Raw genomic sequence first — 60948 nt, forward strand, 5'->3', positions numbered from 1 at the left:
TATTATAAAAAAAATACCTGAGATAATTAACTTAAAAAAGATTTATTTTGGTTCAGTTTTGAGGGTTTCAGTCCATGACTGGATTCTGGTAGCGGGCAGGCAGGATATCAAGGTGGGAATGCACAGTGCATATCAAAACCATTTACCTATGGTGGGGAAGTAAGAGAGGAAAAGACAGGAGTCTCAATGTCCCCTCCAATGGGATGCCCCCTACCCCATGACCTAAAACCCCTCACCATGCCCTGCCTTTTAAATACTCTACCACCTTCCAATAACACTACTGGTTGGTGACCAAGTCTTTAGCACATAGGCCTTTGGGGGACAGATCAAAGCTACAGCAGCAGGCTAAAGATAAAATAAGATTTTGTTGTAGGAAGAGCACCTGGGCAGCAATAATACAAAGCACAGATTGTGAGATGTGAAGCAACAGGTAGGAAGATGAGTGGAAAAGAAAATTTAATAGTCCATGTGATCTTACACAAAGGTCCATGCAGAGTATGGTTCAAGATATGGCAAGTTCTCAGGAATGCCCAGGAGTGTGATTTAACAGAGAAAAAAGCTACTGAAGGAGATACAATCAAAGAACCAGGAAGGTAGGATATTGGCTTGGCTTTCCACAGAGATGTTAAATTCAGCACGCAGGGGAGCAGAACTTCTGTGGAGATGAGGTAGACAGCAGTGAATGCAGGAATATGAACAGATAGTCTAGCACCTAAACTTCACTGGGAGTTGTAATGTGCTCACTGTAACCAAAAGCTTGGTTCTTGTCCCCAATGCCAATTAATACCAATTTAATAATGAGGACATGGTTTAAAAAAATATATATTGCTTTGCTAGCAAAGGAGAAACACAGGGACTCCTGTCCCAGAGGCTGTGATTCTGCCCATCAGGAGAAATAGGGGGATTTTAAAGGAGCTATTCAAAGACAACATTCCAGGTGTGCCCTGACAGGGGGTCCCAGTGTGCCCAGATGCTGTGTTAGGATTCACTTGTTAATTTGGGAGATATACACTTCCTAGATCCCCTGGCAGACATCTCCTTCCTGTGGAGCATCGATAAGTCCAGGAAACCTTGTTCCCTGCCCCCAGATTAGAGAGGGGGAAAGGGAGAAGAGGAAAAGGAAATCACGTCCCTTTTTAAAAATAAGCCTCAGAGCTATATTCAAAAGGTAAAGAGGACCACTGTTATAGTAGTGCATTACAACCCTCCATGCCTTACTGTCCTTAGTGTCACTTGCTCCTGAAAATTTGGTCAACTTGACGGACCAAATAACAAACTCCTAGATCTCACTTGAATTTCTCCTATTTCAATAATCACCTTTATTAAAATTACATAAAATTGATTTTGCCAACTCAATACCATGGGATGGAAAAGGAACCTACTGAGTTAACTGTACAAGCCAGGTTAACCAGGTGGCTCAAAATAACACATCACAGGCTTCATATGGAGGACATAACACATATTAGCTTTTCCTAGGATTTATGAAAAAGATGACTAAGCAAAATATGACTAAGAAAAAAGATGACATATAAATATGTGTGTATGTGTTTGTATGTGTATGAGTCTGTCTATCTATTATCTATCTATCATCTATCTTGAGATCATGGATCTATCTATCTATCTATCTATCTATCTATCTATCTATCTATCTATCTATCAATCATCTATCACCTATCTTGAGATCAGGTCTTACTGTGTTGCCCAGGCTGGTCTCAACCTCCTGGGCTCAAGTGATCCTCCCAAACTCAGCCTTCAGAGCAGAATGGATGGCCTGTAGTTATGTGCCATTGTCTTGTTGACAAAGCAATCTTTTATTTAAGAACATGGGTAGATTTGTGCATCTATTATTAAACACATTTGTTATATCTTGGTCTTAACTTTTGAATGATCAATCCAAAAGGAATGTCTGTCACATAAAATGTGATATAGCTAGTTATACTAGTTACTCATGGCTGAAGATAGCAAACAGAGCCATTTTCAGAGGCATCAGAGCTAATTGTCTCTACCACATCCAGCCCCACTTTCCTCTTCTTGAGAATTAGAAGTTACAAGCCCACAGAAAATCTTGCCTAGGAACATCAACTCCTGGATCAGCCCAAATCAGTCCTTTCATTCCTCTTTGCCCTTCCCCCAGTGATTATTGTAATACCAGACAGGAAAAGGTGTACCTATTATGCTCGAATTCAGGACCCCCAAAGACCACCAGAGACCAAAGATCGATGTAAGCAGCAAAGAGGTGTTTATTGTGAGCTAGCTCAGTCCTCCGCGCACACACACAGCAACTGGTGACGCTGAGAGGCCCCGAGCCCAGGGTTTGCAGCAGTTTTATACATTCTTTGGAGAAGGCAGGGACTTCACATACATCATAGCAGATCATCACACACCACAGGAAAATCAAATAACAACTCTAAAACATGATTAGCACATTCACTGGCGGGAACAAGTTGGGTAGGGGTGATTGGTCAGTACAAAAGGGGGATTCATTTGAACTGATTGGTTTAAGCCAAGAGGGGTGTATATGCTGAACTACATGGTTTCCCAACATGTTATCAACCACCATAAACTGCTGGGAGGGTCATCTGGCATCCCAGGTATTTCCCTGTCTCATGCTGATTGGTTGGCTGCTAGGGGGCTGCTATGGATCCCCACCTAGCCTGAGTCAGGGACACCTGGTGCAGCAGAACACTCCTGTTATTTGTAGATAAACAACTTAGCAGGGTGGGAATGTGCCTAGGAGTGCTCTGTGGGTTTTTCCAAGGACTAAGGTCATGTCCCTTCCTTGGACAGGCTTTGCTCTGAGGTAGAGGCTGGTTTTTTATACCATTTTGAAAAGACTGTTAATGCCTTGTTTGGATGAATAAGACTCTCTTGATAACTTAATGATCTTAAGCTCATATAAATTAATTTCTTCTGTTTTTCTTTTACCATTGCTAAGACCTCTGAACTTTCTCCATTTTTATTATTATCTGCAATTTTATTCCCACTTGTTTTTAAAATCTAGGGCAAAATCGTACACTGAGGTCTTTCTCAATAGAACAATTTTAGTCTCTGTCGATTCTGCTAGGTAGCAGTTATTTATATGTAATAAGCTCTTCCATAACAATATGCAGTGGAAAATTCCTTTTGACAAGCCATAGCAAGCTTAATTGAGTCATGATATATACCATTAAATAATTTTCAATGAAGCAAACAGTTCTTTCCCTAAGGTGGCACATGCTTTTGCAGGGTTTCACCCAGACTATATGGCCTCACATGACTAGAAAAATTATTATCTTCATTTGTAAAAAGAGAGGTATGGAGTTAATATGAGTTAGAAAATTAAATTTTAAAACAGTTTTATTATCTATCAAGCTTTTTTCCTCCTCAAGTTTAGTAAAACTTATTTTTTAAAAGCCTTGGCACTGAATTACAGGTCAACTTTTAAATGTTTTGTTTACTCTCTTGCTTAATAATTCCCCAATGAGAATCCCAAATCAATTCTCTTTAAGTTTAAAATTTATTATGTCACATAATAAGTAATATTAATAGAAACTCTTTTGTTAATATAGTATTTCTGATTTTCTCCTACTGACTTTGCAGCCTAAAGCCATTCCAAATTCTGACATTACTTTTAATGTTTTCAGGACAGATGCTACTAGAGCTTTCAGCACAAGTAGTAAATTATCATCATACATTAGTTAACTTGTGAACTTTCATCTGAATATTCCTCAGATGCCCATGGGATCTGGGTGAGATTATAGCTCCAACAGTAATGGGCTTCATGTTTACTTTCCCCACGCAGTGCAGCAATAGGCAGACAAAGGGAGACTGTAAACTATTGATCTGAACCATATAAATGGATTGAAAATAAATTGTGCTATTTGCTCTATTTGTCCCCAAAGTCAAATTACCTAAACACGTAATGCGAGTAGTACCATTCAATTGCATCAAAGGACTTCTTGGCATCAAACAAAATTGTTGCTATTGGTTCTAATTTTCTTTTTATTCCAGATGTGTTATGTTAGTCTATGCAGATTTTCTATAAGGATCCATCAGATTTGTGATTATTCAGTTTTGGAGGAAGTATTCTGGTAGCTATTATTTTCTATCTACTTACACTGTATGAAAGATATTTTTCACAATACTAAGGAAGTAATATGTAATCTTAAATATAAACTTACATGGATACAGATAATAGGATAAAGAAGTATAGGCCATCTGGATTCCAATCCACAGATAACATCTGATCCTTCAAAAATTCAGTACAGAACATTTGAATGCATTATATTTATTCATATCTATTTCTGAAACTAGTGGCTGTTTAGTGCACTAATGGAAGAAAGAACTTAATATGTTGGTAAATAACCTAAACTTTTTAAACTATTTTGAAAGTAACTGAAAGCCACGGAAGGTATATCAGTTACTCCTGGCTTTTCAACTGACATTGAAAGGTTGCTCCAAATTTCCATTCTTCAATTTGGTATCTGCAAAGAAAAGGAGGGCATAAAATATCCCCATGGGAAATTTCTGGGTATTACAATCACAAGATACTCTTAAGAACATACCCTGAGATATTTCAATGGTAGGTTTTTCTCCTAAGTATTGATAAGTCCTATAATGCCATGGGAATGGGTAATTGAATAAAAATAGAAAACTGAACAATGGGGAATCGTTGTAAAGCCAAGTGATAACACTGAGATTTGCTATATTCCATATTCTGGGAGACAGCACAGTGCTGGGAGGAGTGGCTGGGCAACAGAAACAGTTTTAATATGGCTCTATTCTTTTTATTTTTTTGTACAGATATTGAACCCAGGGACACTTAACCATTGAGACACATCCTCAGCCATTTTTTATATTTTATTTAGAGACAGGGTCTCGCTGAATTCACGAGTCTGGTTTTGAACTCGTGTTCCTACTGCCTCAGCCTCCCAAACTTCCACCACACCCAGCCTTGGCTCTACTCTTTTCTTACCAGCATAACTTTGGCAAATACAAACAGCACTGAGCTTTAGTTTTCTCATTTACAAAAGTGGGGATAAAATACTCACTATTGGAGTTTTAAAGGCCAAAAAAAAAAAAAAGCAATATATATAAAGAATTTAATCAACCAATGCTCAATAAATGCTGCTTCATTATAATTATTATAAATAAAGCAATATATATTTATGTAGTGTATAAATATACAGATGCATTTTAAAGTAATCATGGGAAAGTCTAATCCAATGTTACATCAAGTATTCAAATTAACTTTCATGGCATTATACTAGGAAAATAACGATATTCAACAAAGTGTACTGTGAAAATTTACTTTGTAATTAAACTATACAAAAGAAATGCCCTTTTTAAACCCATAGGATCTTTTTTTTTTGTATTTAAAATTTTTTAGGTGTAGTTGGACACAATACCTTTATTTAATTTACTTATTTTTCTGTGGTTCTGAGGATCGAACCCAAGGCCTAACATATGCTAGGCGAGTGCTCTACTGCTGAGCTACAACCCCAGTGCCGAAATCTATAGGATCTTAAGACAGGATTTAAAATAGAAAAAAAAAAAAAAAAAAGAAAAAGAAAAAAAAAAGGCACAAACAAAATAATACAAAACAAAAGAAGCACAAAAACTTTTCCATTATCATTAGTCTTTGGTATTGATTCAATGTACTTGATTGGGTCTCAGAGACCTAGTTTTATTTTATAAACACATTGGTTAGATTTTTTAAAAGGTGTTAATAAAATGAAGATACAGAAAAAGTCCTCATAGGAATTCCCAGTTCTTTAAATCTGCCTACATATGCTTACAAAATACAAAGTAAGTAGTGAGCAGATAGTCTCTAGTTTAAATATACAGAATACAATGAACAATACAAGAGTATTCCGCTTCAGCAGAATTTCATATTTCTACAACCACAAAGTTTTTTTCTTTTTTTAAAAAAAAAACCTAATTTCCAAACAGATATCTTTAGAAGTATGCTTCATTGGGCTGGGGATGTGGCTCAAGCGGTAACGCGCTTGCCTGGCATGTGTGTGGACCGGGTTCGATCCTCAGCACCCCATACAAAGATGTTGTGTCTGTTGAAAACTAAAAAATAAATATTAAAAAAAATTCTCTCTCTGTTAAAAAAAAGAAGTATGTTTTATAATTTTTCTTAATAATTGGTAAAATATGTTTGGTCTCATTGAAGTAATTTTTGGAGAAAACACATGATATAAAAATTGAAGTTAAAACCTTAAGTACACAAAAAGAAACATACACAATATTCCCAGGATATATGTAAACAGAGAGAGCCACTTAGTAAATGGTATTGGGTTTTGGTAACAGTACAATCCACTCTCATTAGGCATCTCCCTCTCGTGCATTAATATGTGACATCATTTTCTCTTATAACATTTTATAACAGAGTGAAATAAAAAGCCCCTCCAGATTGGAACTGTAAGATAATCAGATTCTGTAGTGCTCATTATGACTGCAATTATGTAACAAAACTCTCCAAATATAGTTCAGTTATTGCAGTTATTAATCATCCTGGTTTTGTTTCAAGTACTTGCTTTATAGCCTGCTGGATAGACTCCATTATTCTAAAAGCTGAATGTCGAACGTGTGCATGTGAATCTGCTGTCCTAAAGGCCTTTCAACATAATTTACCCTTTCAATTTGTATTTGTGAATCAAAAAAAAAAAAAAAAAAAAAAAGGGAAGGGAGGGCTAAAGCTGGTGTCAATTGAGTCACTGACCTTTGTAGTAAACAGAAGATAGTCCTTAACAGAAAACAACTTTGCAAATAAGAAACCTATTTTTTCAGAACTCGAAATTGTACTGCTTAAGAAGTTAGTCTCAGAATACCAATCAGTTCTTAGAAAAAAAGAATCTGTACATTTCATAAGGAGGAAACAGTAAGAGTGCTGGCAAATATGCATTTTTAAAGGTCCAAAGCACCAACATCATGGGTAGAATGTAGTTCTAAACATTTTATGCATAAAACCATGTATTCTAATTTAATTATAAAATGCCAAGTAGAAGACAGCAGATTTATTATAGAGAATAAACACTACCTTCATCACCTTAAATTGTTCCTACAGATATATTTCTAGGAAAAGAAAATATACCTGAAAAATTCTCAAGGCTAGATTCTAAATGCTAAAATATTAAATAAATAAAATTCCAAACAGACCAAAGGAAAACTGTTATATCATCATTTAAATATTTGCATGTGGAGAGCGTGGAAATATAAACATAATTATACATCAAAATTGTTTACAAAATTCATGTCACTGTTTTCCTGTACTCTATGATTTTTTTAATTTGGCTACATACATTGGGCCCCAGGCCTTGCCTTTATCTGGGATCACCAAAAGTCCACATTCCTGGCCAGTGGGAGCAAATGTGAAGTCTTGGGAGCAAGTCCTTGCTATTTCCCTAATGTCCACAGGCATGACGTTACTGTAGGAATTTAAAGTTTCATTGATCACATCTTGATTTTCTGCCTTGGAAAGTGTGCATGTCGAGTACACAAGTACCCCTCCAGGACGTAAGGCTTTAATTGCAGACCTACATGCAAAGAAAAATGAGAAGACAAGTTAGGTATATTGAAAGGAAACTAGGGGAAGATTATATACTTGGAACTAACCATACTCTGACTCAGAATGTAATAACTTGAGATGTTTTCTAGCAATATATCTGCTTTTTTGAAATGGCAATCAGATCAATCAAAATGAAAAGGACAAAGGAATATATTGACTAGTTGGTGGTTTTGTTCTTTTAGGGGTAGGAAGAAAGGGGTAAACCATGGAAAAATTGATTTATCTTTGGGTAGATGGAAGTAAAAGTAAAAACAGATATTAATTGAAAGTGTACATAAAAAATCATTGATTCCAAACTCCATATATTCGAAGACGGGCAATCAAGCAAAAAGTTGAGAGTTTTTAATCTCATAAAATAAAATAAACTATTTGGAAAAACTTAAGGCAGCCACTGGGGGGTGCTGACTCCCAAACCAAAGAACTATGTATTTATTCTACTTTGAAGGAGCCTCTAGAGTAATAGCCAACTCACCATAAAGCCTATCAGCAAGAAAAAGGTCCCATCATTAAAATAAGCCTCTAATACTTTCAGTGTCTCGTTACAAAATAAAAATGTATAACCAAGGGTTTCCAGATAATTAAGGATGAGAAATGCTTACCAATGAGTAAAAGAAAGAATGCAAGCACAAGAACAACAACAACCACAAAATGTTACCTAGGAAGAAGCAGAAAATTCAGGGGACAAAAGAGAAATAAGACCTAATATATACAGAAAGATCAATAAATGTATAGCACCTGTTAAATAAAACAGAATGCCACGAGAAAAGACCAAGACGACAGACCTTGGAAATTAAATGCATGTTTGCTAAAATAGAGAATATTCTGTGGAAGTGTTGGGAAGTCAAGGTTGAAATGCTCCATTAGAACAAAAACAGACTGAAAATAGAGAGGATCAATCAAGTGGGTCACAAATTGAAACTGACAGAACCAGAAAGACAATATAAGAAATAAGGGGCTGGGGTGTAAAGCTCATGAAATTATAAGAGAATTTTTCAGAGATAAAAAAAGGAGGAAATAACTCTTCAGATTGAAAGAACTTATCAAGAGGCTGGGACATTCATTATTATTTATTGAGCATCGATTATATACTGTTATTGCTCTAGGATGTCAAATATGTATGGATGAATGAATAAAATAGAACAACTTCAACAACAACAAAAATAGCCTTACCTTCATGAAGGTTATATTCTGGTGATTATGTCAGGGAGACAATATAACAATGTCAGGCGGCTGAATTCCTAACACCCTCTACCTGAGAATTTGACTGTATTTGGAGACAGGTTCTGTATAGAGTTAATTAAGTTAAAGTCAAGTTATTAAGGTGGGCTCTACTCAAATATGTCTGGTGTTCTTCAAGAAAAGGAAATTTGGACACAGAGTTACAAGAGGAAAAATGTAGAAACACAGGGAAAAGAAGCTATCTAGAAGCTATGGAGAAAGAACTCAAAAGAAACTAATTCTGCTAACACCTTTATCTAAACTTCTAGCCTACAGAACTGTGATTGTTTAAGTCACTCAATGTAGTACTTCATTAAGGCAATAAAAGCAAACTTTATACACACATAAATATACAAACATAAAAATATATGTATCTTATTTTATTTAGTATGCAATTGAGCAATAGGCATTATGTAAACAATTAAAGCAGGATAAAAGGATTAGGGGTGCCTGAATAGTGAGGGGATTGCAATTTTAAAGAGGATGGTCAGATAGGATGTCCCTTCAGAATGTGACATTTGAACAAAGACCTGGGAGGTAAGGGAGTGGATCAAGCAGATATCAAAAGGGAAGACCACTGTACACCAGAGAAATAAGGAATAAAAAGAACCTGAAATATGGTTATGAAAAGAGGAAGCCATCTGTGGCTGGGGCAAGATGAGCTAGGAAGTGGTGTGAGATAAGATCAGAGCGAAGAGAGGGCGTAGAGGGTCCTGTGAAATACTGCAAAAACTTTATGTAATGAATAAAAAGCAACCACATTTATGATATAACATTCTTACATTTCAAAACTTCAAGAATAAAAAGAGGATATTAAATGCTTCTGGAAGAAAAATGGATCCCCATTAAAATGGATCATTTAGGGGTCCAGGAATAAGACTGGTATCAGTGGAAGAGTACGTTTCAAATCCAGAGAAAAAGCAATTTTAAGTGAATTCCATTTGCAGCCAACTCATCAAATAAATATGAAGAATACACGGATATCTGCTAACTCAGAAATTTTACCTACAGCAAAATGAGGAGGTAAGTCAAGAAAGAGGAGGAATGTGATCTAGAAAAAAAAAAAAAAAAAAGAACCCAACATAGGATAGAAAGGAAGGAAATGAAATATCTAAAAGAGAGCTGTGTGAGAGGGCTGGAAGGCAACTACTCCAGACGGGAGGGAACAGAGTTTTCTAGAAAGAAAGGAGAGGACCAGAAGAAAACAGATGAATGACTGAGAATATAAAAAATCGAAGATTTGGTACACAAATCTGTAGAAAGAGATTGACTGATTTTCTCATCTAATTTGGTTCTAGAAAAATTCTCCTTTCAGTGGTACTCCAATTATAATATTAAATGAATAGAGAAGGAAACAGTTTGAAGACATTACTCCATCCTATAGTGAACAGTTTGTAGAATTAGACAACATATACCATATTTAGAGTCACTCTATAGAATGATACTCATAATTCAACACAGATTATAAAGTCACAGAAAGAATACTAGCAATGTTAACAACATGAAAATAAAAGTAACACCGTAAGGTACTGAAAAGTGCAAGGTAGAGAAATATGGGGGGGGCATATAAATATTCTTACTTTACAAAAACAGAAGCCAAAAAACATTGCCTCTATTGTTTTAAAACAGAGAATAAAGGTTCACGTGTACTAAAGATAAACTTTCCACTACGATAGAACTAGAAATGTAGTTCTAAGTATATAGAGCTGACTGAGGGAGAAATGGATCATAGCATGAGAATACACAATACAGGGTGGTATATGTAAAATAATTCCTAGCAAGAGGTCGGCAGTCAACATCTACAGTTGATAAAAGATAAACATGTTATTTACAGATTTAGCATGACCTAGAGAATAAAATTAAGATCAGAAATAATTAGTTGTTTTTGAGTAGTAAGACTATAGGAAAAGAGGGAGTGGCAGGGAAAAATTCTCTTTAACCAGATGTTCATTTATATTTTTTATATTTTTTACCCATGGGATTTATTTCTATAATAATAAAAATGGAAGGGGAGATCTGACAGTAGGATAAATATCAGCCTTTTTCCACAGAAGTCAGTTATTTTATTTTGTTGTAATTTTGACTGTTAGGGATAACCTTTCTGAAGAACATATTCCCTAAGGTTTCATATAATCAAAATTTTATGGTATCCAGAATTTCCATGTATTCACTTATTGATTAAAATATGTGGGAAGTACTGCCATGGAAAGCTTACCTTTCAGTGTTTGTTGTTGGTCTCTAAAAATAAATTTTAATATGTATCTTCTTATTTCTTACTATCCTCTAAATATAGCTCATGGAAACAAAAAAGGCTCTTATTTATACATTAAGGATGCGAACTCTCAATAAGATAACTCCTGTAGTAAGAATAATGTCCACATCATAATCATCTGAATTTGTAAATATGTCAAACCCCAATCCCAGAACCTATAAAAATGTCATGTTACATGAAAGAAGGCATTTGCAGATATGACTAAATGAGGAATCCTATGTTGGGGAGATTATTCTGGATTATCTGAGTGGACCCAATGTAATCACAAAGATTCTTATAAATGAGAGAGAGAAGGGTTCAAAAGAGATGTGATGATGGAAGTTAAGGATGGAGCTACAAGATTTCTGGCCGAAGAGAAAGAGTGAAGGTATATGAGCTATTTCTAAAAGCAAACAAACAAAACAACCACCCCCGTCCCCCAAAGGGATTCTTCCCTAGAACTTCCAGGAGGAATTAAGCTCTGAAAGCACCTAGATTTTAGTCCACAAATACCTATTTTAAAATTCTGAACTCTAGAAGTGTAAAGGCAATAAATTTGCATTTTTAAGCCACTAAATGTGTGGTATTTTTTACATCAGTAACAGGAAACAAAAATACACCTGGTGATGGCTACTTTTTTGTTTGTATTACAGTAAGGCATATGTGGACTTTGCTAAAATTGTATTAGTTACAAATATACTCATTTTGAATATTTTCTACTGACTAATAGCAATGGGTCTAAGATTTTTTTAAAAAATTTTACTCTGCTGTACAAGAGATCTATATTTTATTTGAAGGCAGGTATCTTTAAAATACCATTAAAAGGATTTATTTTGGTCTTAGTTCCATGGTTAACAAAGCCAGTGCTTAATCAAGTAAGTATGATTTTTTTTCTTCTCATTAAAGTTGCATAGAAGTACATAAAAGCTTCATCATTTACAAACAATATGTTCCTGGCTTGATGCAAATTTAAATTAATTTCTATAATGTTGCCAGTGTTGGCTGATTCTTCTGCTTTGTTTTCATTCCAACATTCATAATTTATCTTTCTAAAATTAGGTTGGTATAACTTAACTGCTCACATTAATTTCTAAACAACAAAATTATGTGTAGAAATACAACGCTTTCTTTTTTTTACCTTCTTTTTTTTTTTTTTTTTTAACAAATTGAGCTAATCTCAAAATCCTAAGGTAAAATGATAGTAATTCCTATCAAATGATTGTTGCTATTTATTATAGCTGGTTGTTGTTTAAATACTGTTTTATCTTTTTGCATCTAATAGTTATGGATTTCAGAAGTACTATACGTTTGTATTTAAAGATCAAGAACAGTAGACAACCTGGAAAAACTCAATTCCAGGGTTCATAGCTAAGCTTCTTCTACCAAGAATTATCGTCTGCATTTTTCTCATGAATTGAACAAATCCATACTGAGGTCCACCACCAGTTTTGCAGAAAGTATAAAACTATCTTTAGAATTAGAATTTATCAACACACACAGTAGTTCCTCACTTTTAATACAAAAATGACAACAGAAACTTAATTTAAGGCTAGAATGTTTAATAATTATCAGTTCAATGTTTTAAAGATCTGGTCTTTGTTTCCAATAAAAATTAAAAGACGTGTTTTATAATATACTAAATGGAAACACTCCTAAAATACAACTACCTAAATATGCAGGATCCTGCCAGGAGAACAAATCATTGGCTTTCACCACAATTTACCAATTTACACATGCAGCAAAATCATAAACAAGAAATGAATAAGCATTATAATAAGCATCATCCAAATTATCAACAAAGGACTACTGTAGGGCAGTTAGAGGGATGTCTAGTTGTTTAGGGAGAAAAATGATTCAGTCAATGCAAAATAAAGACACTAATTAGTAGATCTTAACAAACCAACTAAGAAACTTAAAATTCTGGAGAGGGGAAAGGCATTTAGAAATAAAAAAGATTTGAATAATAAATTCTGGCAAAGCAGTGATATTACCACATAAAAAGACAAAGCAGGAGAAGAAAAAAAAGATATGCTAGTTTTGGGTCTGGTGGAAGGCAAAGGGGTTCTCTATCTTGTATAAATTTATATGCTATGCAGTTATTGTTTTCTTTTTCAATAAGAGGAAACAACTAACTAAGCAACACCCATTTTGGTATATTAGTACCCTCTGCTAACCTTCTCCAAATGACCAGCATCCCCTTTGCTTTTTCTCAATGACTCAAAGTTTCATGGTTTAACAAGATCCTGAAATCGTGATATCATTTACCTGTGCCATATCCACTAATCATATTCCATAAGATTACAAAAAACCAAGTTGTATGAAGACTGACATTATTCACAAGTAAATAGCAGCTGAATTATTGGAATTTTCTAATCTTGATAACAGGAACTTCCTAATCATACTTAAAAGCAGAAGTTAGGAAAGGATCTCTTGACTAACTGTAGCAGAAGCAAAAGTACTGTTTGATCAGAATAGGTAGGTTGCTAACCTAATACTCTAAATTCCAATTACTAGTCTTCATTTTGAAATCCCTAATGAGAACTGGTAAACATTATCCTGGGATCTATCTGAAGATTTTATATATGCAACGATAGAGCAAAGCTTGCAGAAGCAATACTAAAGGAAGTTCCCTATACACATAGTAAAGGGAAGTGATACAGATGTTAAATTGTGTTGAAATCTGCAAATGAACTGTGGGTGTGTCTGAGCCATGTCTAAAGCAGAGGTGGGCCCTTGTAATCTCACAGATCTCAAGAGTGCTTCCTTGCTCTGGCAGAGGTCCTGCTCAAAGAGAATTCCATGATACCCCGGAATTTACTGGCTCAAACAGACCTAGGCTCAAACATAACTTTGTGGAGGTAGAGAGACACCAGTGGCCCAACTAGCCTTGTGGCGCCAACTGCCTGGAGGAGGAAGAATTACTGCAAAAGTGATCAGTCCACAACCAGGCCAACTTTCCCACAGCTTCTGGCTTCTTGTTTACCTTGAAGAACCCCTCGTCACAATAAATTCTTTTGGCGTTTCACTATAAATAAAATATTAGGGGGCTTTTTCCCTTTCTTAGGATCAGACCCATTAGGTCTCTTCCATCTGTCATTCCCCCGCTTCAAAAAATATTTTCTGTGTCTTTTGCTTTATTTCCTGATGTTACTGTTTAATTCTAGCTGATCCGTACCTCCAAGGGTTACCTATTCTATCCCCATGCAGGTTGTGGGTGATAATATTGTGTGCCAATTCTGTTTTCTTTAAAAGTGCTTCCCCAAGCTTTTTTTTTTTTTTTGATAGTTTATAAATATGTAAACTATTTATATATATAAAATATATATGTTCTCCTCAGAAGTCTCCCACACAAGTGCTGATCAGGTCCAACCCCTACTTAAAATATAAGATTCTATCTCATAACACTGCTGTAGTAAACAAAGCTGATTTTGATTAAGAATATAGTATACATTAGGGTGCGAAATGCTTTTAACACCAAGTACAACTAACAGAGAAAGAATGATAGCATTCTAGTCACAGAATATCACCCAGATACCCAGCTGCGTGATGGGTTATATACCTTTCCCCAAATCTTTGGTTGTCTTTCATTATATTTTGGAATTAAGCTGAAATGCATTTTGTGTTTGGACCATCTAGTTAACAAAGCAGCTAACAACAACAACAATAACAATAACAACAAAACCAAAGCATATTCCTACAAAGGAAACCATTAAATAGAATATAATGTTAAGGCTAGGCACAGTGGTGCATACCTGTAATCCCAATGGCTCAGGAGGCTGAGACAAGAGAATTGTGAGTTTAAAGCCAGCCTCAGCAAAAGTGAGGTGCTAAACAACTTAGTGAGAACCTGTCTCTAAATAAAACACAAAATAGGGCTGTGTATGTGGCTCAGTGATCAAGTGCCCCTGAGTTCAATCTCCAGTTGCCCTCCTCCCCCAAATATAATGTTAAATTTTCCTCATTTAGAAATAGAGAATCCTTAATAGATTTTTGGGAAGTTCACAAAGTTTACTTTGAATGATGCTTCAGGTCTATCTCAGATCTAGTATCTCTTATATGTCTCTATGAAATCCAAAAAGCATTCAAATCCACAGTTTTTTTTTTTTTGTTTTGTTTTAAAGTTTATGGTAGATTCATTTGCCTTGTTATATAACTATTCACAGGTTTTGCTGGAAAAGTATTAATAGGTTTGATTGTAGGGTGTTGCTCTAGACCCTAATGAGGTAAAGGGGCTATATAATGGAAAAAATCCGGCCTCAAAGGTTTTGAACACTATTTTAGACTTCTGGTTTAGATTCAAATGAGTTTTACTACAGAGTTGCATAAAGTCATTTCTGTAATACATCTGCAAGTAAAATTAGCCATGTAATTGTTCAATGAATGCTTTATTTAATTACTTTTTACAAGCAAACTATATAAATGTTAACTTTTTAAAATACCAGAAAGGGCTGGAGTTATTAGTTCAAAGGTACAGCACTTGCTTCCCTAGCATTCATGAGGCCCTGAAATCAATTCCCACCACTGAAAACAAAAACAGGGACAAAACAAACCCATTTTGTGTTTCAACAGTAAAGCCAGTTTTCAAAGTATTTATCTTATCTTTCCCCAAATTAAATGCTTTGCTTTTTAATGAAATTTTCCATCTTTGAAAGATCTACTTAAAGCCAGAGAATCAATTTCTAAGAACCATTTAAAATACTGGCTTAGGAACAAGGTGAGAATGTGCTTGTTTCTCAGCACAAGAAGAAAGACCATCTTTACATTTCCAGACTAGTCCATAGAACAACTGATCTACAGTGAATAGGGGAATAAAGAAAAACAACTGCTTGAATTTAATACCTTAGAAGGAAAAGAGTATTATTTTAATGACAGTGTTAGTTCAATGACCTTGAAAAGCTGAAGCAAAACAAACAGATGAACTAAAATGTCTTGGAACCCTGACAGCTGTCAAAGTTCCAAAGGGAGCATAATTCAAAATTGAACTAAAATTTAAAAGGCGATGCAGATGTCCTATTTTACCTATGGTAAATCTCTTGAGTCTTTAAAAATGTTGTTTTAAAGCTACTCAACACATTTAAAAACTATTAATTCCCCCTTTTCTGATCTATTCTTCTGATGCTTGATTAGAAAATTTGGCATTATGTTGGGAGGGTCAGTGTTAATTAGATCACTAAATTTAACTGTTTTCTGCATTGAAAAAGTACTAAACCTCAACTTTAGGGCAAAGAACTATTAGCATAGCAACACTGCCATCTTTTGATCAAAGCAGAAAGTGGACCCCCCATTGATTAATTCCTCATGACTTATTATCTGGAGATAAACAACTGCTTTTTTACATCAACCTTGTAACATATTTGAAGCTACAGTCCCTGTCTTGCCTACAATTTCTGGTGCACAAGTAAAGGAATCATAGATGTCTGTCCTTGTGAAAACTTAAAATTATTGTTAAATAATACTATTATTAATATATTTACTCCTCATCTTTATTCATATCCTTCTATTGTCATTACAGTATCAAGGGCACAGTACCATACTGCTGGATATATATATGGAAAAAGGGAAGAAATCAAATGAGAAAGACTTAAGGATTCCTTTAATATCATCCGCAAGCTTTTTCCCTCATTTTAGTCTTTTGAACATTTTTTTTAAAAACACTTTTTTAAAAAAAGTAAGATTGTATTAATAAAAATTTAAAATGAGCATAGAAGTTCAATCCTGCAGTTGGTTCATTTTAACCATCTAATATTCAATTAGTATTTCAGAGATCCTATAAAAGGCTATTTTATAAGGCAACTTGAAACTTACACTGAAAAAAAAGTGTTAAAGTATTAATATTAGTAATATAAAAAATGTATGAAAACTACCAGTACTATTTTTATCTTGGTGTTCAAATGGTGGTTAAGCCAAGTCCAAAACCAAAAAGGTTAAATTCTTCTCTCCAGAGGACACTGGATACACTGTACACACTCTTCCATGAGGAGATCTTTTGCTTTTTTTTTTTAAATTACAGACTCAGAATTTATTTTATACCTTGCCTTTTTTTTTTTTTTTTAATGTGGTGCCAGGGATTGAACCCAGTGCCTCATGCATGCTAGGCAAGCACTCTACCACTGAGCCACAACCCAGGCCCCCCCATGTGGAGATCTTACTCTGTTTAGAATACAATAGAATGTTTCTAAATGAAAGGGGATGGGGATTTGGCCCAGGAATGAAAAGACACTGATTCCTATGTTAACTGAGTGAAGGAAATGTGACCAGCCTAATTAATACCACTACCTTATTTTTATTTGTTCTTAAGGAGTACTTCACATATATTCTTATTAAAACCTTATGAGGTTAAATGTACAAGGTAAATAGTGTGACCCAATTTATCAGACTAAGGGTCACAAACTCTTGACTTGCTGGAAGTTACACAGCTAATTAATGTAGCACAAAGACTGCCCTGCCACCCTAATCTAATACCAGAAAAAAGACTACAAGCTTTACCACTGCTATTTGCCCTGAAGCAAACGTTATAACTGCTAAAATAAGTATGAAATCTGGGACAATAAGACCTAGGAAGCTGCATGCATATATTTTATCATCCAAATTGCCCCAAATACTCATTGAAGGTAAAGAATCACTACATACTTGCTGGCTCTTTTAACATAAAGAAAATTAATAGGTCTGAAGCAAATGACCTGAAATCCTGGTTACCTGTCTTTTTATACAGCATAAAATTCCCACCAATAAAGTGCTGCCACAAAGCATTATAATGAGGTAAATTAAAGCAACTGTCCTATGCTAAGGCATAATTTGTGCCTGTTTATCACAGACTGACATCTAAATGATAGTTTTGAAAAATTTTAAGTAATCAATTGAATAGTGAGAAACTCAAAAGTAGCCCTTTATTAAAATTCCAAGTAGATTGGAGTAATTTGGTAATTGTTGTTAATAATTATTCCAAATTCCATGATTTGCCTTATTAAAATTCCAAATAGATTGGAGTAATTTGGCAATTGTTGTTAATAGTTATTCCAAATTCCATGATTTGGTAATTCATTTAACCATATTTTGTTTCCATAACTATAAAATGTTGATGGAAATATTAATCTTCCTCAGAAGCTTACTGATAAGTGCAGACCCAGTCTATAATAAATGACTTATTATTAGTCTCCATCTTACCATATTGTTTGTTTCTGCCATTCATCCTCAACCTCATGAAACTTTCTCCCACATTAGCTTTCTGACTCTACGCTTACTTCATTCATCTGCTTCTCTGAAGTTCCCATTCAGCTTTGTTATAAACAACCCTCTTCTTCCTCTTTTAAATATCAGTCCTCCCTACAACTTTTATTCTTAGTTTACCTTGACAGGTGTTTTATGTGTCATCTCATTCAATTCTTCAATTAATTTCTGAGATATAAATTATTCTTTTCACTTTGTAGACAAGAAAATTAAGGCAAGAGAATTAAGTAAATTGTATAGATCACTTAAGAGGTATCCAAACCAGGATTCAAATTCAGGCAATGTAGCTTTACAGTCTATACATACATCATTTTCTCCTTCCCACTTTAGAACCAATCACCAAATTCTTATTTTTTTTGGGGGGGAGGGGTGGGTGGGTTATTGAACTCTGCGGCACTTGACCACTGAGCCACATCCCTAGTCTTATTTTGTATTTTATTAGAGACAGGGTCTCAGTGAGTTGCTTAGTGCCTCTCTAAACTACCAGGGCTGGCTCTGAATTTGCAATCCTCCAGTCTCAGCCTATGTTCGCCTCCGGAGCCCCAGGGATTACAAAAGTGCGACACCGCACCTGGCCCAAATTCTATTTTTTTCTCCACTGAAAATGTCTTTTAAAACTGACTGCATCACTATTCCCCTCCCATTCACTCAGTTAAGACTCTGTGATCTACTTCTTGATTATTGTAAAATCTTTCAAATTGGTTTTCTTGCTAATAGATGTTCTCTTGTTTATTCCAATTTGTGGCAGACACTGCTGATTATTCTTCAATATCTGTTCTCACTTCCTTAGGTAGTGATGGAATTTTTAATTGGTTATATACCTAAGGCCAGTTTCTTAAATTGCTTTGTGATAAAAATATTCATATATCTTAGTCTGATCCATGAGATGTGGAAATTATGTGAGTGATGCTTTTCCCCACATTCCTACTAGTTGTAATGTGAATTAAACAGCAAAAACTGAAATAGCTACACTGGACTGTGAGGTGAACTATGTGACCCTGATGCTTGTAGAGTGTGGAAATCTACTGATTATGAGGACAACCCTGGGAAGACTACATATGCTTGCTTTTATTTATTTAAGTCCCTATTATTTTAAATCTCTTTTTCTCTGTTATATTAGAAAAAAATAACTAATATCAAAGTTGGTACCACATGCCGGGTTACTTTAGTAGAATATAAAATGTATAAGTTCCTTAGTAAGCAAGAAATGAGCAAGGTCACAAAAACTACAGGTTAGAAAGCCAGTGGTAACTAATTTTATGTTCAACTTTGCTGGTCCATAGTGCCCAGACTTTTTATCAAACATCATTTTGGGTGTGTCTGTGAGGGTGATTTAGGATGAAATTAACACTTGAATTGGTAGATTAAGTAAAGCAGATTGCATTCCATAATATGGGTTTGGCCTCATTCAATCAGTGAATAGAACAAAATACTGACTTCATTCAAAGAAGAAAAAATTCTCCAGTGAATAGACTATACACTTCAACTGTAACATGGGATCTCCCCTAGGTCTCCAGTCTGCTGGCCTGCCCTGAAATATTTGAATTCACCAGCTGCTATAATCGACTGAACCAATTCCTCAAATCTCATTCTTTCTCTCACTGCACATGTGCGCACATGTAAGTGTACACATACATACGCACATACACACACCACACACATGCTGTTAAGTTTCTCTGGAGGACCCTAAAATAACCAATGACCTTTACTATGCCATAACAAAATATTTAATACGGCACCATTTATGATAACTTGGAAGACAGACCACACACTAAACAAAGTTTATGTTAACTCTAGCTGTCTAGAAGAAAATTTAAAAATAGTAGTGTATATTAATGAAAGCTTAGGAAAATCCTCTTCCTGTGGATTATAATCTAAACCAACTGATAATTTGGTTATTTGGATTTCATAAGGTTAAAGAATAACTGTGCTAAAGTGATATAGTGGCAAAAAGGCATTTTTGAAGAAGCAGTTCTTCCAGAGATAAAGCACATCTTCAAGGCTTACCTTACTGAAGCACTTCTGAGTAAATGCTCTTGTCTAGACAATGAGAGTCATTCCCAAAGTGAAGATGTTGCTTTCACACTTCATCCAATAAAAAAGAGCAAACTTATAATAAATGTAACATGAATAAACTTAAAACAACACTATGCTGAGACAAAAACTACAGAAAAAGGATACATGTTGCTTGTTTACATTTTTATGACTTTCAAGAAAAGGCAAAACTAATCATATGGTAAAAAGATCAGAATAATGGTTGCCTTTCATATGGGGAATGAATGGACTGGGAAGGAGAATTGGGAATCTTTCCCGCTGATGGAAATGTTTTCTATCTTGACAGAGTTGCCTATGACATTGATAAAACTCCTTACAATGTACAGTTTAGTGTATACACACATTACAGATCTACTACTTCAAATTGTAGATGGAGAGCAGCAGCTGTGCCCACATGCCTGTAGGAATCATGGGCTCTTCATTCAGCTTCAAATTCTGCAGCAAGTTTTTGTTCATCTAGCTTCTTGGAGGAACACAACAGTGTTAGATGTTAGATGCTTAGGTATGGTAAGAGATCTATGCAGGCAGGTTCTGGTGATAGAAACATGGGTTTCCTTCTTGTCCTGTGGGTTTTCTTACACCTTATGTGCTGATGACCGGCCTTGCTCAGGTCAAGCCCAGCACCAAAAGAAGGGACACAATTATATAAGACTTCGATAGTCTACATAACCAGCTCCCATAATTGAATTATATCTAATTCCAATAATAAATCCCTTATATAACTTGTGATATTATTTTCTGACCAAACTCTGATATACAGTTAGGAATACCTTTGTTCATATGAAGCCAGATAAATCCTGCTGTGTAATAAACAACCAAGTCGTGGAACCAACCCCGATGCCCCTCAATAGATGAATGGATAAAAAAAATGTGGCATTTATACACAATGGAGTACTACGCAGCACTAAGAAATGACAAAATCATGGAATTTGCAGGGAAATGGATGGCACTAGAGCAGATTATGCTAAGTGAAGCTAGCCAATCCCTAAAAAACAAATGCCAAATGTCTTCTTTGATATAATGAGAGCAACCAAGAACAGAGCAGGGAGGAAGAGCAGGAGGAAAAGATTAACATTAAGCAGAGTCATGAAGTGGGAGGGAAAGGGAGAGAAAAGGGAAATTGCTTGGAAATGAAAGGAGACCCTCATTGTTATGCAAAATTACATATAAGAGTTTGTGAGGGGAATGGGAAAAAAATAAGAAGAGAAATGAATTACAGTAGATGGGGTAGAGAGAGAAGATGGGAGGGGAGGGGAGGGGGGATAGTAGAGGATAGGAAAGGTAGCAGAATACAACAGTTACTATTATGGTATTATGTAAAAATGTGGATGTGTAACCGATGTGATTCTGAAATCTTTGTAATGTTTTGAATAAAAAAAAAAAAATGGAAAACCACATTCCAATATTTCCAATGGGGAAAAAAAAAAATAAACAACCAAGTCAAGGAGTTAAAATTCATTCTTTGTCTATTCTTTCTGAGCAAGTTCCAAAGCTTAACATATATTATTTTTTACAAAGACCATGATGTTTCTTTCTGATCAAGTGAACTCCAATTCATCCTACAAGACCCACTTTAAAGCTCACGTAGTTTCTGAAACCTTGACTGATTCTTCTTGGAATTTCTCCCTACTCTGTTTTTCCCAAGTAATAAAAATTTCAACTCCTCGTTATATTCATTTTGGATTTTTTTTTTGGACATAAAAGAACTGGGAAGTATGTTATTCACTTATATTTATTGAATGAATGAACTAATGAGTGCTACCTTAACTAAGTAGCAGGTCAGGAAGAGAATTTTCAGTGGAAAACAAAGGAATATATTTAATTGTAACTAACATGCAAAATTTCCAAGTAAGAAACAGCTCAAGTAACCTTCAACTTTTATGTTTTAGAACAGATGAAAATGATAGAAGCCAGAGGCTTTATTTGGCCATTGCTGTTCATTCATTTGTTTTTGCAGTGCTGGGGATTAAACTCAACAAGTCTGGGCTACATGACAAGCTGAAGTTTTGTTAGAAAAAATAAAGTTTTGCTAACTAATATTTTATAAAAACAGATAGGATTTTCTCTTTGCCAACATTTGTCATAGGTAGTAAATTCCTGCAGAAAGTAATATCTCAGTTAATGAGGGCTATTACTTAAGCAATTTTGGTCTCATTTCTGATTAAGTAATATAGTTTGAAAACCTTTATAAGTAAACTTGATTCTCCAGAAAATCATGGCTACTATTTTAAGGTTGAGATATGTACTCCAAATGGTATTAAGATATTTTAAAATGCTGATTATCCCTGACACTGCATTTTTATTAATATAAGGGAAACCTAAAAGAAAAAGTTAATGTGGGGAGGGAGACAAGGCAGACAATCTGCTTTAAAAGGAAAAAAATAAATAAAGCTAGTCTTTAAAAAATTATTTTATAAAATATAAATAACTACACTATATTTAACATATTGTAAAATCATACTTTAACTAACTTTTATGAGTTCTATAAATCTTTGTTTCTAACTTTTTTTTAAGAACATACCCATACTCTAAATATCTAATTCCTCTACATTTCGTTTCTTATCTTCCTATATACATTTAGGGGATTTTTCTTTCATTTACTTTTCCTTTCCATCCCATATCTTTTTTTAATGTTATACTATTAGCTTCTAGTAGACCTTTTCAATTTTTCTGTTCTTGTTCCTTTTCAGTAGTTCCCCTTTCTTTCATTTTTTGCCTGTTTGCCTGCCTGTTTCTCATCATTTTAACTCTGTATTAGTTTACTATTTTTGCTGGAAAATAGCAATCTGGGCAAGAAAGCAAATAAAAAATCCCTACCACTATTATGTACTATGACCAAAGAAACATTAAGGTGAAAAGTTGCATCTCATGTACAATATATCAAATAAATGCAGATTTAAAATTAAGTTTCAGGTACTCCAAGCAACTAAAACAGATATTTCTAGTTTGATAGCTAGCCAGTGCTATCATCAGTTTTAAAAGTATTATTTTACAAGCCTTGAGGGTACCCTTCACTGTGCCTACAGTAAGTGATCAGATTTCTAGATATCAGACTATTTATTATCAAAGAAATTGTGAATTTAAGATAAACATGACCCAGCTTGCTATTTTCAGAGATATCATACCTAGCAGCTATTCTTTTGTTAGCCTAACAAACAAAAACCTCACTGATAATTATCTTTCCTCTGTTGGCAGAGAAGTTTTTTCATTGAAGAAGGGGTATATTTTACACAGTACCAGTAGAACACATATTCCTGAGATAGATTATAAATGACGAGTTTTAATTTATTTATTATAGGTATTCACCAGAGGATCTCAAGTTTAGTACATCTTCTGAATAAATTACATTAAATGGTCATCTGAAGGGGGTAAGGATAAAAGTTCTCTGATAAAACGGAACTTAAGGATTCCAGTTTCATGTTGCTTAAATTAGAAAACATTGATGACAGATTATATCAAGTCTGCCTAACTTCAAGATAGGGTCTTTGATATATTCTCAAGTATAGTTTCTTTACACACAAAAAGAAAAGGGGAAAAAAAAGTCTTCAAGAAATCTACCATAATTGACCAGATTTTGACCCATGACAAATGTGCTTATGCATACAGAACTATTTATCAATGGTTTAAATGATTTTAAAAGGGGTCTTCAAATTTTTTCTTTTTTAGAAATAAAAAAAAACTATCCTCAGTTGACATTCTTTCTGTATGTCTAAAAAGATAAAGAAATCACACTTCTATTTGGATTTGGTGAGGTGAATTAAGCAGATCTTCTGGTTATCCTTATTTGTTCCTTTAAGATGGTTCAAGATGAAACAATGCTATAAAATCCCTATAACTTTATAGAGCCCCATGACTGACTAAATAATAATTCAGAGAAAAACAACTATCTCCTCATAAAGAAAGAAGTCATTTGATTCCTGTAGCAGCCAGATTATAAGATGAATAAATGCCTGTAAAGTTTAGTAAAGGCATTTCAGTGACTTCATTTGAGTTCAGATACTTGTGGCGAGTAGCAGAAAAAGGGTGAGTGTCAGGTAAACTTTTCTAATGAAAGAATTACAGAGATTTCTGATGCATCGGCTGGACTGATCTTGGTTTCAGCTTTGAATCAAATCTGTTGGGCATAAAATTGGTTGATCCTAGGAGAAAGAAGATTCAAAAGAAGTAGAAGAACATAGAGCATCAAGTGACAATTAAGACTGCTTAAATGACAAAGAAGCATTTCTTCTAAAGTCAAAAATAGTCAGGTTGTCATTTGCCATACTTAATGGTCACTACTTAGAAATCTTTTAAAAAGTTCATATATTTTAAAGTAGAAGAATGTATGTGCTCCCAGATTTCAAATATTATTATTATAGTTATTATTATACTTATTTGCTCAATTTTATTTGATTTAATATCCATTAAAGGCTTTTCAAGTTATTAATGGAAAATAATTAAAACTCTTAACATCAACAATATTTAACAAATTGAGTAAATTATGGTGAGTTAATGAAGTGCTTAAATATCATCCTATTTGGAAGACCTTTGTGTTCTAACTTTATCTTTTTGATAACCATCACTCCCCTAGGAAATTTTCATAACTTTCTATAGTTTCTTTCTATATTTGCTCCCTTGTACCCATTCTCTGTGTGGAATAAAGCAATCTTTCTAAAATAAATGTAATGATGTCACTGCATTATCAAAAATACTCGAGTAGCTACCCACTGAGTGTGTGAGTTGTTTTGAATTATGGAAAAAGCTATTCAAATTGAGGAGTAGTCAATGCATAATTAAAATATATAGAAGGCTAGGGATGTTACTCATTGGTAGAACTCTTGCTTGGCATGCACAAGTCCCTGGGTTCAATCCTTGTACTACAAAACAAACAAACAAACAAACAAAATAGAAGCAGTACTATCTGGCTCAAGAGGAAATACAGAGAGTAGAACCCCATTTTTTAGTATTCAAAATAGGGCAGGTAGTCCCTAGGTTTTGGGGGTAATATGAAAATCAATGACAAGACAAAATGTATATGATTCTGATAATATAAATTTAAAATATTCAAAGCAAAACTTGGCAACTCTAAAGAAAAATGAACAAATTCAAGTCATTCTTTGGAAATTTTAATATACCTCTTTCAATAATTGAGTAGAGAATCAGTTAGAAAATGTAATACCACAGATTTAAATAATAGAATTAACAATTTATTTGCTTATTCATGTTGTCAAATGCATCTAACATTCCTTTTTCTCAGCATATGATTAACATAATTAATAGTTTCAAAATTTCTCCTAATGAAGATTAAAATAAGAATGAAATTATGGCATTTTCCAGTAAATAAATGGAACTGGAGACTATTATGAAGTGAAATAAGCCAATCTCCCAAACCCAACGGCCAAATATATCTCTGATATGCAGATGCTAACACATAGTAAGGGAGTGAGGATGGAAGAATAGAAATTCATGGATTAGACAAAGAGGAATGAAGGGAAGGGAGTGAGGGATGGGAATAGAAAAGATAGTAGAATAAATTAGGCATAACTTTCTTTTGTTCATAAATGAATACATGATCAATGTAACTCTACATTATGTACAAACACAAGAATGGAAAATTATATGCTATGGATATATGTCAAAATACACTCTACTGTCATATATATCTAAAAAGAACAAAATTTTTTTAAAAAAATGCTGCTTAAAATGTGATAATAAAAAGATTAATACATTAACTTTCTAAATGATTCCGAAAAGAGCTTTATAACTCTTAGGGAAAGGAGTTAGAGAGGCTGGCTTGTAATCCATTTCTTTTTGATTTCTAGGGGACACTCCCAGAACAAGAAAGAGGCAGGTAACCCAGTTAACCCTCAAATTATTATTATTTAAAAAAAAATTTGGAGTTGTAGATGGACAGCATTCCTTTATTTGTTTCATTTTTATGTGGTGCTAAGGATTGAACCTAGTGCCACAAATACTAAGCCAGTGCTCTGCCACTGAGCTCCAGCTCCAGCACCTAAACCTGAAATTATTAGAAAAATTCATTCAGTTTAAATATTCTTATCCTTGCACCCTATTCTTAACCTGAGCAAATTCGCTTGCCTTCTCTGTATCCTATTATCTCTAATAAAGTCTTTACCACATTTTATGATAATTGTCCTAAGGACACTGATATTACAGATAATTTACTATACTTTTAGTATCTGCAGTACTTAATAGTATCCCACACAGAGTAGATATTTAATAAATGTTGGATAAATTAATGTTGATAAAATCTTGTGTTCAAGATTGTATTTCATATTGTCAGTCTACATAGTTGAGACATTTTATGAATGAAAATACAATAGCTAAAATTATAGATTTAAATATCTCCTGAAACATTTACAACCTCATTTAATGTAGAATATTTTAATCAGTTGATTCTTATTAAAAAGAAGTTTGTAGGGGATGGGTAACATAAAGCTGGAATATGTCCTTAACATACATGAGAGACCCTGGATTTCATGCATGGCACTTGCCCCCCCTAAGAAAAAGGAAAAAGAGAAAAGTGAAACATGTACTTTACCAAAGTCAATTAGAGTTTTATAATCTCAGAACCTCTGTTCTGTCTCCAAATTTAAAGAAGCAAGAGAAAGAAGAAAATTAATATTAAGATTAGTAGTAGTAATAGTAACTTTGGATTTCGAATATATGACTAAGCATATGATGACAGTATGCAAAGTTAAGTGAATTATTTGAACTTTAAAAATAACATATATATGTAGTTGAAACAGTGGTAAAAGTCTTCCATTCTGATAAAATCATACATCCAAAGATTATATTTCCAATATAAATACATTACTTTTGTGATCGCTGTGTTGATAAATAATAAAGGCCTACATCCCAGTGTAGGTATCCCTCGTCCAAGTTCAAAAACATCAGACAATAGATGTTATGATTTTTTAATGTTTCTTTTAGAGCGCAATTCTTACTGTCAGAGCACCACTTTTTAAGGATTGTTATCTGGATGATTTATACAGATTTTCAGAACCTTATCCAATAATCTAAGCTTCCTTTTTCAATGAGTTCACAAATCGGATTTTACTTGTCAAGCAGTGAGAAAAGAAAATCAGAAGGGGTCAGTACTTTATATATGATTGATTTCCTTCTAGGAAATGGATGACATGATACATTACTGCAATAAGATACCCACATTTTTGTTATAAATCATAATCCGCAGCGTTTTCTCACCTAAAAATCATGTAAACTTCTTTTGCACAAATATCACAGCCATTTTCTAAAAAGACTACATGTATATAATTTTCAGTATTTTTTACCACTCTATTTTCCTTAATATATGTAAGTACAAATGAAGCAAAATAATTTCATTACATAGTATGTATAGTAGATACATGAAATGTCTGGCTCAGAAATTAAATTATAATGAAGGTATACTGTTACAGGGGATTCTATGAATAAAACTGGCTTGTATTCAACTATTCCTTTTATCCTTGTCCCTCATTCTTATCTCCTGAAAATTGTTTTGGGGTTATTGTGTGAAAGAATTTGATGTAACATATCTTCACATTTTATATATGCAATAGAATATTCTAGTTTTTCCACTTCTGTATGGGTAAATCAAAGAGATCCTATTAAGTGTACAATGAAGTTGTATGCTTTTATGATCATCTTTCTCTTGTCACCAGGATGCCTTCCATGCTAAAAAAAGGGGGGGGGTTAAATTAATATTTTATTATCATGTATAATTCTATACATAAATTTAAAAAATAAAAAAATACATATATGTTGATACTTATTTAAAAATTTAACAAAAAAACTACTAAATAAATAAAACATCAATTTACATTTATGTATCACATTCATTAAAAATATGTACAACATCAGTATTTGACTGTAAAATATCAGATTGTAGAATATTATCTTTTCAAAAGCTAAAATTCTAACCACTGTAAAGACTACCCAGTAATAGAAACTGAAAAATTATCAAAAGGCAATGAATATACAGCCACCTAATACCTTTGAGCATATTCATCAACAGATAAATGAAGATACAAGCCAATAAAATACTTCAATTAAAAATTTCCATGAAGTAGTTCATTAAAAATTTTTATTTATTTACTTTTTAACTACCCTTCTCTTCTCTTTTTTTTTCTCTTTTGGGTAGTACTACTTTCTGTACATGGCATGAAGCCAGGCAATATTTGCTTGCTTGCTTTCTAATTTTTCTTTGCAAATGCAAGTAAGGATCTATCTAACAATCACTTATAGTTTGATTAAAACCTATACATATCAAGATGCCATCTTGTATATTTGCATTTAAATCCTTTTATCTTTTATTGTGGGATAAAAGATTGCTTTTTGTTAAAAGAATAAATAGGTTAGGAAGATTTGGAAAACAGGCAAGGAAAAGTTCTTTGTAAATAATATAGAGCTATCTGTGATGAATTTTTTTTTTCATTTTTTGAAATGAAATAAAAGGAAATAAAAGATTGTGCATGGTACTATCATTTTTTCCTTTATGTTTTTAACTCCAAGTTTTGAAGATGTAAGGAAATCAAACCATTTCTTTGACATAGTTTGGCCCCAAATCATCATAACCACAAAGCCAAAAGACTGACTTTCATCTGCTTTGAGTCACCCTAAAACCTCCCACACAGACCAGGCAGCAGAGGTAATGAATACAGAGCTGCTGCTCATGATAAAGAATGGATAATGGCTAGTGTGATGCCTTACCTAATCATACAGGATTATGTGAAATGGAATATCCAGATATCAAATTTGTGCTGTCAATTTGCTACTAAGGTGATGTGGTACTAAAGCCATTCCTTTTGCAAAATAAGAAGACTGGACAGTGAAGTAGCTACTAAGGAACAGTTTTAGTTGTTAAGGTTGTAAGAGGTTTAAGTTCGATCTTTGTGATAATGACTGAAATACTACAGAATGTTAGGGAAATTCATTAAATGGGGGAAAGGACTAAACTAAAACCAAAACCATGTTTTGGTATGAAAAAACAATAGTAATCAAAATAAATTGTTTTACATTTATGCCGAATGGCCTTGTAGCACAATAATGATTATGTCACTATTTTTTTCAGATTAACTTTGCTACAAATTTTTAATTATAGCTATAAATCTAAATATTCAGCTCTTGTAATTTACTTTTTTTTTTAATATTCACTTAGTTCCTTGTATTTTCTAGGCACCAAATTATATAGTGGGAATAAAAACAATAAAGCAATCCCTGTTTCCATGAGGCTTACAATCTTGCCAATTAGGAAAACAAGACAAATGTCTAGCAAAGAAACTGAGGGCACAACATACACACTCTCTTCTCTCTCTTTTTAAATGAAAATAAATATATAAGATAATCGATCTCAGACCTACAGTTAGCTAAGGCTTCAATAAGTAAATGTTAGAACTGATTCTTAAAGAAGCAGCAGTTATCCAGAAGAAAGGGAATGAAGAATTAGGACTTAAAAGCAAAAGAAACAGGAAATAACTCGCCTCAGAACTGAGATACTATGAAAAATTTAAGGGACTGATCAACTGGAAAACAATTCAAGAAGAATCCTGAGACAATGAGGTTACTGAAGTAAGAGTGACATCTGAGTGAGTCCAAAAGAGTTCCAGAATATTAAACTAAAGAGTTGGGAATCTTGCTTGTAATATGGAAACAACTACATATTAGGAGCCAGATGAAATCATTTATGTGACATATGCTGGTAGCTTAGTTACACTACAAAGTTGAGAGAGAACTGGATAGAACTGAGAAATATGTAACACATACAACTTAGTGAATTATTAGTGATTAACAGGATACAGGAGGGAGAGAGGAGTTGGAGATGGCTTTCTGACTTAGGAAAATGCCAGGTGCTATGGTATTTACTAAGAGAAAAAAAAAGAAGCATATTGGTAGGGTTCCAGTTTTAATTTTTCATTCTGTTGATTTCTGGCAGGGGGCACTAGGAGAACATTAGAAACTATTAGTTTTATCTTGTTTTCTGTTTCTGAAGATCTTAGGTAGGTAATTGAATATACAGGTCTAAGGCTAAGGAGAAAGATATCCGCTAAGGCACATAATTGAGATATAACATGTTATGTCAAATGGAGTTATCAGATGGAAAAGAGGATCAACAAGAAATCCAAAATTTGTGATATGAGCTGATTAAGCAAAGATTAAGAAAAATATAGATAAGACATAACTGAACAAGTAGGCAGAAAACCAAGACAACATATAAGCATGACACAGAGAGAACATTTTAAGAGACCACTCAACAAAGTCAAATGTAACAGTGTAAACATGTACAGTATTTTAAAAAAAGTAATTCACTGTGACTGTTAAAGTTTAATCCTCAATTGTATTTCTTGATATTTAATCATGAAAAATGCTGGTTTGCCTTTCCAGAGAGAAAAATTAACAGGCAGTATATAAAAAAGAAGGAAGGAAGGAATAGAATATGACAGATTAGTCCTCTTGAATATTTCAAAGAAGTTAAAAGAACAAAGTAGATCTATATAGAAAAGATGATATAGCTCAGTTGGTAGGTGCTTGCCTAGCATTCACAAGGCCCTGGGGTTCAATCCCCAGCACCATCAAAAAAAAAAAAAAAAAAAGAAAAAGAAAAAGATGAAGAAATATTAAGTATAAAAGTGCCCATAATAGAACACTATAACATAATGACAAGCAGTTATTTTTAAATGTACTTCTCTATATGTTTAGCTATAACATAGAGAAAAAATTTACAAGAGTATAATCCAAACTTACATACAATAGTTATATAAAAAAGTTAGTATTCAGTTGGGTATGTGATCAAGGAGGCCTTTTACTTGATCTATATTACTCAATTTTTTTCTCCAGATAATTGAATGATTCTATGTATATTTGTATAATTAAAAGCACATTTTAAAAATTATCAAATATATTTTTAAATAGATCAAATAAGGCCAAGCCCCGTGGGGCATGCCTGTAATCCCAGAGGCTTGGGAGGCTGAGACAGGAGGATCACCAGTTCAAAGTCAGTCTCAGCAGAAGCCAGGTCGTAAGCAACTCAGTGAGACCCTGTTTCTAAATAAAATACAAAATAGGCCTGGGGATGTGGCTCAGTGGTTGAGTGCCCCTGAGTTCAATCCCCAGTACCCACCCCCGAAAAAAAAGATTAAATAAAATTGATAGAAAAGTATCCATTTAAAATTAATAGGTCTTTAATATGTTTACAAAGAATAGATAGGGAGAAATGAAGAAAACAAAAATAAAATATATTGAATTGATTATACCTGGGAAGAAAAGCCATATATGAATATAAACACAAAAATTAAAAAAAAATTTTCTGGTAATAAACAGAAAAAAAAAACAATGGGTAGTTTTTCACGATAGAAAAAAGATAAAAATATTCTCAGGAAATCTGGTTGCTTACTCATGTTTTATTAAAAAAAATTAAAGGTCAATGTTATAGATTGGATAATTAGAAATATCCCTCATGTTTTGGAATCATGGTCCCCACTACAATAAGGTTCAGAGGCAGGCTTTCAGACAATAATGACAATGGTAACATTATCAGTGGATTAACCCACTTAATGGATTAATAATTTGAATAGACTACCAGGTGGTAATTTTAGGCAGGTAGAGCATGGCTGGATAAAGTAGGTCACTGGGGGGTATGCCCTTGGGATCTTTATCTATCCTTGGCCCCTTCTTTTTTCTCTTTTTGCTTCCTGGCTGCCATAGCTGAGCAGATTTCCTATTCTGCCATATTTGGCCTCACTTCAAGCCCAGAGCAATGGAGTTGGCCAACCATGAATTAAGCCTCTAAAACCATGATCTCAAATAACCTTTTTCTCCTCTAAGTTCTTCTTGTCAGTATTTTGGTCACAGCAATGAAAAACTGACTAACATAGAAATTGGTACCAAGAAATGAGGTCCTATTTCTGTGACTAACCTGACCATGTAGTTCATATGCCTTTGGTAGTGGTTTAAGGACTTTGGAAGGGTTTGGAGATGCAGAATAGAGAAGCCTTAGAATATTATAAATGGAGCTCAAATGGTGATTCTGGTAGGAACTCAGAGGACCAGAATGCCAAATGGTATATAAACAGTAAAGACTGTGCTCAGGAGGTTTCAGACAGGAATTATGATTCTATAGTGAATTACACTAGAGGCCATTTGTGCAGCATCTTGGCAAAGAACTTGTCTACATTTTGCCCACATCCTGAGATTTTTCTGTAAGGCTAAATTTAAAGGAAATGGACTAATTAATCTGGTAGAGAAAAATTTCAAGGTAGAACAGCATTCTGGCAATGGCATGAGTATTGCTTGCAGCTTTTAGTCAGCTTTAGTGTGATAATCAGGAGCAAAAGGCATACAGGAAAGATTTTTTAAACTTGCAGTTTGGCCTGAAAAGTACATGTGATTGCTGAAGATTGCCACTACTGAACAGAAGCTAACTACTTTGTATGGACAATAGAAAAGATGTCTTGATGGCATCTCAGGAATCAACAAGATCACACCCATTGCAGGTTCTAGGGTGTTAAAATGTAAACTGTTTAACAAGACCCCAGGGGTACCCCATTTACACAGGAATACCTAGGAAGTTTTTACACAGAATACCTAGGAAGTTTCCTCAGGATTCCTTTCACAGTGCTTGGCCATTCAAGTGCTTGGATGCTGTAGCAGCCATGGTCCAAATGGGCCTGGCTACTGTGCCAGCTAATGATAGACTTTGACATCTATCATGTGATGCTGGTTTTATAGGAATGCAAGATGCTGAAGTTAGGGAGTCACAAAGTTTCCACTGAGATTCCAACAGAAAACCTATGATGTCAGGGAAAGTGTGTCAGGGCCGAATCCCTGTAGGCAGCATCTGAGAGGGCAATGTCTGAAGCAGGGAAAGTAATGCTAAAGCTGCATGGAGACACCAGGATTAAGAGATGCCAGGAATATGGAACATCTGCTGAGAAAAACGACAGGAAGTGAGCAGAACCAGACAAAGAAAGAGGCCACATGGGCTGCAATCAGTAAGGTCAAAGGGGCAGAGCTGTCCAATTCCTTTGGTGTCCATATCACACTAGTACAAGTGATGTCCCAGATCCCAAATGCAAAGCTGCAGTATCTAATGTTTTTTCTGGCTGTCTGGTGTTGGTTTGGTCCCATTCCTTCTTTCTATGCCAACATTCCTCCCTTTTAAAATGAAAATGTTCATTCTGTGTCATTATATATTGGGCATATATAATTTGCCTTTTATTTTTACAGAGACAATTAAAAGTTATTTGTCTTTGGTACTGGAGGGGCCTTTGGATTTAGGCTTTGAACAATGCTGGAATTGTTATAAGAACTCTGAGAGATCAACTGAAAGCATTTTGCACTGTGAGATGGAAAAGAGCTTTTGCAGACCAGGGGTAAAATGTTATGGTTTGTGTCTAGAAATATTCCCTGAAAAACTCATGTTTTGGAAGTATGGTCCCCAATACAACAAAGTTCAGAGAACTGTAACCCCAGAAGTGAGTTAATCCATTTGATGAATTGATAATTTCAATGCACTGCTAGTTGGTAACTGTAGATAGGTGGGGCATGGCTAGATGAAGTAAGTCACTGGGGGTGTGTTCTTGGGGATTATATTTTGTTCCTGGCACCCTGATTTATCTCTGTATCCTGGCTCTCATGAGCTGAACAACTATCATCAATCAAGCTCTTCCATCATGATGTTCTGTCTCACCTCAGGTTCACAGCAATGGAGTGAGCTGACCACAAATTCAATTCTGAAACTCTGAACCCAAAATAAACTTTTCTTCTTTTAAGTTTTCCTGTCAGGTATTTGGGTCACAGCCACAAAACTCTTACTTACACAGTCATGGTATTAATGTGGCACCACAAAATTTGTTATCTGTTATAAAGTTTAAGGGACATCAAGGGCAAGGCCTGAGTAGCAGGAATATTTAATTAAGAAATTGAACTAGAAAATTATATGTGAAAGATCTAAACAATATTTTAAAGCTAATAACCCAGTCAGTAAAAAGGAAAGAGAATAAAGAGTTTTCAAAATGTCTTAAGAGTCATAGTATATAATGACAGACATTGGAAGCATTCGAACAAATGGTCTGCAAGGGTTCTGATGGTGGGAATATATAGGATAGCGTTTCCTGTATATTTCCAGGGAGTAAAAGGTGCCCTGTTTCCGACGGCTGGAATATTCTGCAGTTTTTCCCTGGCACTCTTAGGATAACCAATGCATGCTTAGCCAGAACACATATCTAACCAAACAAAAAATTTTTACATTATAACCTGCTGTAACCTACTTGACGATATAATAAACAATAATGTACAGTGACCGAATGTAACCTATTAGTATAAATAAAGTTGGCAGCTTGGATGAGGAGCCATTCTGCCTTTGTGCCTTGCTTCTGCCTCCTTTTGATTTCTTTACAATGATCTAACTGCCAGATTAAAAATATTCAGAAAAACCTTCTTTCTGGTAAGTACTACTATGAACTATAATTCTGAGCCAGTGCATAATATGAGCAAGAACAAAAGTATGCATTAGTGTTGGTCATGATGTTTAGATAAGGGTATATATTCATTGTTGGAAATTAAGCACACTATCAGAAGTTCATACCGTGACTCACTGAAATTCTACATGTAAGTGGTAATGAGTGATAGGGCACAGTTTTATTTTAAATATTCTAGAATTCTTTTTTAAAGCATTATCATAGTTTGGATATTGTTTGTGTTCTCCAAAGGCCTATATGCTAAAAGCTAGTGTAGTGGCAGGGAGGTGGTGGAACCTTTCTGAAATGGGACACAGTGAAAAGTTTTTACATCCCATCCTCAGAAGGGATTAATGTAGTTATTTCAGAATCCTGGTTAGTTTCTGAAAGAGTGAGTTTTATTAAAAAATAAATAAAAAGTAAAAATTCCTGGCCCCTAAATCCCTCTGACTTCTAATCTTACTCTGTGATCTATCCCTTTTGTATATACTGCCACCATGAGACAATTTGCTACATGATATAATACAGCCAAAAGGCACTCAACCAGAGCTGAACATATTATGGCATCATGCTCTTGAACTGAGAGCTATAAAAGCTTTTCTTTATAAAATTACCATCCATGGGTATTTCGTTATGGCAATAGAACAATGGACTAATACAAGTATTAAAAAATTGGCATTAATTGGGAAAAGTGTATAAGTAAAAATCTCTTGGAATCCCAGTGGCTCAGAAGGCTGAGGCAAGAGAATTACAAGTTCAAAGCCAGCCTCAGCAACTTGGCAAGGCCTTAAGCAAGTTAAACTCTCAGTATCTAAATAAAAAATATAAAAAAGGCTTGGGAATGTGGCTCAGTGGTTAAGTGCCCTTGGGTTCAATTCCTGATACCAAAAAAAAAAAAAAAGTCTCTTTTGGAACTAGATGGATGGCATTAAGGATGTCCCTAATGCCTCTAATCAATGCAGGAAACCAAATACCTCTTTTTAAAAATTTTTTATTTATATATGACAACAGAATGCATTATAATTCTTATTACACATATAGAGCACAATTTTTCATATCTCTGGTTGTATATTCACACCAATTCGTGTCTTCATACCTTTACTTTGGACAATAAGAATCATCACATTCCACCATCATTAATAACCCCATGCCTCCCCCATGCCTCCCTACCTCTTGGTGGCCAGTTACTTCTGGAAAACATCTTAGAAGGAAGATGTGTGAAAACTAGTTATATCTTCCTAAAGAAGATAATATTCTTTAGGAATATAATATTAAATATTAAACATTTAATATTCTTGATGACCACAGCAAAAACTTAAAATAGTTACTCATTTTAAACAGACACTGCTGTATTTCTGAATTATCTGCACTAGCTGACTCACCTAGAAGATTACCAAAATTTGCATCCTGGTCCAAAGTTACTCCTGTAAGAGGACTGATCAGATTCTGATAAAAGGATGATGAACCTTAGGCTTGGGACAGTCCCAGTAAACAACTTTGAACCACAGAAAATCATCTGCACCCTTTAATGGACAATGTATATGATAACTGCATTTCACCAGGAGTTAGAAGTCATAGCATGAGCGCAAAAAATGAAGAGGTTGGGAATTCAAAGGCATTAATCATAGATAGCTACATAGACAGCATTTCATTTGACAGCTTGACATGCTTTGTCACACCCATTTACATTATGCTAGAAACTCAAATATAGTTTTGTATTAACAGTGCTCACCTTAAGAGTTCCATTTGTAGAAAAGGCAAATTCCTCCTTTGATGTATCCTACAGGTTGCCTTTTGAGGATCAGAAGAGAATAACCAACTTCGATCATTTGAACAAGGAGCATCAACCAACACCTACAACAGAGAAAGGCAAACAAGGCAAATATGCTGGCAGGCAAGAAGTATTTAGAAAAGCTACATAACAAACAGTAAGTAAAAAAAATTTTCTTTGGAATAAAAAATATATGTGATAAGTTCTTTATAATCTTTTCTCATTAATATGTTTCAAAATTTTTTCCTATGTGGTTTCAGTATTTGGGTTTTGTTTGGGGAAATGCAAGATGGGAGTCTTCTTAAAGTCTACTAATGTCTATTAATGACATTTAATATTCTTGATGACCACAGCAAAAACTTAAAATAGTTACTCATTTTAAACAGACACTGCTATATTTCTGAATTCTCTGCACTTATTTTTAAGAACATTTCAATTTCAGTTTACTGAAATAACCTTTTTTTCTTCAATTCTCATACTCTGATATGTTACTCTTATATTAAAGCTGTACAGTAGACATGTCTATGGATTAACTCAAATAATATCTGATCTTCTCCTGCGTATTCTTCAGGTACCTGCAAATATAAAACATTCTATAATCCCCAAACCCAATGTTACTGTTTTCTGTGAACTTTGTTGACCATCAAATTAAAAGTGCACCCATGTTCACTTTATCAAAATTTCCCAGAGTGCTGAGAAAATGTACTGGGCTATATCTGGGAACAGAAGGAAAATCACAATAACAAAGCAACTAAATTTTGGTATTGGGAGTCTATCAGTTTGTCATAATGTAATAAAAGTACCTTGTCAAATGTTTCAGGCTGAGCATCTCCTATTTCTCTGCCATCTGATTCAGACACTTTAATTACATTTATCAAAGGTTGTGGGATGAAAGATTCTAATGTCTGCCTCAGCCATCTCAGTCTCAGTCTATCGTATTCATTACAATGAAGATACCCTAAATATAAAAGATTAAAAAGTTTCACATGAAGGCAATGTAATTGTTAAATTCTTACTTTTCAGTAAATAAATTTCAGAACAATAATTTTATCATAATTATATAGAAACTTGGCTCAGAGATAAAAATTATAATTATCTTGTACTTTAAAAACAGAAATACATACACGTACACTATGATAGTCATACCTATATACCCTTTCAGAAGTTCTAATATTTATTCAATCAAGTTTAATTTGGGGGTAGGGTGAAAATCTAGAGAATTATGAATTCCTAAAGATGAGCTATACAACAATACCTCAGACACCGTTCTTACAGCAAAGCACTAGCTGTCTCAAGAATAAACAACATATTTTAATATTGGATAGATATGTATTCATCCATGGTACAAGCTATTAATTTTAAATGGCTGCTAGAGGGCTGCTGTGGATCCCCACCTAGCCTGACTGAGTCAGGGACACCTGGGAAAAATGTTATAGACTCTATAACGAGGAAGACAAATTATTTTGAGTTTGGAAATTTTAGGGAAGTTACTTAGCTCTTTAAGAGTTTCAGTTTCTTTGTTCTAGAATGGGGATTATCTAAGTATCTTATAGAGTGGCTGTTATGATTAAGTACAACAGACATTGAGAACAAGATGATGGCTAAGATGCTCATTGATCCTCTCCTCTCTGAGACACCACAGCTATCCACAGATCAAACTACCTCACAAGAACTAAGGAAGGCAGGTGAGAGAATACAATGTCTGGTTTTAGTATAAAAATAAAAATAAAAGATGCAAATAAGAAGTCAGGAAAGAATAACCCATGTCACCACTCCCATAACACCAAGCAGTATGGCATAGAAAGAGACACTGCCCACTTGGGGGAGTGAGAAAGAATTAAGCGAGACCTTAGACTTGAAACCAGGACCACTATTCTGAAATACAGTGCCTCATAGAGTCCCATAGTTCCTGTCCACAGGCAGTACTTACAGACTAAGCCTCTAGATATTCCTTAGCCAAGTAGCTGATTGCCTCCACTATTTTTCTGCCAACATGGGGCAGCAGAGTGAGAAGCAATACTCTGCCAACCGGGGAACTGGGCAGGAAAGTGAGCTTAGACTTGCACTGGAGCTCAGAGCCAAGACTGCCATGATGGAGCCCGAAGTCCATGTTCTCAGTATACAACTTGTAGATGAAGCTTCTACACCTGTCTGACATCAAGTGAAGACCTATACTTGAAAAGCCAGCCTCTATCTCAGAGCAAAGCCTGTCCAAGGAAGGGACATGCCTTTGTCCTTGGAAAAACCCACAGAGCACTCCTAGGCACATTCCCACCCTGCTAAGTTGTTTATCTACAGGAGAGATCTGCTGCGCCAGGTGTTCCTGACTCAGTCAGGCTAGGTGGGGATCCACAGCAGCCCCCTAGCAGCCACCAATCAGTATGAGACAGAGAAATACCTGGGATGCCAGATAACCCTCCCTGCAGTTTATGGTTGGGAAACCATGTAGTTCAGCATATACACCCCTCTTGGCTTAAACCAATCAGTTCAAATGAACCCCCCTTTTGTACTGACCAATCACCCCTACCCAACTTGTTCCTGTCAGTGAACGTGCTAATCATGTTTTAGAGTTGTTATTTGATTTTCCTGCGGTGTGTGATGATTTGCTATGATGTATGTGAAGTCCCTGCCCTCTCCAAAGAATGTATAAAACTGCTGCAAACCCTGGGCTCGGGGCCTCTCAGCGTCACCAGTTGCTGTGTGTGTGCGCGCAGAGGACCGAGCTAGCTCACAATAAACACCTCTTTGCTGCTCACATCGATCTTTGGTCTCTGTTGGTCTTTGGGGGTCCCAAATTCGAGCACAACATACTCCGGTAGGACAGACTTGTATTTCAGCATGCATCACTGCCAAATTCTGTATAGGTCTGGTATACATCCTTGAGTCAGCACTGGTCTTTTCAGCTGCGAGACTCAAGTGTGAACAGCTTAGCACAGCCTGGGCAAGTAAGGAAATTATCTTTACCACCCTTCCCCAAAACTTGGGCAGCATAGCAAGGAGCAACACTCATTCCATTGGTGAGTAAAACAGGAAAGTGAGCATAGGACTGCCTTGGAATTCAGTGCCAGGCTGATGATGCCTAACACTGGGTAGATTCTAATGGTCCCTGTTCTCAAGCAGTGCCTTAGAATGGAGTATCTGTACCTGTTCTGGTACCATAGTGAAAAAACAGCCTCTACCTCAGAGCAAAGCCTGTCCAAGGAAGGAACATGACCTTTGTCCTTGAAAAGACCCACAGAGCACTCCTAGGCACATTCCCACACTGCTAAGTTGTTTATCTACAAATGATAGGAGAGATCTCCTGCGCCAGGTGTCCCTGCCTCAATCAGGCTAGGTGGGGACCCATAGCAACCCCCTAGCAGCCACCAATCAGCATGAGACAGGGAAATACTTGGGATACCAGATAACCCTCCCAGTAGTTTATGGTGTTGGGAAACCATGTAGTTCAGCACATACACCCCTCTTGGCTTAAACCAATCAGTTCAAATGAATCCCCCTCTTGTAGTAACCAATCACCCCTACCTAACCTGTTCCTGCCAGTAAATGTGCTAATCCTGTTTTAGAGTTGTTATTTGATTTTCCCGCGGTGTGTGATGATTTGCTAAGAGATGCTATGATGTATGTGGGGGTCCCTACCTTCTCCAAAGAGCGTATAAAACTGCTGCAAACCTTGGGCTCGGGGTCTCTCAGCGTCACCAGTTGCTGTGTGCGTGTGGAGGACCGAGCTAGCTAGCCATAAACACCTCTTTGCTGTTTACATTGATCTTGGTCTCTGGTGGTCTTTTGGGGGTCCCAAAACATAACAATAGTATATGAGACTTCTATTTCAGTCAGCATTACCTATGGCTGGGGGTAAAGTCTTGGCAGACAGACTATACTAGTGTAGGTACCTGTGCTGTATTGGTCTTGGTGGGCTCAGAGTATGACTCAGTGTTTCAGTGTTGATGCCATGAGACTCCCCACTCCATTCCTCCCCGACAGTATAACACAAAGAGCAACTGTCCACTTTGGGCAAGAAGAGAGAGGCAGGCATTCAAGTTGTTGAATAAGATCCTAGAGCCAGTCCTTCTGTGATAATGCCAGAACCCAGAAGAATCCTGCAGTATCTGATCTAAGGTTTGTGACTAGATGAAGCATCTGGGTCTACCCCAGTCCCAGATGGAGGCTTGCAGACTTTCCTATTTAGTCACTTTCCAGCTCATTTAGCCAAATACCTACTGTGGATGTGGGGCAAAAGTAGGCTTGGGGACCCCTCTAGCCTTGAAATAGCAACAACTTGTAGCAAACCTGGACTTAGAATGCCATCTAGTGATGAAACTGCAGAAAGGCCCACAGGCTTAGAGAAAATAAGCAGACTGCTTTTAATTTTTAGGGGGGCAGGCCCAAAGAAAGCCAGATTATGAAAACTAGAATAAACACCTAATCCTCTAACACAGAGACTATATTATATGCTAACAAATGTCAAGAACTTTCAGAGAATCAATGGTCTCATTTATCTGATAAAATAAGGCACCAGGAACTGACCATATATTAATCAGTATCTGTGAACTCTTAGAATTCAATGAACTTCAATAAAACAATAAAATCATTCAGTGCTGTAACAAAGAATCTTAACAAATTGAATTTTAAAGAAATTGAACAGAAATCCTGTGATGGAAGGTATCACTAGCAGAATAGAACAGAAGAAAAATAATCAGTAGGCTAGGAGACAGGTTATTTCAAAATACATAGTTGATGTATTTTATAAAGTTGCTTTCTGAGGGAGGGCTGATTAGGGTTGCTAGTCTGTCATACGAAGGGAAACAGAAGCCCTAATCATTGCTACATCCCTTACCTTTCCATCTACCATCCAATCTTTACACATAGTACATGCACACGATATATAACTGACCTAATTTTTGAAACATGGAATTATATAACTGACTTAATTTTTGAAACATGGAATTATAGTAAAAAATATTTTAATCACAGGTAAAAAATCCAGAACAGCATAAGTAATAACTTTAGCTTTAGTTAAGATTCTCAATTCAGCATTTTAAAATAGTTCCCAGCTAAAATATAGCTTAATGCTACATTATTATTTTGCTTAAATGTATATTTTATTTTAAATGGTCTTAGGTTGGTTGAACTTCTAAAAACATAAAGTGTCAAGTGGCATGTTTCCACATGTATATATATTAATATATATTAATTACATTGAGACAATTTCAATTTATGTCAAAATTTCATTTAACCAGGAAAGAAAGTAAAAAAATTCCTGAAAACATTACTGAGGCTTTAGTTTCTATACATGGCAGCCTTTGGGATCACACAAAGGAAGTGAAATGGGTAGCTTCATTCATTTATTTTTGTATATCTAACTTAAGAGAAAAAAAATCCTGCCTTATTTCTAGTTCTGTCAATTATGCTCTGGTAATTATGACTGATTCCCATTTTCCTGTCAGTGTAAAAACTGGAATACTAAAAGTGCTAAAAAGGCTAGTGATAAGTTTCTCTGTACATGGAAATAATAGTATAAATTCATAAAAGAACAAATGGCAACATTACATTTATTAACTTATTGATATTAGATTAGAATACTTTTGAGAGTACAACCACTTTAAGGTTCTGACTTACCAAGTACTTATTATGAACTAGGTACAGAGTTAGTTGCCGCAGACATAAAGATAAATAAGAACCCCTTCCTACACTTAACTACAATCAGCAGTGGAATGTCACTGGGAAACCCTGAAATAGTCAATACCACAATGGTGAAACCTTGGATTCAGACCTGAGCTTTGCCAATTACCTTAGACAATTAACAGTTAACTTTTGTCTCTGTTTCATCTATAATTTAGGGCTCATAATCACCAACTCACAGCATTGTAGAATTGTGAGACAGTATATTGGGCACAGTCACATTGTTGTTCTAAGCCCTAAGACTTTAGGAGATGTTTATACAGAGATATAAGTTGTTTGCTTATCAAAGCATATTTGAAAAGCATAGATTTATGAAATGTGAATAACATAGTTCATGGCACAATGACTAAAATGGTCATTCTTTTTATTACTGCTCCAAAGAGGACACACCTAATGCAGGGAACACAAAGAAGGCTTTTTGGGGAAGTTGATTCCTGAGGAAAAACTTGAAGAAAAGGAGTTAGCAGAGGAAGAAGTGCAAAGTAGTACCAGTAGAATGTGCAAAAAAAACCACAAAAAAACAAAAAAACAAAAAACCTAGAGATATGAAGGAGCAGGAAGGACAGCAAAAGAAATTAAACAAAGAAAGGAGTCGTCCTGATTTTCTCTACTAGGAAAGGCTAACCAGAGGTCAGATATCACAGACAGTGAGGAGAATTTCACTCCAGGAGAGACACAGCCCTCAGCAAGAAAGCTGACCATCCTATTCCACCAAGGATAGTTCATATGTTAATGCTTTCCTGTTTAGAATCATAGCTGGTTACCTCTTTTCTATTAAAAAAGCAGGGCACTACAGAGGCTGGGATCACAAAACAAAATGGTCAGTTCATCACTGTGCTAACAGGTTGGAGCAGCTGGACCAACAGAAAAGTGGACTCATTTTTTCAACTGGCCTAAAATATGAGCTTTTTAATTGTTCAAAGTTGTAAGCCTCTTTTTCAAGAATAATGACCAGTACTAATCTAAAAAACTTTGGTGTGTAAACTGCACACCTAGTACAGCCAACATTTAAAGTTTTGAATATGAAAGCTTTGATTAGCATTGCTTCTGCATTCCAAATTCCAGCACTATGGTTAACCTAATTTGGGCTTTAAGCATCAGCATGAAGACATCTGTACTTTTTAGTGAACCACTATCATTAGTGAACTTACATGAAAAGCTTCTTTACTTGGAACACTGCCTACAGTTCACTTGGTATAAAAACAGGAAGATTTTTCCCCACTTCAAACTCCTAGAATATACCAGTTCGCCTTTGGGTTCCTAATCAAATCAACTTCACTACCACAAATATGTAAAATATTTATATCCTACTAATGAGGAAAATTCAAAATTAAAATACTCTCTCTTCAAAATGGTTCCCAAATTTCAAGTTTCTCTTCCCTCTTTTATAATATTAAAAATTCTGTATTAAGAATTCATAAGGATAACCTTATAACAGTCAATATAAAAATATTGCCAAAGAACATAGAATGGAAGTAAAAACAAATACTCCATATAATATGTGATTCTTATAGGTAGCAGAAGAACATGAGTAGTAGAAACTTGAAGTTATGGGGACAATTCCATAGACTAAGCCTATGCTTTCTTTTATAAAGCAATTCACTCAAGGTCATTCTGGCCCTGCTCTGGATTAAGTCAGTAGGATATGTTACTTTACTTGCAAACAACCCTTATCCTCATTGCTTTTCTCTCTGGGTAGAGGAATGATCATCCAAAGATTCTTTCCATAAGAAAAACACAATTTACCTTGAAAATGAACTATTGTGATCTTTACATAGAACAAAGATTCCAAGACTTAGGAAGATAAGATACTTAAAAACAAAGCCCAACAACCATAAAATATGTACAAACAAGTTCCAATAACACTTGGTCAAAGTGATTAAGAGCTGCCTTTAGATCTTTAACATGCTATTTTAATTTCATTATAATAGTAAAATTCCCCATCCCCCTGGGTTTCTCTTGGGTACCTGTGGGTAAAATCATGTGCAGTAAGGACTGTGGGAGGCCAACCTTACATGTGACTGAGTTACACTCCCTGGCTGGGTGCTGAGGCGCTCATTTGCAGAAATGTGGCAGAACTTTTCTCACCCTTCTTGGGTGCGAGGGTCGGTGTCTCGTGCATGGGTGTCTGGCTACAGCCCCATGGGTGAAACTACGCTCACCTGTTCTTTTGTAATATAATCCTTTGCCCTGTTTAGGATAGAATCTTCCATGGAAGTGCCTTGTGTGTGTCTCATTCTCTTACTGTGCCCTTGGGTGTGGCCTACTCAGGTGTCAGTCAACCTGCTGACAGTGAACATCATGAAGATACTCAGCCCCCTGAAACCTGACCCCTTGCCTCATTTAAATAACGTTTCCTTGATAAAAGGGGTCAGCGCGTGCTCTCACTCTCTTTCTGTGGACCCTTAAGGTCAGAGGAGCTGTCACAGTGACCCTAAAGAAAAAGGTATTTGTGTCTCTAGTGTGGTTATTTCATGCAGCCCAGTTAGCCCAGTTTATCTGGAGTGACCCCTGAGCCTTTTAGTTTCGAGAACTGAAACCCAGCAAAGGACTCAATAATCTGATGCAATCTGTCAATCAAAAGTTAAGAGGTGGCACCTGGGTGGAACACTCTAGAAACTTCCCTAAGACCACAGTAGACTAGGGAATAAAGGGAGAGCAATCTTGCTCTCCTCTTTGAGATGACTCACCCTTTCCCTTGAGGGTTTTTTCCTTTCTTTCCTAATAAAATTTGCTGTTATAATACATTTCATGCCTTGTTTAAAATCTTCTCATAAGAACATAATGTAATCTCCTGGATTCCCCAGAAGACCACCAGTAACAATTCCATAAAATTTTGTTCCAAATCATAAAAATAAGGTAATGTATAAAACAATCTTGTCTATTGTGATTTCTTACACTAAAATATAGCAAGTTTCAGTAACAGAACTTTAACTAGAACTCTAAAACACACAGTATTTTCTGTTAAATATACAGCTAATATGAGATAAAAGAATTTTAAAAAAAAGGTAGAAAGCAAACATAAAGAAAGTATAAGTAAATATAATCTTAAATTTTCATATGCTTTTCCAGGTCTGTCACCGCCACATTTCTGGGAAGTCTTAAATCTACCTTGTGCATTGTTAACTAATGACCAATAAATAGTTAAGGCAGAGAAAGAGAGAGAGATATGCATTTTGAGGAACCTGAAATTTAGGAGGCTTTACAGTGTTATCCACTGATCAGATAATGAAGGTCATGTCAGTCTAACAATTCTGAGAATGACCAAATTACTACAAACCACCTTAAGATAACTAAAAAGATACTATCCTTACAGACTTCCCCATAACCACACCTCACCAATTTTCTTTTAAGTGGAGAGTTGGGAACCCCAAAGTATACTTCTCACTTTCAAAGATGGCCTGACTTCTCTCTTAAATGTGTATTCTTTGCTTTCCTAAATAAATATCTGTCTATATTGACTGGCATGTGCTGCAGTTCTTCTCCAACACATAAGACAAGAATCCTTCTGGCCCTGAGTCAAGTTCCTCCATATCTCTGAGAAACCCTTGGACCCACTTCCAGAGATATCACTTCTGCTGTGACAAGATAGATTTGAACCAATGCCAAGTACAGCTGGATCCTTATTTCTCACAAAAAAAAATTTTTTTTAAAGGATTAGAATGATTATTATTATATTTTTTTTTTTTTAGAGAGACAGAGAGAGAGAATTTTTTAATATTTATTTTTTTAGTTGTCGGTGAACACAACATCTTTGTTTGTATGTGGTGCTGAGGAGCGAACCCGGGCCGCATGCATGCCAGGCGAGCGTGCTACCGCTTTAGCCACATCCCCAGCCCCACAAAAATTTTTTAAAACATATTTTAACAGGGAATGATCTCAAAGGAAGAAATACACTGGCAGTCTTCAAATTGGAATATGCATGCCCTGGGGTATACATGCCAGTTTTCTAAGGAATAAGGAGACTAGAATAATTTCAAAAGAATCAGTTTTCAGATCAACTTCCTAAAGGAGAAAAAAAATCCTCCAGTGGGGACTCTCCTTTCACATGGCAATTCACCAATTTTACAAATGAAAAAGTAAGGTTCCCAATCATCCAGAATCATAAAGCAAACTGTACCAGGATTTAGATACCTCCAGAAAATATAAATGAATACATATATACACATATATATATGTGTATATAGGTATATATATATATATATATATATATATATATATATATACACACACACACACACACAATATATATATACACACACACACACACACACACATATAAAATATACTTCAAATAAAACTCAAACAGAACTGATGCTGAACTCTATCTTATCCAGCAATAAGTAATATTTATCCAGGGAATCTGAATTCATTTTTTAAAGTATCATCTATTTCATTAAGAAAATATTAACTGATGGAGATCTGGCTCAGTGGTAGAGAGTTTGCCTAGCACGTGTGAGGCTCTGGGTTCAATCCCCAGCATCACAAAAGGAAAAAAAAGAACAAAAAGAAAAAGGAAGAAGAAGATAATAAATGACTCACTGATCAGTATTTATAAAACTGTGTATCACTTTTGCACTAGTAATAATAGTAGTGATGAAGTCATTTCAAAAGAACTTATTGCTTTGGCCCATACTTGCCACATGTGGCTATGAGCACTTGAAATGTAGTTAGTTCAAACAGAAATGTGCTCTCTGTAAAATAACCAATTTCAAAGACTTGTAAAAAATAAGAATGTAAAATACCTCAGTAGACATTTTTATTTTGATCATATGTTGATAACAACTTTGAATAACATTCAATTAATTTCACCTGTTTCTATATTTTCCTGATGACTATTCAAATATTTTAAATTAATATGTATTCCATAATTGTTATGGTTTAGATATGTGGTATTCCCCCAAAACTCTTGTGTAAATACAAGAAAATTCAGATGTGAAATGAGTAGGTTATGAGAACCTTTAATCAGTGCATTAATCCACTTGGGAGGATTTAAATGGGTGGTGACTATATACATGTAGGGTATTGCTAGAGGATGTAGACCACTGGGGGTATGCCTTCAGGGTATATATTTTGTTCCTGGTGAGTGAGGCTCTCTCTGCTTCTGGATTATTATGCCCTAAACTGTTTTTCTCCTTTACATCCTTTTACCTTGATATTCTGCCTCATCTTGGTCACAGAGCAATAAAGTTGGAAGTCCATGAACTGAGACCTCTGAAACTGTGTGCACCAAATAAACTTTTCCCTCTCTAAAAGTGTTCTTGTCAGATCTTTTGGTCATAGCAGTAAAAAAGCTGACTAAAAAAAATATTATATTTCTGTTAGACAGGTACAGTAAAATAATTTTAAATGCACATGTTTTGTTGCAGAAATGTATGAAGTGATTTTAATACAAGATTTTCAAGTACAGTAGTAGAGCACCTACTTAGCACACACACAAAAAAAGAAAAAGTAAACAACAAAATTTTAAAAAGCCTGTGTCACTGGCTAATAGCACTCATATTCATATCTGGTAGATTTGTGTTCAAAAAATGTTAAAATTTTGTTTCCAATTATCTGTTAGGGTTAGGAAGCTGGAAAAAGTGCTATTTACACTGCATCATTCAGCTAATGTTTCCAGTCTTGTCTACAGTGGTTTTCAAGTTTCTTAAGTTTGCAAACTCAATCTTACATTTCTTCCCATATACTTTCAAAGAATTTTTTAACATACAGATATGAAACAATTGTTAATCAAGGAAATAAAAGTACACTACCTGGCCAAGCACATTGTAGCAGCGCTAATGATTTACCTCCAGGAGCAGCACATAGATCTAGAGCCTTCTCCCCATCCTGTAATTCCAGAGCTAGTACTGGAAGAAGAGAAGCAGCATTCAGGAGATAGTATTTTTTCAGGTTACCAAACTGGTGTCTTTCTGAAGGTAAACGGTCTGTAGTTCTGCTGAGGTAACACTTTAGTGATTTAGGACAGCAGGGTAAAGATCCTTGAAAGAGTTGGTGATAGCCCTTCAAATATAAATCCATTTCCAGTTCAAAAGGATAATTGAATCGATTGAGGAGGACAGCATATTGCCACAATGATGGAGATATCAATACATCCCTAGAAACAGAAAACAAAAGATTGTTAATATGAAACACATTAATACCATTTTATATTATCAATGGGGTGACCATTGTTCTAAGTTTATACTTATCTCTGATTTTCAGAGACAGGATCAGTCTTTCTGACTTTTCCTTTTGCCTCATGAAGACCTGATATGATTCCATCAGCTCATGTTATGAAACAATCTTTATTTAAAGTTTTTATTTTTACTGTAGCTTTTTTTTAAAATTAATTTTGATCATTAAAATACAATACTGAGTTTTTTGTGCCCCCCGCTTTAAGTTCTACACAAGGGAAGTATAGTTTTAACTTTCCCTACAGAATATCTTGCCAAAAAATATGGCCTGCCTTTACAGGCAATGATAGTCAAAAATCTATTTTGCCTTTAGTCAAAATAGATTTTTGACCATCACTACGTGCACAAGAAAGTGTTTCACTTAGAGACAAAATTTAAAACAAGAGACTGTTAATATTGAAGGGAAAGGTACCATCATATTGTTTAAAGAAATTAGTATTAAAGTTTTATATGATTAGGATAAAAGGTGTGAAAAGCTAATTACAGTGAACTCTACAGGAATGGAGTTAATGAGGTGATGAGTGGCTCAGAAGATTCAGATCCAAAGATGATTTAAAATTCACTCACGGACTGATGGTACAAGCTTTTCCCCCAGTATCTTTACTTTCTTGAATTTGTATTTGGCCCAACAAGTAGATCTCTTGAAAATCACAATCTCACATCAACTGATAGATGATATAACGATAAATAATTAATTTACTAGATGACCTTTCTGAGTTATTTGGGAGCCTCATTCAACATGGTCAATTAAATAAATTCCAGCTGCTACTCACCCTGGAGTTGACTATGTGAGGAATGGTTGGATTGAAATCTAACACCTGCGACTCAAGCATGCCAGGTGAATTTCAACTTAGGCCTGTTATATGGAACTGCTTTCCATTTTCAGTGCCTCATATTTGTCATGGATGGTATACAACTGAATCCTGGCATATCTGTTTCAGCTGTTTTGGAAGATGACCATCTCCTACTTAAGACAAGGATTTGCAAAGTTCACTGTGCACCAAGAGTTTGATTAAAAAAAAAAAAAAAAAAGACGACCACCACTGAGCCCAACCTGGATTCAGTAGGTCTGAAACAAAACCTGAAATCTCCATTTCTAACAAATTTGCATTTCTAACAAGTGTTTGGGTAAAACTGATGACCTTGATCCTCAGAATCACACTTGGGTAACTACTGCTTTAAAATAGAATCCAAAAGGATATCTGTGAATATAACTCTTGTGATTAAAGTCCATCCTTAATCTTACCCTTCATGCTGGATGAAAATATACCCAGTCCGAGTCACTTGTAACAGAGAAATAGTCAGAACCAATTTAATGTATACAGATTGGAATGACTTGGCTTAAGTCATGTGCCTACCTCTTAGCTAACAAAAGGCGGACACTCTTAACTGATTAATATCAGATAAGGCAAATCTCTATTTATTATTCTTTTTTCTTCAAAACGTTCAAATCAACTTGTGGATATATATTCCTTCAATATAATTTTAAAATCAATTGTTCAGTTAATAGTAACTTTGACTAGGATTAAATTAAATGCATTAGATTTGGAGAGAATTAACACGTTAGGCTTTTATTCAAGCCAGCTTGATTTTATATCATATTTCTGCTTGCTAGCAACACCACCTTGGGTAAGTTGCATTTAGTATTTAGTCTTTCCAACCCTGAACAAAATTTCTTCACTTATTCACATTTTATTTCAGATAAAAGTAAAAGTTATTAATTCTGAATATTTCCTTTTGAACATATTAAGAGGACTGTTGGTTTAGAAACACTATTGACTTTTGTATATTATCTAGTACGTTAATTGGAAGAAATGAGAAAGAAAGTTGCAGGGCAATACAACAACATAGGTATGACAGAGAATAGTGCATTTGGGGAATCAGAAGCCTAATATGGCAGAAAATTATATGGACCAAGTAGCATGGGACAGCATTTTTAAATTTTATGTTGTGAATGATGCGAAATCACTGGAAGATAGGAGAAGTTTGTCAGATTTTAAAACTGCACTATGGCAGTGAAGTAAAATTTTCAAAAATTATCCTCATTCATGACAAAACTAAGCCTTGACTAAAACAAAATTCTGATCCCTGATGACTTACACCAACAGAACTATTTTAGCTTTTTGGAACAAGATTCTTTAGCTTTTACCAAACTCAGTATATACTGTTCCCTCCACCTATGATCCTTCCTCCCTCATCTACCTGTTCTCTCCTCAGGGAACTTTATCTACAAGGAAGTCTTTTCACCTAACATCTAATTAATCTGCTCCACTTTGCCCTGATCATATTATTAATCAAAGTTATTGATCAGATACTTAAATGTACATTTTGCAATTTTACCTCAAATAATCATCACAATATTGAGACTTTCAGTGATAAGGCTACTTACCCAAGGTGGTGTTGCTAGCAAGCAGAAATATGATATAAAATCAAGCTGGCTTGAATAAAAGCCTAACGTGAGTGGTTTCCGAAGTAATACCCTAGTGTAGCAGCACTAGTGGTACACAAAGAGAAATTTCCACCCCAACTCTCCAGGTTTGAGTGGTCTTGAGCTCCTTGAATTCGACCTATTGTCTACAACAATGGGAATAGCTTACTATAACCTGCCCCTAGCACCAGCTGTCTCAGGACCATCTCAATGAAAGACTACAGAAGCTATCCAGGATGGTGCTTCCTATGCCTGAGAAAGCACACCTCTGTGTTACAATAGGTCTCAGAGCTCTCCACGCACCCACTTGCTGTGGTCCTATCTCTATCGCCGCATAATACAGACTCACACTGTCGTGCTTGTCCTAGGTGGGCTACTAACCTGAATCTGGAAGAGCAGTTACTACTTGGCAGGCAGAGGTTGAGGCTCAGGCCCGGGAAACAATATATGGGGATCCAGAAGTTGAGAGAAGATGTGATACATGGTGGGAATATTGGTCTTCTTTTATTTGGAGGTTGGTAACAGCCTCTCTAGCCTGCCACCTGCCAGTTCCATTTAGCCTCCTGGGTTTTTTCCATAGGCCCTTTAATATGCAGGCCAAAGAAAGAAGGGACACTACCAACAGGTTATATCAGTGGGCATATGCTCACAAGCAGGTATTTATGACCTTGAGTACTTACATTGAAACAGTATTCATGACCTTACTACATACTGACCATAACAGCAGATTCATGGCCGTGGTTACACACACACACACACACACACACACACACACACACACACAAATATATATAACAAAGCCTACCAGAAGACTCAGTGAGGGAACCTAACTAGATAATCATTTTGGGCCTGCCCCAACACTACTCTACCCCAAAATTTTTATGAATAGAAAAATAGCATTAGAAGACTCTAGAAGACAGCAGTCAGGTACTACATGTCACAGCTTTTCTTAAGATTCTTGATTGTGGAGTCTGAAGCTGCTCTATTTACTGATATCCAAAGTTAGAAGATCAAGTACATCAGCAGCCAGCAGATTTGGGACCCACAAGATCAGTGATCTAAAAATATTTTGTTAGTACAGTCATCGACTGATTTTGAAAAACTATACACATTTTAAGTTGACATAAAACCCTTCACCATATGCTTATGGGTGCAAATTCTATATATTAAAAAAAATAACCAACATTTTAAAATACAAATTAAACCACTATTTTGTAGGGATATGTGGTGCTGGGGATTGAATCCAGGGCCTCTCACGTGCTAAACAAGTGCTCTACCACCATACTTATGCCACCTTTTAAAATGTATCCAGTGAGCTAGGGATGTGTAGCTCATCAGTTCAGTACTTGTAGAATGTATAGGAGGCACTAGGTTGGATTACCCACACCAAAAACATGAAAATGTCAAAAATATATGTCTGTGGAACCAAAACATTAGAGTGATTTTGATAACTATTAGTGATGGGAGCTATGACTGAATTATGGATTTCTCTGAGCCATCTCAAGGCAAAGGTGTTGCTCTTCTAAGAATTCTCAGTGATTCCCAATGATTAGAGATAGCTCAGTAACCTGCTGACACCCTGCTCAAAGAGAAGTCTGTGTTCCATGGAATTAATTTATTGGTTCAAACAGCCCCAGGTTCAAATGCAGCTGTTTAGAGGTGGAAAAGATATCAGTGTGACTAAATAGCCTTGAAGCGCTAAATGCTGGGAGGAGGAAGAAATACTGGAGCAAGTTGATAAGCCTCCAATTAGGCTATTTTCCCCACAGCTTCACTTGTGTACCTTGAAGTTTTTTCTCACAATAAATCCCTTTGATGTTCTTGCCTATAAAATAAAGCACAGAGGCTCTCAATCATTGTTAGAGGTCAGAACCTACATGACTGACTCGCCCACTGAGTCCCGCTATCTACTTATAATTGAGTCTTTTCTTTATTTCTTGTATTTCTTATTTCTAATCGTTTCATAGCCCAAACTTGGGAAAACTGAGTAAGTTACACAGGTTGTGTTCATTTAAAATTCATACACTAACTCTTCTTTAACAGGCACAAGTTTTATATTCTTATTTTTCCTTTTATTTATATTCCACTTCTCCATGTAACTTTATTCTAATATATTTTTATGCATGAAAACTTTTTTTTTTTTAAATCACCCTATCATACTTTTTTGGAACACACAAACACATATATATTAAATTTCTCTGTGGTATTCAAATAACTTTGGGATTCAGCTGTCAAAAATATCATTAGTATAAAATCGGCCAAAATAACTTATAATTTTGATAGTTATTAAACATAAGAAGTAAAAATTAATAGGAACTATAATGAAATGAGCTTTTGTTTTCATATACCTATAGATGAATATTACTTCTTGCTAGGATAAGTCAGAGTTCAATATCAGTTTTATTCTTATTTTGTATTATTATAAGAGTTGAGAAAAACCTTCACTTATATAAGTACATGAGAATTAAATATTTTGCTATAGCAATGTCTCCCACTTTGAATTCTTCCTGAGTTATACCCCCAAATCACTTAGTGATCCATTGATCCATCATCAAAAATATTTTATATGAATCATTAGCTGACAACTGAACTGGGACTCCTTTACTTTTGTTGAAAGCAAAACTTTGAAACTACCTGATTTGTCGAAAAATTTGCCACTAACTTTCTAAACACATGACATGGAGGTGTCTTTTGTTGTTTATTTTTTGTGGTGCTGGAGATGGAACCCAAGGTCTTGCACATGGTAGGCAAACATACTACCATTGAGCAACATCCCCAGTCCCATCATGGAGGTTTGGTGTCCTGGAGAAATGCAATAAAAGTCAGAATGGTGAAAGTGTGTTTTTCTTTGTGAAAATGAGGAAAAGAGAATTGTAGAAAGGCAAGCTGACAAAGGAGAATACCTGCTTAAGTACAGAGGGGAGGTGAGCAATTTTCTGAAAGGACACACATGGAAACTGGCAATTTGGAAGCTGACTGCTATAACTTGCTCATTCCTGCAGACCCTTGCAAAAGTCTGGATCAGGCTTCACTGCTAGTTTTACCTCCAATGTGGTAAGTCAGCATTTTCTTCTTGCTAACAAACATTAATTTTCTAAATACATAGTGTGCATCAACGATATGCTAGGCACATCTGTTTACTGATGATGATATAAAATTAGCTTATGTTTAAATTTCTAAGGAACAAAAGAAAATGTTAAGTAAAGATAACTAAAAGACAAATATTATAAGTAAAACTATGGCACAAGAGTTACTGATCTTTGAGAAAGTCAATGAAATTATACTAAGGCCTTTTAGCCCAAGTCACACTGCCTGATTAACTACTTCCTTTTAGCCCAAGTCACACTGCCTGATTAACTACTTCCCCAGCTGGTTTATATGGGGACCACAACTTTATTTTCTGTCTCCCTGACTAAATGTCCAGTACCTAACCCCCTGAGTCAATGTACAGAATTAGAATTTTATACATGGACCACTCAACTAATTGCTTTTGTTATTATTGGTGTTGGGAATTTTACCTAGGGCCTCATGAATGTGAAGTATGTGCTCTATCTTCACATGAAGCATAATTTTTATTTTAACAAAAGTCAAACATTTAAAAAATTAAATCTGTTAGGTTAAAATCTCGAAAATTGTATATTTGGAAAATGCTTAGTATTTGATAGTATGATTTTTCATTTAACTTTTCTGTGACATTATACTTTTCTTTTATTCTCCACTCAAATTTTCTAATTTAAAATGAGAACAAGAATTTTATCTAGAAATGGCTAAGAACAATTGGCATAACCCTATAGATTACAGAAGAAAATTTAAATTTCCGTTGTTAAAAAATAGAAATTCCTCATTTCAGTGCTATTATTATCCACTAGAGGGTGCTCATAAGATCATTTTAAATGTGTGGTCAGAAAATAAATTAATTTATGGAAATGCATCTAAGTATATTTAATTTTTATTCTACAGAAATTCTAATAATGAGGGCTGGGGTGGTGACTCAGTGGCAGAGCGCTTGCCTTGCATATGTGAGGCACTAGGTTTGATCCTAGCACCACATTAAAAACAAACAAAGATATTGTGTCCATGTATAGCTAAAAAATATTTTTAAAAAAAGAAATTCTAATAATGAATTGATGACGTTATTTTTGTTAGGTGAGGTTTCTTCCTATTTCTCATACAAGGGCAATTTATGGCAGTTTTGTTATCCAGAGTACCTCAGAAAGGAAATTATGGGTGAGGATTTGTATTTCCAGTGAAGATGACAAAAGTCTAAAAATACTGGCTATAACGAGTCCCCCATATAACTGAAATGCATACACTTCCAAGGATGAGACCCCAGACCCTTCATCGCAGCACAAATAGTAGAAGAAAAAACATGGGATTATTAAGTCACAGGCCTGGATCTGTCCTAAGTGTGAACATCCAGCAATGAATTGTTTTAACTTCTGAATTTAAAAGGGGCTAAAAATTACTGTAAGGATTTGAAAAAAATTAAGGTTGAAAGTATTTGTAAAACTAAGCTAGAACAAAATAGAAATCTGAATACTAGTTGTTTTCTCTCTTCCCTAACCATCCACCTCTATAGCCTCTTCACAAATTCTGGTGATATTAACTAGGTATATAATTTCCCTTTCTTTTTATATGTGAACTATGAGTCATTGATACCAGAGTGAAATGTTTGGGCTTTATTTTCAATAAAATGCACATAAAACTTTCAAAGTTCATAAAGATTTCCAATTAATCCTTCCCTCGTAAGTCTATTTGGGGGCAGAATATATATACAGTGCATTTATGTATCATAAGTGCACAGCAGTGCTTGGGGCATAAATAAATCCTCACTAAATTGTGAATAAGTAATTGCTTGTCCAAGATATTGTTTTTTCCTTGTCATTTAAAAAGTATACAAATTAGAAAACTTTTAACAATAAAGTATTGACAGTAAAAAAGTTATATCAAGTTAAATGCAATGAAAACACAAAGGGGAAAGATTGATGAAGCTGTTAATAAAATAAAATAATGCTAATATATATTGAGAGCTTATTATATGTCATTCAATATTCTGAGAATTTTGTTCATGTGTGTGCATAAATTTCCTGTCTCAAGTGACTATATGAAATATATATGTTTTTTCATGTTTTCCAAAAGAAAACAGTGAAATATAGAGATGTTTAATAACTTACCTGAGGTCAAGTGCTACAAGATGCTGAAATGGGATGTGAATACACATTCTTAACCAGAAGGAAAAGGAAGGGCATTCCTACTAGAAGGAACAGTATATCCAGTACCAAAATCATGAAGGAGCCTCCTTATGCTCCTTGGACGTGAAAACATTTTTGGTTCAAATGTAACATTACAGCGAGAGAGGAAGCAAAGGTGTGTACCTTCGGAGTGATAAAATATAATATGGTAATACTGAAAAGCAGCATGGCAGAGTGAATATGCTCTTCTAAAAGTGAATCATGTATTCTTCAGCAAGTTATTTAACTTCTGTATGCCTCATCTTGCCGATCTATAAATGGAAAGAACTACCTTAAGAGTGTAAAATGGAAAGAACTACCTTAAGAGTGAAATTATTTCTAAAGTACCATAAAAGTGGTTGCTAAAATAAGAAGGTGGGAGACTCAGCTATAATATGCCAGGTAAAAAATGATGAAGGCCTGATTAAATAGAAGCTGTAGCATTGAAAAGGATGTCCAAATTAAGAAATTTCTCAGGAGGAAGCAGCAACCTTTGGTAACTATTTTAGATTTTGACAGAGAAAGGGTAATGGTGTTTGGTAGTACATAGTTACAGAGTCACCAAGACCACTCTCATTTCTGACACAAACTGTAATTTCAGGGATCCCCAAGACCATTCTTAAGTTTGTTTATTCATTAGAAGAGCATGTAGAACTCACTGGAAGCTTTTAAACTCATAGTTACCATCTTTTACTGAAAAAGCATATAGATTAAAATCAGTTATAGGAAAAGATTGATGGTACAGAGTCCACAAAAGTTCAAAGCATGAAACTTCTAGTTATCTTCTGCACTGGAAACATGGACAAGGCTAACTTTTTTCCTGGCAACAATGTGTAACAATATGCACAGAAATACTTCCAAACAGAGATGCTCATCTAAGCCCTTATATCAATTTCTGATGTTGTTTTGTGTTTTCTACTGCCTATTAAATTTGTGTGTGTGTGTGTGTGTGTGTGTGTGTGTGTGTATGGTGCTGGGGATAGAACCCAGGGTCTTACGCATGCCAGGTAAACACTCTACCACTAAGCCACATCCCCAGCCCTGGTGTCCAGTTTTAATTAAAGCATAGCTGACTGCTCATACTGCTTTCAGTCTCCAGCTCCTCTGGAGGCTGAGCTTACAGCTGTGGTCTGTACTCCTATAAATTACGTTGTTAAGACTATTAAGTATGGCCCAAGATTCTAGCTAAACAAAGATATTCTTAACAGATACATTTCAAGCACTTAGAGATTATCTCCCCAGAGCTGTGGAAATGCCAGAATTGCTTTTAAGTAAGGTTCACTATTTACTACAAAGGTACTGAAGGTGTAGAGGAAAAAGGAGGTACCTGGACTGAAAGTAATATCTTCAACTGAGATAGAATATGCAAGTAACAAAGATAACACAGGTTTAGAAGAGAAAAACAACATGCTTTTGAGTTTGCTGAATATGACAACTTAGTTGCTAGAAAACACTTAGAAGTATGAGGCTAAATCTTGGAAAGAATTGCATAGTTTGAGATGATAGCACATTGATTAAAATCTACACTCATGTCCCGAATAGACTTTCTTGAAAGACAATATGCAGGCAACATAGAGAGCAAAAACTGAACCAGGGTAAACTTCAGCTTTAAAGAACTTCTCAGAGGGACTTGGCATGAAAGGTCATTACAAACCAGTAAAATTAAATACTAAATCTTTACCACTATTATAGGAAACTAAAGATACTGTGTAAATTATTTTCTAGATAGGAAAAAAAGCATTCCATTTCCCCCAGATGTAAAGACTACAAGAACAATATTATTTCTTGCAAATAAACAATTATAAAACAAAAATATGTGATTCTCTTCTTACTTCCTGTGCTATCTTCCATGTTCAAACTACTTTCTGAGAAAACCTTTATTTTGTCTACTGCAAATTTAGCACATGTTTATGCAAAACTTAACTTACCATGAAAACTGAACAAAAAGGTAGATGAAGCAGAAGGCACAGCTAATTAAATGTGTTTGTGGTTCACTGCTCATGTTGTTTAGGTTCAAATAATAATTTATAAGTCTGTCTGAACACACTAAAGAGAAAAATAACTTATTATAAGGAACGAGTAGCCAGATTACTAAAAGTCAGCCAACAGAAGACATCTAAAAATCTTTTTTTTTTTAAATCATCCAAGTATGCCTATTACATCCCAGGTATGAAATGCAGACTAAAGGTTAGCAGGAGGAAGTCTTGAGTCCGAGAACCTCAGCACAAATCCCAATTCTGCTACTTAAACTGAGTGAATTGGGACATGTTATTTAAACTCTGCAGTACCATCAGATGAAGAATGAAAAACAAATCTCATAGGTTTAAGGATCACTTTTGTCAGTATTGTCTGGCATATAATAAGCATGCAAGATGCCTGCATATTCCATGTGATTACCTTTGTATACCAGAAGCCTAATGAATTGATTATAATCGTCACTGGTCATTCTTTATTCTCGGAAATACACATTTTGAAATCCAGTTTTGAAATAAAAACAAATATATACTACATTTTCATATTATACTGATTCCTAAATAGCTTAATTTGTTTAAAACTTATATTAGAATGCCAGATTATTATCTCATTAGCCATGACTTAATCTTTGTTTAAAAAAAATGCTTAAAGCTGTCCTTTGTAAAGAAGATATACTTATTAATTCAAGAAAAGGTGAAATAAGACAACATGAGAAACCACTGCCTGAATCAAGTTCCAGATATTATCCACAGCCTTGAATAATAATAATAATAATAATTATTATTATTATTATTTTTTCCCTTTTCCCCTTAGCTGAAAATGTCTGGTTCCTTAATCCAAAGTAATTTCTCCAAGATACCAAGACTTGGCATTTTCTCAGGCTTTCACTGCAAAACACGGTACTCCTGTCTATTTTTATTATGATACTTACCAAATTAGCAGTGTACATAGCTATAACCATGCCTCTCACCTCATTCCCCCTAAGAACACTAGACTATATGCAAATGGAATATAATGACTATCTTACTCTTTGTATTCTTGGGGCATTAAATATACAGTATGAGGCACTCAGAATTAACCCATAGAACAACATCCTGGTCAACAGCAAAGCTCACCAAAGATATAAACCAAGTTTTCTCATTTCCTTTTATGCATTAAATGTTTGCCTTTATAATACATTTAAAGAATCTGTATTTATATATGCACATGTGTATGTATGTTCAAAACAGAGCTAACCACAGACATAACAGGGAAGAAATAAAACTACTGAATAAATTGACTTTTCCTGAGATAAAGCAGTGTTGACTTCAAAGTTTTAACGTTCTTATGTTACAGTATAACTAATTTTGTAGGTGGTCCTATTTCCTGGATCAATTCAATTGTTCAAGATATGGGCATATTAATTTTTACTTACTACTGCTACAAAATTTTTTTTCACTGCTTTTCATTATCTATTTCCTCTTGGTTCTTCCTTTCTATGTCCCAGTAGGAGAGTGCAACCAGGTTTAAATTTCTTTATCTTTTATTCTCACTTCATCCCTCACCCAAAAAGGTATACTGCATATTTTACTTCCACTGCTCAATCATAAAGTATCAAGAGATGAATTATACTAACCTCACTGTATTCCAGGAATCTTCAAGTTCTTTGGAATACTGTTTTTCAAAATGATCCAACACAACTTTGCAAATCTGTTTTGCAAGCTTCCCCTGTGATTTTCCTTTCAACTACGACAAGAAAAAGGTGCTGACACATATTAAAGATACTACAAATTTATTAAACCTCGATATTAACACAATCTTTTTTACTGTCTAAAAATAAGAACACTTTATCTTTATATAATTATTAGTTCTTGTAGGGGGAGCAATATATGAGTTATAACAATATATGAGTTGTAAACCGTGTTACTGATAAATTTACCTATTTATGCTAAAGGAGTGTTTCCCCAAGTAATTGTAATCCAATCATGAAGCAAATGTTAAAGCTGAATCTAATTGTGCTAAACAAATTATGTCTAAAGGACAAAATTAGTTTTTAAAAGCCATCACAGATGTTAGCATCAAGGGGAACTTCGTGAAAGGTACATAAAAACTCTGTACTCATTGCAATTTTCCCGTACACTTAGAATTAATCCAAAATAAGAACAAAAATGTCCCTTTTGTTTTTTCTGGAAACTCTGCAATTGTTTCGTTTATTCGTAGAGGGCCAAGTAAAAAATGTAACACTGTCTAGGCGTCCGGATACAGCAGTGACATAGAAGACAGTTTCAGCACTATAGGAGCTTACACTATACTGGGAACTTGACGTGAGCAAGTATTAGAAGTCTGCAGATTACTCGGAAGGGACGTCCTCTCCGAAGACCTTGGGAGCGAACAGGGAATGTTTAAGTGCAAAAGTCACGCACTGAATATTACCAGGATTCTAGACAAGGAACCAAAAAACCCGAATATCGCAAAGGGACCGCCAAAGGTGAAGTTCCCACATCCCAGCCCCCTCCCTCGCCTCCTTGGTAGTGTACAGTCTGGTTCAGCCAGAGGCGCCCAACAGGGCTCAAGGGCCTCACCCGAGTCAGCATTATCCTGCAGGGAGTTTACAGAAAAGAGTCAGCAACACTCCACATGAAAAAGCTTCCAGCCAAATGAAAAAACAGCCAGATTTCCGGTTAGCCAAAACCCTTAATGTCCTCACGTTTCCCGTTTAAATTCTCGCGATATTACACATATCGCCTGCACTTTCAAAATCTCGCCAACAAGGTTAGCTCCCGCGAGAGTCACACCTGAAATTGCTCTGCACTTGGTTGGCTGGGGCAGGGAAGAATTCTGCGCTGACGCCCAGGGGCGTGACCCGGCCGTGGGAGAGACCTTGGGCGACTGGTATTTAGGAAATAGTTTAACCTGCTAAACCGTCTTTGTGGGTGGGCTGAATCTCTGTC

General features: G+C 35.2%; 1 protein-coding gene across 1 annotated transcript; it reads right to left on the reverse strand.

The window, feature by feature from the left end:
- Nucleotides 1–2243: 2243 nt before the first annotated feature.
- Nucleotides 2244–60695, reverse strand: Nsun3 (NOP2/Sun RNA methyltransferase 3). Its single transcript, XM_076868229.2, has 6 exons — nt 60580–60695; nt 59634–59743; nt 47963–48306; nt 37334–37488; nt 36492–36613; nt 2244–7523 (listed from the first exon to the last, which is right to left on the reverse strand). Exons 1-6 carry the CDS (start codon nt 60589–60591, stop codon nt 7262–7264), a joined length of 1005 nt encoding a protein of 334 aa, XP_076724344.1. The 5' UTR covers nt 60592–60695; the 3' UTR covers nt 2244–7261.
- Nucleotides 60696–60948: the final 253 nt, after the last annotated feature.

This window comes from Callospermophilus lateralis, chromosome 10 (genome assembly GCF_048772815.1).
Source record: "Callospermophilus lateralis isolate mCalLat2 chromosome 10, mCalLat2.hap1, whole genome shotgun sequence".
Lineage (NCBI taxonomy): Eukaryota > Metazoa > Chordata > Mammalia > Rodentia > Sciuridae > Callospermophilus > Callospermophilus lateralis.

Excerpts from the sequence above, each read along its gene's own strand:
- Nsun3 (XM_076868229.2), bottom strand. Across the intron at positions 36,614-37,333 it reads AGCCTGAAACATTTGACAAG|GTGTTGGTTGATGCTCCTTG; the intron begins GTACTTTTATTA and ends TCTCTGTTGTAG. Across the intron at positions 7,524-36,491 it reads CTACAAATGGAACTCTTAAG|GTCTGCAATTAAAGCCTTAC; the intron begins GTGAGCACTGTT and ends CTTTGCATGTAG.